At 41.7% G+C, this 60,948-nt stretch overlaps 4 protein-coding genes across 4 annotated transcripts in view; 3 read left to right on the top strand and 1 right to left on the bottom strand.

Moving 5' to 3' along the window:
- Window positions 1-14,311: 14,311 nt before the first annotated feature.
- On the top strand, window positions 14,312-21,807 carry TEX30 (testis expressed 30; the record flags this gene model as incomplete). Its single annotated transcript, XM_082014193.1, has 5 exons — window positions 14,312-14,329; window positions 16,162-16,392; window positions 17,869-17,920; window positions 19,412-19,614; window positions 21,634-21,807. The coding sequence occupies 5 exons, from the start codon at window positions 14,312-14,314 to the stop codon at window positions 21,805-21,807; spliced, it is 678 nt and encodes a 225-aa protein (XP_081870319.1).
- Window positions 21,808-24,502: 2,695 nt separating this feature from the next.
- Window positions 24,503-36,054, bottom strand: POGLUT2 (protein O-glucosyltransferase 2; the record flags this gene model as incomplete). Its single annotated transcript, XM_082009575.1, has 10 exons — window positions 24,503-24,520; window positions 24,729-24,833; window positions 25,373-25,462; window positions 25,830-26,039; window positions 26,655-26,892; window positions 27,948-28,120; window positions 32,007-32,084; window positions 32,846-33,051; window positions 33,465-33,670; window positions 35,876-36,054. 10 exons carry the CDS (start codon window positions 36,052-36,054, stop codon window positions 24,503-24,505), a joined length of 1,503 nt encoding a protein of 500 aa, XP_081865701.1.
- Window positions 36,055-40,414: 4,360 nt separating this feature from the next.
- BIVM (basic, immunoglobulin-like variable motif containing) lies at window positions 40,415-52,331 on the top strand (the record flags this gene model as incomplete). The annotated part of the gene is made up of 9 exons (XM_082014289.1): window positions 40,415-40,904; window positions 42,345-42,471; window positions 43,338-43,433; window positions 43,531-43,635; window positions 45,504-45,598; window positions 46,898-47,030; window positions 49,068-49,151; window positions 51,063-51,159; window positions 52,041-52,331. 9 exons carry the CDS (start codon window positions 40,415-40,417, stop codon window positions 52,329-52,331), a joined length of 1,518 nt encoding a protein of 505 aa, XP_081870415.1.
- Window positions 52,332-54,915: 2,584 nt separating this feature from the next.
- Window positions 54,916-60,948, top strand: part of LOC309416907 (DNA excision repair protein ERCC-5-like) — a gene marked incomplete at its 5' end in the record, with an annotated part of 13,790 nt that continues 7,757 nt past the window's right edge. Inside the window, 8 exons of the mRNA XM_082014288.1 lie at window positions 54,916-55,003; window positions 55,623-55,798; window positions 56,315-56,430; window positions 56,533-56,625; window positions 57,421-57,481; window positions 58,594-58,737; window positions 59,658-59,865; window positions 60,133-60,948. The exon at window positions 60,133-60,948 is cut by the window's right edge and continues 135 nt beyond it. Coding sequence (XP_081870414.1) covers window positions 54,916-55,003; window positions 55,623-55,798; window positions 56,315-56,430; window positions 56,533-56,625; window positions 57,421-57,481; window positions 58,594-58,737; window positions 59,658-59,865; window positions 60,133-60,948 — 1,702 coding nt within the window. The remainder of the gene's footprint in view (window positions 55,004-55,622; window positions 55,799-56,314; window positions 56,431-56,532; window positions 56,626-57,420; window positions 57,482-58,593; window positions 58,738-59,657; window positions 59,866-60,132) is intronic.

Genomic DNA, 60,948 nt, shown 5'->3' with positions numbered 1-60,948 from the left:
ACCCTCCCGTTGAGTCACGAGGTTCAGAGTGGACTGAAATCCACCCCTAGTCCCAGACTTTGTCAACAGTTTATGACTAAGGTTAGGTAAGGAATGTTAAGGAATGCCCTTCCGTTGAGTCACAAGGTTCGGAGTGGATCCCCTTGCTTTCTAAACTCCTTCTCAGAGAGGAGTCTAGGTGCAGCTGAATCTACTCCTAGTCCCAGACTTAGTCAACAGTTTATGACTAAAGGGATAGGGTATCGGGGATTCTGGGGTAGTGATATATGTTGTGCCTGGTGTAACTTTAGGACGGCAACAATCTAATACAAAATAACAGCAATCAAATTCACTAACAATATTGAGATAAATCACAGTATCAAATCATATAAAACTTAGCAGCATAATCAACCTAAAAGTTACTAAGATTCCTTAATCACACACACATACAGGTGTAGAGATAGAAACACATAAAGAGATGTAAAGACATGGATCTGTACAAAGGTACCTTTTAAATATACCCCTCAAACCCAGTCGAATACTCACATCGAATGCTTTGCATCACTCAGTGGGTGATCAGCCGAGCCTCTGAGCTGATCATGAGCTTGAGGGTTCATGGACCCTAGAGAGGTGTCCCACTCAGAGGGAGGTGCTGGTCGCAGCCTGCTGTGGTCCAGGAGAGTTCAGAGGGTCTCCCTTAGGACCACTATTTATAGGACTGGGAGATAACTGACTTTAGGCATCAGTGAGTTTCCACAATCCAGGCAGGTGATTTCTCCAGTTTTAGAGGTAAGGCTGCCAGGATTGTCTGGAGATAATTGATTAGTCCTGTTCCTTATCTTGTTTAGGTGATCGCAACCCTGATTGATACACTCAGTGCCATTCTCCTCCGTGGCTACACAAGAGTGCTTGGTACGGTTGAGGGGTTCTCAACTGCCAAACCCTTTGTTCGGAGGCCAAGGCTTGTCAGGCAACTTAGAGTGGCCCAGGTACAAGGGAGAGGGGGAGATGCACCACCACTCAGACATTGTGGGGGAAGGAGCGATGTTAAAGGGAGTGTAACATCGCATGTCCACCTTCCAATGGGATGTGGACATCTTGTCTCACAGTGGGGCCAAACCACATGCTTGTGACTTCTGGTAGTCAGAAGAAAATGGGAAGAAGATGAACATTTGAAGAATTGCTTCAGCAGCAGTTCAGCCCTGCTCATGGCCTGTCCCTGAACTCGCTGCCCGGTCCCCAGGAGGGTGCAGGCAGAGAGTCCTTCCTCTCCAGCAACTGAAACAAAGACAAAACCAACTATCACCTCCTCCCCCACAGCCCATCCTGGGGGCCTCTAGGCACGCTGGGGCTGCCTGCCGCTGCCAAGAGGATTGTCACCTCTCCTGATGGACCGGTAACGGCACTTTGGGCTGCTGAGGACAAGACGGTGGCGCTTACTTGCCCAGAAAAGGAAAGTCCATCCAGGGAACGGGAGCTATGGGGGACAACTCAGTGGGCTTTTGTGGGTACCTCTCCGCTGCCTGGGGAGACACCGGGGCACAGCCATGATGGAGGTAACCTCAAGCATTCCCAGCACTGCCTTCCTTGCCCTTCCTACAGGCAATTTCTTGATCATATCCTGGCATCATTTCAAAGCCCACCGCTCTGCTGGGCCACGCAGCCTCAAATTACTCTTTGGCAGTCAGTGACAGTAGGGTGGGAGGCTCCCCCAGAGCTGGACATTGCAAGCGGTTAGGGAAGTGTGCCCCGAGAAGAGCTCTGTGCTACACCCAGACCACTGCTGTCTCAAATACAGCCTCAGGCATGGTCTCGTATCAACAGAGTGAACTCCCTGACCTGCCTAGTTCTTGCTGACAGAGCTGTCTCATGCAACATGCCTACAAACACTATGTGTATCACGCATGGCCTGAAGAGCATACCCGAAAAATCCCGCTCCCTGGGGGACATTGATCTTGCAGCATCTGAATGGTGAAAGCGAGGACACTGCCGCCGACACGCGCAGCCCTTCCCAGATGCAGGCATTTTCCGAGGTTACTCCTAAGCCCCGCGGCGCGCGCGAGGAGGTGCTGCCCTCACCTCCATGGCACTAGGCACACACACTTGGCCTAAGCTGCACAACAGATGCCTTTCGTAAACGTGGTGTCCCTTCCACAAAGACTTACTTATTTATAGATTGCTGACTGATTGATCCCAAAGGACTAGGATGTCAGGGAGATAGATACTCAATACGTGTTTCTGCCCTGTGGACGTGCCTTCAAGCTCATTACCCTAAGCACTGGTGGCTAGCTTCCCGCAGCAGCATGGGGTTCAGTCTAGGCTTCAAACCCTATCTTCAAACAATGAACAAAACAGCTCAAGCTGAGCCCCATGTTGCAACATTTTACTGGTTTGATGCTACTGACCAAGAAGTGTTTTTGATGGGCTTACCTGAAATGAGAGCACTACAGATATACCTCAGGCTGTTTTCACAGCACCGCTGCTCTTCCCCTTCTGATGGGTGTTTTGACCGGGGTTTCTGCTGTCTGGGGAATATCTGGAGAAGAATTTTCTGAAGAGAGCAGCTGACAGGCAAGGAATCCAGCTGCCCTCAAAGCCATCATGTGAGATTTTTCACAGGATGCCAGAGAGGGCACTGAAATCAGCAAGATCACAGGTTTTCCAGGCATGGACTCCCAGCCACCCTACCTGTAACTATGAACGCAAACATTACTTCACAGTGAACGAACTCTAGCCACTCCCCTTGCAGAGATGTGGCATGAGGCTCCCGCAACGTTTAGTACTATTTAAGCTCTCAAAATAGGGCTTTAACGAGGCTTAAATGCTGAGTTTGCTGCTAGACTTCCAGAGGGAAGTTTATTTCATTCTGCAGGCCTAATATTAATGAACTTGAAAGAAACTCTGGTATAAGTAAAACAAAAAAAGGGCTGTTTTATGTGTGCATATGCATATCTGCATATTTTTGTGGATACCCCCACGTACTGGTATTTGAAAATGCACCCCATGAGGTTTCTGGACAAAGATTAAATGGTATATATATAAACATGAGAAGACCTGGTGTTTTTTTTCTGCTATATTTTATTGTCTGCAATAAGCATGACACTAGCACTGCAAATGAAGAGTGGGAAGCTCCAAGACCATGAACATAGACCACTGCTGTGTATGTACTGCAAGTCTCCGTCTGTATCCACACCATGCAGAACAGAAAGCGTTACCACTGGCCCCTGTGACCCCTCGAGGCTCAAGATGTTCTAAGCAGTCCTTGTGGCTTGGAAAATCCTTTTATCAATTGCCTGCAGGTTGGTTAAAAGACCTGCTGTCGTATAAATGGTGTAACAAACATACACGATTCTTCCAAAGATGTTATTTTCATAGCTGTGTTTGAACTGGGAAAAGTAAACTGGGAAATAGAGGACCTTTTTTATTAATATTTTTGTCATCTTCTTTCCTTGCCTTTCTCAGCAGTACCTCACCATCTCTAAGATGCAGAAGGAGGAAGCCCACACTTACTACGTTCTGGCAGTTCTGGCTAAGAGAGGCTCCAGAAGGACCACGTACTTCAGCGTGCAGAGCCAGCAATAGGCCATCCATACGGATGAACATCTAACTTGCAGCATGCATTACCTTTACCAGCACAACTACCACTTCGGCAGCAAAAGTGCTCCTGCTGCTGAATCAATATCCCACGGTATGTGCAGGTACAGCATAGGCCAAGCTGCCTGCAGTTAGTTTGAGAAACTGTTAGCACACGTAATATGTGACTAAGCCTTTCTCAAGCTGATAACAAAAAAACCCAGAAAGGGCTGCAACTGCTGGAGGAGAAGAAGCAACGCTTGACATATTTGAGGTATTATCAACCTCAAACAATAAACTAGAAAAACTTGTAAAAGGTGGCCAGAACAAGAACCCATAAGCACAGGAACTTAAAGGAGTCAATCTTCATGAAACTTGAAGTCTCTGTCTTCACGTTCCCCAGAGTCTCTGTGTGTTTGGCCAGTGGGGTGGTGATGAGACCTCTCAGCAAGGTCTGCAGGTCACCGCTCGGTTTCACACAGTTATGCATCGATCCAGTCAGAAGAGACACTTGGCTGCTGATTGTTCAACTACCAGCTATGCAGTTTCACCACCTTGGTAAAAAATAACTTTGTCCCATCAGTTTCCTTGGGATGTATCTGAGGGATGACAACATGGCATTTCTGGCCACTCTGCTACCCTAAAATGTGGAGGTGGGCCTGCAAGAGTTGAAGAATGGTAGACTTCTAGAAACAAACTCTTCTCTACAGTCCTCCACTGAACAAAGTCAGAAAGAGGACAGATAGGACAGACAGTGGTCAATCCTGGGAGAAGCAGACTCCAAAATGGCACGTAACAACCTCCAACTTCTTTTTGATGGATTCACCTGTAGTTACGTGAGAGCCCTGCCTGGTCACAAGTAGCACAATCTGCTCAGGCCAAGCCACCTGGGGCGCCCAGGAACTGCCAATCTGCAGAAAATTTGCCCACTCTGCCAAAAGAAAGGAGAAACATTCTTGGGAGTCATTGAATAAACACAGTATGAAACTGTAAGTGCAGTTCAGTATTAAACATTAGGAGACAGTATTCAGAATTTTACAGGCAAGCCCTGGGTCTGGGACTTTGCACATAAATGCTTTGTCATATGAACATTAACATAAATATGCACTAACCTGCACTGTGTGTGCAAACAGAAAACAAACAATCCATTTCAAAAGAAGATATGCAGTTGGTTGCACACTTCCCCTAGGCAGAGGGGGAGTGTCCTGGTTTCAGCCAGGGTAGAGTTAATTTTCTTCACAGAAGCTCCTGTGAGGCTGTGTTTTGGATTTGGGATAAGAAAATGTTGATAATGTGCTGATGTTTTGAGTTGTTGCTAAGTAGTCAAGGACAGTCCAGCTTCTCGTGCTGGCCTGCCAACGAGAAGGCTGGGGGTGCCCGGGAGGCTGGGAGGGGACGCAGCCAGGACAACTGATCCAGGCTGGCCAAAGGGATATTCCGTGCCATACAACATCATGCTCAGTATATAAAGCTGGGACAAAGAAGAAGGAAGGGGTGGAGGGACATTCAGAGCGATGGTGTCTGTCTTCCCAAGAAACCATTACACATGATGGAGCCCTGTTTCCCTGGAGGTGGCTGAACCCCTGCCTGCCCACAGGGAGTGGTGAATGGATTCCATGTTTTGCTTTGCTTCCATGCGCGGCTTTTGCTTTACTTATTAAACTGTCTTTATCTCAAACCATGAGTTTTCTCACTTTTACTCTTCCGATTCTCTCCCCCGTCCCACCGTGGGGGAGTGAGCGAGCGGCTGCGTGGGGCTTAGTCGCCGGCTGGGGCTAAACCATGACAAGGAGAGGACAAACATCTCACATTAATGATATTCTTTAATATAGATATAAGCTTACTGAGAGTGAGAGGGCTGGAGGGACTAAACAGATTACCTAGTGTGTTTGTACTGGCACAGCCTCTTCCTTCCCCTGTTTGGGGCTGTGTCACTGCAAACACAGTAACTGCTGTCATAACGTGGTCTTGAAAGTTTTCGATGGCTACCACAGTGATTGTCACAGAACACTGCAGTGGCAGCAAAAGGACTAGATGACGTAGCTGGCTTCTGATTCTCTCATTTCTTTGGTCCTAGGAGAATGGCCAACCACTTACAAGACAGCTGCAGTGATGTCAAAGCATTTGCTGAGATACATTTCTGCTGCATCTCCTTCCTTCCATGGGATTCCACTAATATATATCAAAAGAATGATTTTAAGAATTTTAATAGATTGATGTATTGATGCAAAACCATTATTTTCTTCCAACTCTTATTTGACAAATCAACTGATCGATCTCACCAATCAACTGAACTGACCTCCTTCTGTGCTGATACAAATTCATAGCTGACTTCAGGTTTAGATAGGGTACAGACCACATGAGGGCCTATAATTTCAGCCCAGCATTTAGACAAGGCCAAGAGCTCAGAGCGAACTGAGCATCCAAGACAATGACAAGTTAATAAACACAGTTGGCCACCTAAGACTGATTTGGCCAGGGTACAACACTGGGCTAAATCTGATCTTGAGCCAAACTGAGGGCTGATAGATCTCCTTTAGTATGCAAGTGATTAATTTTTTTAAGGGTCAAAATTCTAAACGCACTGCCCAGAAACCCTGCAGTCATTCCCTTCGGAAAATTAAAAAAATAAGCCAACCCCAAAGCCAAAAAAAACCCCACAGGGAGCAAACATTCCCCTTGGAGCATATAAAATTGCTGCTTTCAGTCCTCCCAATTAAACCACAAAACAAATAGCACCATAAATTCCATCCTCCAGATGATCTTTCCCTAGGTCCCCTTTTCACCACCCCTTTCATTAGGTCTGCTCCTGTCCATCATGCTATAAAGCACATGGCCAAAACCTCGCCTTGTGCACCGGTGCAAGCTGGCATAGGCGTGATGCAGCTTGCCAAGCATGCCTCCTTCTGACTTTATCACCAACTTGCCTCTTAACTCCAGAGATGGTGTGCCTGATGTCATTGCTCAGACATCCTCAGTCTGATTTGCTCCTATTGGCAAAGACCTATGAATTCCCTATGGAAACAAGTCCTCCAGCTTCTGAGTGTAGTTACTATCCTTAGCCTTTTCCCAGAAACCTAAAGTGCAGTGAGGTTTTTTTTATTTTTTTGATGTGGTTGTTTTTCAGCTAATGGGATTAACTGCAGAACAGACATGTGAGAGACCTGTGATCTTAGATCCAATCTCCAAAGTAAACAGATTGGGCTTTCCTTGGTGAAGTAACCAGGTGATCAAAGCAAGGCTGCATGTCCCAAAGTTCAAAGGTTAAAACGGGGATGACGAGTCTCACATAAATAAAAGCCATGTGATGCTACAGGACTTTGAAGTACTCACTGTGGGTGAAGTCCTGTGCTTCATCTTTCTTCTAAACCTACTTGTGTCATATAATCCATTGATTGACAAGTACTGAGGAAAAGAAGTGCCAAACATGTCTGGGGCTAAAAGCTGACACGTAGACTCCAGTAATTTTTTGCCCCTGCAGCATTTCATGGAAAATTTTCCACTTGGCACTGAGTAAGTCCTTGTAAAAGGAAGGCAGATTTTGTGACATGCAACCCATAACTTCAAGTAGAAGTCAGGATACCTGACATGGTTAACTTCACACAGCAAGAAGTTCAGAGAAGAAATAGGTCAGGACACATTTAATGGTGTATCAGAGAAGCTTTTATGAGGCTCAGGTCTATTTAAAATACGGATTTTAAATGAGCCACGTGTACAATGGGAGTGTTACTACCTGCACCATTCCTGAATCTTCTCTTCCAGCCTATGAAAGTCTTTGCAATGGCTGTAAGAGCCATTCCTGTACAATTCTGTAACGGCTTGGATCCATTAATTTAATCTGAGTTCCAGCTGACAGACCCCAGCATGAGAAAAAAACCCAGCATAGTCAGAGCAGGTCTTTCAGCCTTATTCAAAGACCTTAGTTTGGTCACCATGTAATATTCAATCTTCTATGCATGTCTTTCATAAATTTTGCAACTAAAACTACAGAGCACAAACAGGTCGGGTAGAGATCACCGACACCATACTTTACCACTGCTCTTCAGGTAGCTATAAGAGATGTGAAGCATGCTTGTAAGAACTGAGGTGACTACAGCTGATCAGGACTGGAAGCTCCTGAACCAACATTGTTTCTGTCTGGCTTTTCCTTGGGAGGGAAATTGTGGAAAAGAAAGGAGGGCGAGTGTAGGACAGCTGAGATGGAAAAAATATATTATACAGAAACAGAAAGTGGGGAGCTTCTGCTCAGTTGAGAAAGTACGGATACAAGGACCCAGGAAAAGGGGAAGGGGAAAGCTTTTCAGCAGTGATGCCGCTGGGAACACAGGAGGGCTGTAAGGCAGGACATCGTCTCTCTACAGTTGATTTCTCCTGTGCTCAGGAGAGCACATCTTGTAAATAAAGAGATTTGCGTCAAAGATACTTGACTCCAAGACAAATGTCATCTCGCCAAATATGTTCTAACTGGTTTTAGATATGGCACTAAATGCAAGACTTCAGGAACATCCATCTACTTGGATTACCAAGTGCAGCAAGATGCTAACTCCCGAAAGCACTGATGCATGGAGCACGTGCACTGAGATGAATTCACTAGTTTGCTGAGCATTAAGCATAGCTTTGCATGACACCAGGAGGATTTAACATAGCTGGTGATAGCCATGTAAGCACTCCCCTGCCTAAGACTCATCAAGCACAGTTCAGTCATGTCTGAACTGCCCTTTGAGTACGCTGTGAGCTAGAAGACTGCTTCTGAGCAGTATCAGTACTTTTAAAAATTCTGCCTGGGGTCATCCATAGCCACATGTGTCAGCTTTCAGACTTTTACAGCCTTGTTTCCTTGCTTGCTAACACCTTTAGTGTGCATGCATATATGTTTGAGTATGGATGTTTATGGTAGCAAACTAGATCCTGTTACACATGTAAATTCATGACAATGTCCAAGTTAAAAGAGGAAAAAAAGGAGAAGCCAATAATTAGACCTTTCAGTTTAACTTTAGTTCCTTGGCACTACTAAAGCAAATTTACACACTTTTTGTGTACACTGAAATCTGCTTAAAGATGAACAGTATCGAGAATGGATTTGCTAAATTGTGTCAAACCAAATTATTCTTCCTCTTATCCTACACTTATCCCAGTGTAGCAGATTTTGTAAACAGCAGTAGGCGTTGACTTCAGTAAACTTCACCACTGCTTCTTTATAATCAGACTAGAGAATCTAACATAAATTAAACTTCCCAACAGCACACATGCAAAGCCAAAAAACACTTCTCAGTGATGTGAGTGATACTCTATTGGAACAGAGGAACAAATCAAAGAAAGACAGATCCATGCACTCCTTTCTGGAACTCATTATGTTTAGAATTATCCTGGATTACAGAGTAGATAACGTACTTCTTAAATGTACAGGTAACGTGAGGCCGAGAGGGATTGCTGGACCGCTTTGGAGAATGGGGTTAGAAAGCAAACATCTGCATAAACAAAAGAAATTACCTGGAGGAATGATAACTGAAGAAGGTATGACAGACATCTTGCAGAGCCTCACGGTTACTCTGCAGTTGCCCATGCTCTGACAACTTATGGATAAACAAAGGCTCTATTTTCTAATTTGTGTGAATCTGTGTGAGTTAGAGAGAGGTAAAATGTAATCTTCTGCAGCTTAGAATGAATCAGTTTATCAATGGAAGTGACAAATGGCCTATGAGGTTGCAACTAGATGCAAAATGTACTGAGTTCCCATATTTAGGGGCTGTAACATTATATATAATGTTATAATTATAAATAGCAATAATCTCCAGATAAGTAACTCACTTGGATGACTGATGACATGACTACAGAGGTTTTTTGGACCGAGAATAAATGTTAAAGAGTCTCAGATCTTAACACAATGTTCACAATAAAGGTAATCCTAGCAGCAGCAATAACGTTCTTTACCATCCCTAACCAGGCTAATCTTCTGAAGAAGCAACAGATAGAAACAGAGTGAAACTTCAGAGTGAAAACATACATGGAACTGAGCTCAGCATTCAAAGATTGTACGAACATGCCAAAACTATTAATTCCTCCCTTGCAGCAGTGGGAGCAGAAGGGTTTGTTCCACTGGCTCCTGGCCAGGTCAGTTCACCATCGGCCAAGGGGAGAGAATAGCCAGAGCCACCTCTTGCCAAGCAGTCCCCCGTGCAACAAAGACCCTGAGAAATGTATAGCATCCAAAAGTTGCCGTCCAGAAGCACGCACTATGATGACACCTTCCTTAATTAAAGTAAGGAGCTTCTATTTAGCACCACAAAGCCAGAAATGTTCCTACAGAGTCTCGTGCAGTTCGAAAGGGAGAGAGAGTTTTTATGCATTGCACATTTGTTACCTGACATTATCAGTGCTCCCTGAGTTTGTGGCCAATATAATGCCACAAAAGACACCAGTTCTCTCTACATGTCATAATTTCATAAAAATCAGTATCTAACAAATACACATTACAGTGTGTTACTGATACATTACAGAATGAATAGGCTAATTAATGATGGATGGACACAACAAGAAAGCTGAGATCACAGGAAAAACTAGAATAATAAAATAATGATATTGTTATCAATATCAAATGAACAACTCGCCTAATACACACATTTTATCAGCCTGAATTAGAGAATTACCACTCATAGAAATGGCTTCAGTTTGGTTTGGGTAATTCACCTTCTGCCTAGGTCCCAAGGGAAGTTACAGCCAAGACAGTTTCTGACCTCACTGGCAGCCAATGTCTGCATCTGCAGAACGTGAGCATCTGGCTTCACCCTTCCAGATGCAAATCATTGGGATGCAAACGGCCAAGTTCTCCAGCTCATCGTAAAGACAAGGGGATTTACACACGCCACACTAAGATCCTGTATTTTTCTGCACAGTATAGTGGTTCTGCTTATCGCCTGCCCATCACTTCCTCTTTCACAGATGACCTCAAAATCTTTTCAGACCCTCAAGAAGTACGATACAATAGTTAAAAGTCAGTGTTATGAATATCACTACTTTTTAACTCAGGAAACTATACTGGCTAATCAAATAATAGCTTTCTGATCGCTTTCAGAAAATTAGTAAAGGTGCATTTGACACCTGTGCACACAGCACATGCATGTGTACACATCCTCAGGAAAAGAAAAAATGAAAGGCCTTGGTCAAAAGTCAAGTTTCTAATTTAGAGTGAGAGTAGAACTTTTTAAACAAGTATCTATGTCTCCAGCCTAAAACCAAAAAATCATTTTGATGGTCTTTTATTAAGTTTGAGAAAAGAAAAAAATGGTCTGTTTCTGATCCCCACATGCCCTTCAGACTTTAGTTATTTTTCACTGAAATACAGGAAAAAAAAAAGTATTATTTTATACTTTTGTAATTATATTTATAGATTTTTGAGACAAACCTATTCTGACACAAGATTAGTGGGAAAGGTCATCTCTTGTTCCTATTGCATAAAAATATAAGTCTGTGGTATGAAAAGCTGTATTTATAATCCAAGGAAAAGAACAGGGATTGTCTGATGTGCTACCGAAAGTTAACAGGTCCCAAGTTTAGATTGGGGATAACGTCATTCTTTGATAAACAGCCACTGTTTCTCCAAACCCAGCTGTCTTTGGCATATCAAACCTGTCAGGGGTTATAATAACCAGTGCATAGGTTATTACAACACACAACATATATTCTCATTGAGACATGTCAAATCACATACCTTTCATAATTTTCATATTTGATGATAAATTTAGATTATTATGCATGATATATTGTTTTCAGAATAAACTTCTACTTCCAGGAGTGATATAAGGTTAGAGTTATAAAATGATGCCATGCATCTAAGAAACCATGTTTTCTTAGATGATTAATTAAAAACATTAATTCAGAAGTTCAGAAAAGATTTATAATCAGTATTTTCAAAGGTGGGAGCTTAAACTTAGACTCTTAATTCATATTTAAGCATGTAAAGAAGAGCATTATGATTTTCCATGACTGCTGGCAATGAATAATTCTGGATTTCAGAGGAGTTAGCACATTTGAAAATCAACCAGAATCTACTTAAATGTCCCCCTAAACCCACAGAAACCTAATTTTGAGTAGCTAGATATAAAAGTTGCCTTATGTTGCAAAATTAAACAATTTCTTCACATTTAAATCAGCAGATTTCATTACATATGCAGAAATGCATACAATGAGAATTTATCAGTCATAAAAAGTACACCCATGAGTTGGAATTTAATATATCTATATATTTATATAAAGTTCCTAGCCTTTGACACATTACCAATACTTGGGCCACTATAAAGGGCCCTTACCTTCCAGAAGAAAAGCTACTACAGGAAAAGTGTAGCAAAAATAGACTGGTCTGACCCTATTCCCATGGACCAGAGGATTAAAGAACGACAGAGTCTCTCCTTCCTCTGCACATTCACATATTCATTCGCATTGCTCAGGACTCTACCAGATATTAGGTAGCCTACCTTGAATGCCATGCTTCTGCAGAGAAGAGTTTTAAGCTTTTAAGTTTTTAAGAGATTGGGGCTAAGAAAATGAACAGAGAAAATACGAAGTAAACTGGTAGCAGCTTGTTGTATGCAGAAAGCATAAGAAAATAGTTTTCCAGTGGGAAGGGGTTACACTTGGATAGATTTAATTGGATGCGCGTCCCATAAGAATTGCTCTGGAAGCAGCATGTGAATAACCAAAAGCAGGTGGACTGAAGAGTGAGCAAAAATTAAAAAAAAAAACAACAAAAAATGAGAATGCAAAAATCAGACCAAGAAAGAAAGAAAACAACACCAAAAATATAAACTACACCAGAGCACATAAGCATCCATTAAGTACAGAAAAAAAGCAATGAAGAAAAAAACCCTGGAAAATTAATATAGTTAACTAAGATAGTTTCCTAACTTTCTTGCATTCCTTTGATCTAAGGTGATGTTGTAACTACTTTGGGATAACAAATCTTCCCAGTGCCCTTTTGCCAAGTACCTCATTTATAAAGGCTTAATTGGTGTTAAGTATTAATCGGAATAGTGTGATCTCCGCCCAAGATAAATTAAACTGGCATTACTCTGAAGCATTTTCTTTTCCCTAGTCTGCTGGACTCCATGAATGTAAGCTATGGCTCAAGGAGCTGCTCTCTCAACACCCTCTGCAGTTCGGCTCCCAGTGAAAGGCATACAACTCTCGCAGCCTGTGCTGGTGCTCTTCACTCAGTTCTGTGCTTCTGCATCTCGCTTTAGCTTGATGTTTTTTAGGCAAGGTAGAAATTTTGACAAGTACAGCTCCCTGTCTTTTTCAGCTTGATTACAACTGAATTTCTCCACTTCTGCCCTTAACGCTTACATTTTATGACAATAATGGCTGGGCCAGGAATTCGCCTGTGAGGCTGGCAGTCCTCAGACGGCAGGGCAGGGGTGGTCACTGAGACAGTGGGTACATCCGAGCTGCCCCGCCAGGTTCAGCGTCTCAGAGGGCTGTGGTATTTGGATCCCAGCGTTTGACAATATCCAGCCCACAGAGTGACAGCGAGACACTCGGAGCACAAGCCAGAGCACACTTATTTTCCAGCAGGTAAACACATGAAAAACAAAGTTCCACTTGGTGATGACATCTTCAATCAGCTCATAGGGTATACTAATTTATATGACTTTTATAAACTGATAAGGGAAGAAAACATGATCTCTGACTAAATACCTTGCCATAGAGGACTTCAGAAAAAATTTTTTTACATAGCTGTGATATACCCAACATATAAATAACACAAGCATTGCTGTCAAACATTGCTGCTGTCTTCCATCAGTTTAAGGCTGTGTTTTGAAGATGCTATTGAACACACTACGTTTTTTACTGTACAATAAAGCACAGCCCAGAAGATAGCTGTATGTTGGTACCTAAAACACCAGCCATGCGGTCCATCTCTCTTGTTTGTGACCACAACACAGATCCAGTGTGCTGACAGCTGCAAAAAAAAACAGCTTGATGGTGCTCTGGACACCTAACAAGGATCATATCCATAGTTCTTGAAGTCAGTGAGAACCTGAATCTCCAAGCAATTCCTAAGTAATTGGCTTTATTTCTTCTAAATTATCACTAGCAGCCCGTGTTTTCCATGTATAGGGAGTGGCGTGAACTCTCCAAACAGTGTAACTCAGACCTAATAAATTCAGCAACTAAATAACCATTATTTTTTAAATTCTCTCCAGTCACCATGATTATTACAACATTTAGCTTCTTTGTACATCAACAGCTTTTTAAAATATAGCAGCTAGGGTCTGACGCCCACGCGACGGGCACTTAACCGTGCCGGTGGGGAGAAGCCCGCAGTTCAGGCGCTGCCGACACCCCCATTACCAAGCCCTTGCCAGACGCGCCCCAAGCGCTGGGGTTTCTCTCCAGGCCTACTTCAGAGGCGCTTCCCGCCACCGCCTCCCCACACGGCTCAAAGCAATCCGCCTTCAAAATTCCTTCCGCCACAGTTCCAGCCCGCAGCCAACACCTGCAGGTACCAGCATTGGCACTCGCTGCCCCCGGCCAGGCCGGCTGCGACCCCACCCCACCACTGCCCGGCTGACTCCGGCCTCCGCCATGATCTCGCCCCTACAGCCCGGCGCAGGCCGGCTGACTAGCCCCGCCCTTCAGGGCGGGGCCTTGCTCGCCGCTGGGTCAATCAAGCACCGCGGCAGCCAACCCCCGGGGAGTCCTTCTCAAGCAGCGGTGGAGCGGAGGGCTGTCATTCGCGTGACGTCAGGGGGCCGCGAGCGAGATGAGCGGGCCGGCAGAGGTATGGCCGCTGTCCTCGCCGGCGTGGCGCCTGTCCGCAATGCTGAACTCGGCTGTCCCAGTACTGCGGTCACCCGAGGAGGAGGCCGGCGGTTAGACCGTGGCTCTCCTCGGCCGCAGCCTGGCGAGGGGTTCGTGAGGCCCCGAGCCCGGGGGGCGGCCGCGGCGCTTGGTCTGGCCCGGCGGCTGACGGCGGAGCAACCGCCCGTAGGGTCCGTGCGTGTCTTTTGCAGTTTGGATCTGTAAGGTCCTGCAGGTGTGGCAGCTGCCGTTCCCCTCTGAGGAGCCCCTAAAGCCGGGGAAGCGGGGTGGGGTGAGTGTGCTGCCGCCTCCGCCTGCCCGGGAGAGGCGTAAACATGGCTGCAGGCCAGCTGAACCCCGTCTGGCCTGGTGTCTTCACCGGGCGACGCCCGGGTAGCCGGGAAGCAGCAGCTCTGGCTTGTTCAGCTTTCTGCCCATCTCCGCGTAGACACGCGTGGCTGCTGGCTGTCCCGCGTGTCCGACTGCCGTCAGCTGCCGGCATCCTCCGGAGGAGGATCCTGCGTTTCAGCTGGGCAAGAGGCTGTAAAGGTGGCGGCTCCGTGAGGCCACCGACAAACCTTCCCCCTGCGCAGTGCCTCTGTAGGACCACTGCCAGGGATAGTCTTTGGGAGGCAGCAGTGGCACGAAACCGTGCTTCATCCGGGCCCCGGCGTCTTTTCCTTTTTGCTTTCAGAAGCTGCAGCACACACAGGGGCACATGTGCTGTCCAGTCCCCTTTCATTTAGCAGAACATCAACTGGTCTTGTGTCTCATTCCGCTCCTCCAGATGTCTGTTATGACTGGAGGCCCTCTGGCAGCCTGAAGCTGGCTTTGTCTGAGCCTCTGCTGTCTCCTGTCCTTGGGGAAAGTTCAATCTCTTGACGCCACTGAGTGGTTACCACTGTGTAATTTGGAGATGTTTCCTGGGCTGTTGTCTTCATGTTTTATATTTATGTCGTTTAGGCCGCTAGTTAGAGAGTAAGTGCCTTGCTTATCTTAGAATATCAATTATACAAATACATGAAATATGCATCTTATGACATCTGACACTAGTTATTATTGAACACTTAATGAAAAAAGTAATTCCTGTGCATTTGTTCTTACAGTTGTGTGTAGTATCTAACACTAGTGCATTCAAATCCATTTTTCATAATAGTCTGTTTTTGTTTTTTTCCCTTTGTCATGAGGCTTGTACGTGGATCCTCCAGCTACAGGCATTAAATAGTTGCTGCCAGCAAGGAATTCTCTTGATCCTATATACTCCATATGGCTCTACAGACCCAAGATAATTTCGTTGTAATAAATGTTTAGGGGCTTCCTTAATTCTTTTATTTAATAATGGTCATGAGAGATCAGAGATAAAAGTATTTTTTCTACTCTAGGAATGTGCAATTATAGAATAGTTCATATTTCCTATTTATTTTCAAGTCTTACAGAAGAGTTAAATTTTCTTATTGTGGAAGACTATTCAAGTTAAGTATGGCAGTTAGCTCTTGAATAGCTAGATATAGATACATAGAGAAGGTAAGAAGCGTTTCAGTTTATGCCTTGAAGCATCCCTTGAAACTAGGGATGGTTCATTTTCTAATGGAGGAAATAAGGTGTGGAGTGGTAAAGTGACTTGCCCGTTATTGCATAGAAAATCTTTGACACACAGGTACAGTTACTTATTTAGTACCCTCAAACAAAAGAAATAAAATTGGACTTGCAATTTTGGTTTCTTTCTTGTCCGATTTTTCTTCATCATAATGCATAGACTGGGAACATGCTTTTTTTTTTAATTTTTTGTTTGTTTGTTTGTTTTATTTCTAGGTTAAAGTGAAAATACCTTTTGGAAACAAATACCTTGATGCTATCTTTTCTGTCCCAGAGAAGAAATCAATATATGGAGTGATTCTTACCCATGGAGCTGGAGGAGATATGAATTTCCCTCACTTAGTGTCTTTGGCAGTTTATCTTGCATCCCATGGAGTTCTGTGCCTGCGGTTTACTTGTAAAGGCCTTAATGTTGCCTACAGGACTAAGGCCTTCAAAACAGTTGTGGTAAGAAGTGACCAAATTCTGCCAAAGCTTAGATCCATGGGTGCCGTCTTCTGGGTTTCTTAAATTATGACCAGATACTAGTCAAGCAACAGTGGGAAAATTAGAAGTGATGGTTAACTAAATGGAGCACTGTCTGAACAGAAACAGCAGGAGCAATTTGTATATGGGCAGTAGCTGGAACAGCTGCAGCAAGTATGTGGGTTTTAGTTCAGGGAGAGAAACAAAAGCTTGAGAAAAGGATGTGAAGAAAGCAAGTGTGTTCTGTGGGAAAACTTACAGCTTCAAAAATGGAAAGTATTTAGAATGGAAACAAGAGGTAGGTGTTCTGGGAGATCTTGGGGAGGGGAGATTAAGGGATACAGCTTTGCAAGTGGTTTTGAGAGGAAAGAAGCTGACCTGGGAATTGTGCTGGGTCTCTGAGGGCTGGCAGCTGGGAGAACAAAACTTTGGGGAAAGAGTAAGGGACTCTGGGTCACAGGAGGACTTGAAGCAAAAGAGATTGGGAGTAGTATATGAAAGCCCTCGAACCTAAATAGTATTCGAGTTCAAAATCAGTTTAAACTGGTATATGCGTGTGTTCATCTCTTTCTGCTGCTGATACCTTATTTAAGATGTTGTTATGTACCTAGGTTTTGTTAAAATAAGCAACTTTTTATTATAATAGTATCAGCTTAGTATATCTTCCTGTTCTGGAGCAGGCTGGAAGGAGTGGAAATTTTCTCCTGATTGTCTATCTATTTTTACTGGGGCATGGGAAGGTGGCTTGAGCCCTTTGCACTGAGCATCAGACATATTTTATAGGGGAACTAAGTCCAGTTCGTAAGGAATTAATTTAAATGATGTCATTGTGATTATATGTACATGAATTTGACTTTAGACTTCGCTAGCTTTAATGTGGATCTGTTCTCCCTTCTTTTTTGAAGAAGCATGATGTTGTTAGCGAGTCTATATTAATATGTTGCTGTGTAAAGGTAACGTAAAGGCCTCTGCTAAGATAGCACCTGATTAGTTCTCTCCTAAAAAAGGAAAAATTTCTTGCTGAATTTCATCTTTTCTGTCAGAAATAACTGATTGTGTCTTAAAATTTTTTGCTGGAAATACGTGACCTCATTGAACCACATTTTTGCTAACTTACTTTGCCTTTTAATGAGCTAAGAGTGTGCATGCAGTCTGTTATTATATCTAAGTTGATACTCAGTAATCACTTATGTTTTGGTAACTTCATAAGGCATCTGATATTTTAGACTTGCTGAGAGCTAATGTGAAATTACTTATGTTTATTAAGTTGCTGCAAAATGTTATGAAACCATGTGCGTGTAAAAAACAGAGCAACTTGTATGTATCTGTTCTTTGTTTAATGTGGAGTGCTGAAAGAGCTTGCCATTTTGTATTTAGTAGATACAAACAAAAAAATCCCCAGCCTCCCAGCTGTCTTAATTCTGACTTGTAATGCTTCTTTTGATCTTATTTCTTTAGGAATACTTAAAGCTTTCTGATGATTATAAACTTTTGGGTGTCTTCCTTGCAGGTATGTTTTTTATTATCTGTAATTTTCTCTCTTATACTGCCCCTAATGATAGTGATCTGTAATGACTCCATTTTTGAAGCCTATCCCATTTTGGTAAGAAGTGAGTGAACAGATGTGGATGACAGGTTTCCGTTCAGGTGGACACTAGAAGCTTGCTGTCTAACTAGGGAACAAGCTGAATAAACTCCCACTTGTCAGTATTGCCTAGGGAGAGCAATTCAGCTATCTGTTGACAGTTGAATGCTCTGTAACCTTCATTAATTGATTGGCAGTCCACTGACTGCCGGGGCCCACTTACCAATCTGCATTTGGGCATCTTAACAGGGAGCAGAATACTGCCAGCCCTGTAGCTGGTGGCTGCGTGGGGTGGGTGTGCAGCTCGGCTCTCTGGCGGCTGGCTTGAGCAGCACTGCTTCTCGAGTCGCAAGTGGGAACATCCAGCCTGCCACTTCCACCGGATTCTCTTGAGAGCATGGCTGTCTAGACCTGTTCACCCTCCTTGTGATGCCACAGGTCTCTCCCTAGAAGGAGTAAGGAAAGAGCGATAGACTGTGTTTTCCAGGTACTTTGGGAGAAAGCTTCCTTGTCACTTATAAGTGATAGGGCATGAGTTCTCTGATAATCCGTGTGTGCTTTTTAACTGCAGGTCTTGAAGAATTCTGGTTACTGCTAAACAAAAAAACATTCTCCCAAAACAGGTTTTGGTGGATAAAACCTAGTGGCAGATAAAAAAGTTATATTATGTGAAAAGGGAAATAGATGGGTGTGATTAGGAATGACTCGATAACGGAAACTCTGAATGTTCTCCAAGTGAAACCAAATCTGTGCTGATGCAAGTTAATCCCGCTGGAATCAGCCACTTCTAACACTCAGCTGCAGAGCATTGTCAGCTCATATGCTTCTTCTTTGAGGAGATACTTTGGTATGCCCTTGCTGTTACTGACTGACCTCATGCCACAAGTTCACACTTGGGGTTTTTTTTCCCCCCCTTCTACTTTTACTTTTAGGCTGAAGTTTGAGGCGTGCATAAACACTTGCTGGATTTGTTTTAGGAATAAGACGCATAAAACTTTGTTTCTAATTTGAGCAGATTAAGGTTGCATGAAAAAAATTAGACAAGATAATATCATTGCTATCTCAGATTTCAAGGGTCTGGAGCATAGGACCTGTCCCTCTCTTCCCTGTGCCCCCAGGATGGGCTGTTGGTCCTTCCAGTATTGCAAAGGATCCCTCTATATTTATCCTTTCTTTTTTTCCCTCACTTTTTTTTTAAATGGGGATGTGAAATCACAATATAACCAGAAAAATATTTTAGCAGAAAATATTGAAATTGGGATTAATGTTTTTGAAGGAGCAGATGAATAAAAATATCCCTAGCATTTTGTACTACTGGTATGTAGCAAATTGTTTTTAGGAGTTGTTTACTCCAACAGAATGTAGATGAGGTAACAGCAGATACACTTTTTTCCTTTATTTTAACATGGGAGAAAGGCCGTTCCATGGGCTCACGAGCTGCTGCCTCTGTGATACGTCAACTTAGCCAGGATGGTGATGACTTCATTCAAGGTCTAGTATGTTTATCTTACCCATTGCATCGACCAAAACTTCAGTCCAAGCTCCGGGATGAAGATTTATTATTGATCAGGTGTCCAGTACTGTTTGTCTCAGGATCGGCAGATGAGATGTGTGAAAAAGTGAGTAGCCTTGTAAATCCTGCTATGAAGGGGCAGTATTGAGGAATAGGAATGAGTCTGAGTGGTGTCTGTACTGGTATACACAGCTGTGACTTTGATTAACAGCCTTCTCTAAATATATATATCTTCTGAAGGAAGCCTTGGGTAAGAAACTTCATGAGACATAAGGAAGCCTGGCGGTGTTTTCTTCTGCTGCTTAAAATTTCTGGATCATGCTTGATAATCCACTTACTTTAGAAAACTCATCTTTGGGCCACTAAAATACTGCTGATTTAAATGTTTTGTCTTTTTTGATAGGCTGCTTTTAAATTTGTACAATCCTATGGAAGGAGCGAGTTATTCACTGTTCTGTTTTAACTATTTCAGGTTACAAAACATAAACAGTGTGCTATGCTACCAGCTTCACATTCATCACATTTTCATGACAAATTCTTTTAGTGAAGCAGTTCTACCCACAAGTCAGACTTCTGTGATATAAAGATTTATTTTTCTTAGATGGCACCAAGCTGAGTGTTGCGGCTGACACGCCTGAGGGACGGGATGCCATACAGAGGGACCTGGACAAGCTCGAGGAATGGGCCGGTGTGAACCTCGTGAGGTTCAACAGGGCCAAGTGCAGGGTCCTGCACCTGGGTTGGGGCAACCCCCAGTATCAGTACAGGCTGGGGGACGATGGGTTTGAGAGCAGCCCTGCCGAGAAGGACTTGGGGGTGCCAGTGGATGAAAAGCTGGACATGAGCTGGCAATGTGCACTTGCAGCCCAGAAGGCCAACCGTAACCTGGGCTGCATCCAAAGTAGCGTGGCCAGCAGGTCGAGCAAGGGGATTCTGCCCCTCTGCTCTGTTGAGACCCCACCTGGAGTCCTGCGTCCAGCTCTGGAGCCCTCAGCACAGGAAAGACATGGACTTGTTGGAGCGGGTCCAGAGGAGGGCCACACAAATGGTCAGAGAGATGGAACACCTCTCCTATGAGGCCAGGCTGAGAGAGTTGTGGTGGTTCTGCCTGGAGAAGAGAAGACTCTGGGGAGACCTTCTTGCAGCCTTCCAGTACTTAAAGGGGGCTGATAAGAAAAATGGGGACAGACTTTTTAGCAGGGCGTGTAGCAATAGGACAAGGGGTAATGGTTTTAAAGTAAAAGAGGGCAGATTTCGACTAGATCTAAGGAATAAATTTTTCACAATGAGGGTGGTGAAACACTGGCGCAGGTTGCCCAGAGAGGTGGTAGATGCCCCATTGCTGGAAATGCTGAAGGTCAGGTTGGATGGGGTTCTGAGCAACCTGATCTAGTTGAAGATATCCCTGCTTATTGTAGGTGGGTTGGACTAGGTCACCTGTAAAGGTCTCTTCCAACCCAAAACATTCTGTGATTTTTGTAGAGATGAGAATACAGTGGTTTTCTGCCTTGTTTTCTTTACAAATAGGTATCTGTTGTTCTTGAACAGTTCATCTTGAATTTGAGAGTGTGTGCAGTTGGCATTTTCTATGCTTGGGCACTTTCTAAGGAGTCATAATGCTTTCGTGAGGAGTTGTTACCAAAATAAGTCAGGCTAGCAACCAGCAGATCCTTAGAGTGTCCTCTTAATGCGGGAATCCTTAAGACTCTCTGAGCTGTTTCTTAGGTCTGTTTGCTGAGGTCTGTATTGCTACTCTGCCACTGTAGACAAATTTGACTGAAGAAGTTTTGCCATTTTACTGTTAGTACTACCCTCTGGCAGTAAAAGTGTATTCCCCCATCAGTGTGGGGAAGGAGCCTGCATAGGGTTGTGACCTTCACAGTTTTTGAAGTACTAATTTTCTGCTATTCTGTGTTTGAGTGAGGGCAAACATTTGAGCAAATTCCATTACTGAATACAGTATCATCACATCTTTTCTATCAAGTTGTTTCTAATGTGCATGCAGATCCATTTTGTTTTTAAGAGCTGCCTGTTATGTGTTGCACAGGCAAAGTGAGAGACATCTAGGAGTTGCACAGTTTGTAGCAGCTGATTCTCTAACTTTTTCATTCTATTTTCTCCCTAGCAATTGCTAGAAAGTGTGGCAAGCAAAATGAAAGCCCCTAAAAAAATCCATTGGATTGATAAAGGAAACCATGGGATGGTAGTCAAAGGACGAACAACAGATGATGTCATGGAAGAAATAAATGTGCAAGTTTTTTCTTGGCTTCGAGAGAATATTGAACTGGAGCACAAATGATTTGCAGTGTTTAAGCAATATCTTCATTTAGTTTTTCCTAAATGCAGCAAACTAGAGTTTGTTATTTCTGAGAGGCATATTTTTTAAAACAGGTTATTTTCAGAGGTCTAAGTGTAAATGGAAATACAACTTTTTTGTATGAATGAAAAATATTATGCAAAACAATAAAGAACTGTTTGAAGGAAGGGACAGAAAATTTGCAAAATAATTAGTATTATGGCAGCATTGTTTTCTGTGTTTCTATGCAAATAACTGTATACAACACTTTAGTAATGCAGAGCACTAAGTATTTGAAGTGATATACTGGAAAAAAAATCTATTTTGACAGCAAATCTTTAGGTACTTTTCATTTCTGAGTATATTCCTGATGCTGTACTTGTTTGAAATTGAAACCTACCAATTTGTAGAATTCTGCAAGTGCATGCCCAGAGGCTGGCAAGCACGGATGGTACTACTCTGCCTTGGTGCTGCACCCTGGCATTTTAGTATGCTTCAAAACCAGTGATGCGGGGAGAGGAATCTCTCATCACTTACAGTGTCACTACCCTAAGGAGGCAGGTTCTCGGCCTGTCTGGGGAGCAGGAGGAAAGGGTAATGCAGGCATGGTTGTGCGTGAGGAGCAAAGAACATGGGTCACAGTTTTGAAAAGTCACCTTCCAGCAACTTCCCTTGTGTAAAAGACTGATCACAGAGGCCCTTTGGAGAGATGGGCATGGAAGACTATTGAAGAAAAACTGATAAAAGACATTCTATTTATACTGGTGGAGGAACTCCTGGAGAAGGAAGCAGGTATGGTATGTCTGGCCTCAAGTTGTGCCGGGGGAAGTTTAGATTGGATATTAGGAAAAATTTTTTTACTGAAATTGGAACAGGCGGCACGGGGAAGTGGTGGAGTCACCATCACTGGAGGTGTTCAAAAAATGTATAGACGTGGCACTTTGGGACATGGTTTAGTGGGCATGGTGGTCTTGGGTTGACAGTTGGACTTGATCTTAAAGGTCTCTTCCAACCTTAATGATTCTGTGCTGCACAAGGCTTCTGTTAGGAGGTCTCAGAAGAGGCAGGTGGGGCTCTGAACCTCATTACCTGTTAGCAGAAGGAAAGCGGGTTGTCAGCTGAGCTCTAACGATGCAGAGTGGATGAAATACTTTGTGTGTGCTTGCAGCTGCAGACTTCCCCATTACGGACTATGAGTAACCCATTGGTAAAACCAATGGTTGTAACTGCTTTCAGCCAAGCCATCAGCAGGTACCAGCTGAATGATGACCCCTGAGATGAAATGGCTGTTTGGTCCCATGAAAAAGCATCTTGGAGTTGTCTCCTGAGATGGTGGTCTCATCTCCACAGCCAAGAGTTCCCTAAACCCTGTTCCAGTCATTCTGCATCTCCAAGGCTTACAGCTTGCTGAACATGAGCCAGCAGCTTGAGCCTGGAGGTTGTTCTTGGGAGGAGCTGTGCAGAGCTGGTTAATGCATGCCACGTCAGCCCTGGTGAGCTGAGAGGATCTCTGTGATGTTTTAGTCAGGTGCTTAAATAGGATAGCTTTATTTTGGTGCTGCATTGTGTAAAAAAAACAAAACAAAAAAACCCCAACAACAACAAACCCAAAACTGTAGATTAGTATAGTTAAATTAGAACATACATTGTTTATCACATGACCAAATGAACTACTCCTTAGGCTTTCTTTTTCTATAATAAAAATAATAGGCAGATGAAAGCTAAAAATGTTCATCAGATAAAATATTCTTCCATTGTTTCTCACAAGATGCCTCAAGAAAGCTGATCTCCAGCAGTAATGTTCAATAAGCATAGCACACTATTTTCTGTTTGCAAAGAAAATGGTTAAATGTATTTTAAATTGACTGGCTTTGTTACAGAGAAAATAAATCCTCATTTGGACTGGAAACATATGTGCTAACTTTAGAATTTGATGGATTTAGACTTGACTTTTAATCTGCCTATGGATCACTTTCAGATGGTGTGGATATGCTCAAAATTAACAGCTGAATTACTTAGCATTCATGGAAAATGGGTATTTTAAAAATAGACCATAGATTGTTGAACCAAGGATCAGTTTAGTTTCAGTAGTCACTGCTCGCTGCTTTTCAGATAGCCAGAGACTGGGTTTCACAAAGTGTCTGTGAAAAATCATATGGAACTTAAAACTTTTCTCTAATATTCCTGAGGTGTCCAATAGCACTGTGTTTTTCCTCCAGGTTAAAAAGATGTGTTATGAACCCCACATTGCTGTGTTTGAGAAGACTGATCCTCTCAGAAGGAACAAAAGTTATGGTCTGAAAAAGATGACTTTGGATAGGTACATGGGGTGGGAGGTCAGATTTACAATTCTTATCTGCCCTTTTTTTGCAGAACACATGTGAATAGACTCAGTATAACAAGTCTGAGTAAAAAGTGTCTGCGTTTCCAAGGTGTCTCAGGATAGTAACACATGACTGATACAAACATGTTCTTTATTTAAAAAAAAAAAAAATTATAAAAATGTTTTTGAACAAGACTATGCAACCACTGCATGATAAAAAGGAAATAAGGGGTGCTTGGTTTTCTTCCATACATAGATCATGATACAGTAAACTTCAGAATATCCATTGACATTATCCACTGGCATTTTAATCCACATTTTTCTTCTTTCCTTAAGTCTGAATGTAGGTAAATATTAAAAATTTATTTCTTTCTGTCAGAGTTCATCTTTGGCCTGCAGTCAAGAAAGAAGAAACATTTTTCAGTTAATTGGAAACTCGATTTTTAACTGTCTAGTCCTGCAAATACACAAAGAAATGTTTCTAGGTTCGACAGGCATTAATGGTCTGGTCTGGTAACGGATACCGTGAGCTACTGATGCCTGTTCCAGTTTGGTTGAATAAGAACTGAGGACATCCATCACTTTACATTTAGCACTGTACCTTTTTTCTGTGGCAAGTACATGGAAAAAGGTCATCATCAGGCTGCTGCACTTTCTCCATCCCATCTCTGATTTTTGGCTCGCTCACTTGCAAGTTGGCATATTCCTAGTTTTAAAAAAGGAAGGTATTATTAATTCACAAACTTGTTACGATTGTACAGCTGGTTGTAAATATGGCACCAACTCAGTTGAGTAATTCCGTAAAAACTCTGGGGCTACACAATCTGTTACTCCATGCTGTGTCACAGACAGGGTAAGCAGATACTTAACTGCAGACAGGAGCCCCTGGGGGTGCCTCACTGGCGTTTTGGTATCTTGGTGCTAACGCACAGCTATTTTCAGCTGTGGTTCGCAGGGTGTGCGTCTGACGTGTAATTCCTCGATCATTGTGGGCAACATATAAGTGCAGATTAGATGAAGATTTATGGGATCCAATTGCTTCTCTCAAAGCACCAGTGTAATCTTAAGGGGTTTCATAGGAAATAAGTGCACACAACATTTGTAAACCAACTGAAGTTCTTAACTGCTGCTGCTTGCTTTGTGGGTTCAAGTACTGGACTGGCCAATTCCCAGCAGCTCTGTTGCCCCAAATTCTTTCTGTGGGATTTCTATTCTTGTGGTAGTAGCCATTAAAAATATACTAGCCTGGAAGAGTTTGAAATAATAACAAAAAATGTGGTCTCCCATGAGATTGTTTCTTGCGAATTCTTGTCCAGATTTTGCAATATTTTTTGCCTGTCAAAAAAAAAAAAGTTTTCTTAAAAAAATTCTCAGAAAAATAGTAGTTATTTCAGGATGCCAGTATTGATTCTGGAGTTAAGTACAGTGTTGACAGGTAAGGATAACTTATTTATTTTTATTTAAGCATTCTTAATTTTTAAAGTAAGGCATTCTTATGAAAATACTCCTAATTTTTCCAAAGTTCAATTTAATTTCAAATTAAAGACAGTGTTATGTATTTTTTGAAAAGTGTTTTTCTTATTTGCAGAGTTGAAGACAATAATTTTTAAATCCTTCTAATTGATTTTTTTGTTTTAAAGAAATGCACTTTTTGCTTTCTCTCTCTAGAAACATTGCTGAGTACTTCTAAATGTGTATTTACCTCTTCATCGTGCTCTTTGGCCCACTGTAGTTTTTCTAGTAGATCACTCAGGTCGCTTTTAAATGGAATATAGTGTTTCCACGGCTGCAGCTCGTTATAAAAATGCTCATAGTAGATGGAGTCTTGCTTTAGCACCACACTGTTTCCTGCTAGTAGATAAGGCAATCTGTATGCTGCCACTGTGCCATCAATATTAATTTGATATTTATACTGGAAAGAAAATGACCATAAGTTATTAACAAACAGAAGATTCCCAGCACCTTGGTAGGTTATATTATTCTGACGGCACTGGTATTACTGACTTGCCGATATTGAGAAATGTAGGACTGGCTAGGCAAGCGTCAGTGTTTAAGTAGCTTTTATTATTTAGTTTGGAATTCATCACAGTACAGGGTACACAGCGATGGCCCTCTTCATCAATTAAGTTCTCTGGAAATTCTTAAGATGCTCATCCTCGGATGTGAGGGTAGATGTGCCACTTCATCCACTGATTTTCCCACTATGTTAGTTATGTTAGTAGTCCTGATCACTGAACCAGGAAAAAGAAATAAAAAGGAACTTGGAGTTACATAGATTACACAAGGTTCCACAGAACCTTTAGGTGTAAATCAAGCATTATTATCCTCAGTGTAAGAGCTACATAGCAGTTAATCCCACTGGAGAGATGCCTAATCATGCTTGTTACTGCTGGTGTGCTGAAAAACTAAAAAAAAAAAAAAAAAAAAAAAAAAAAAAAAAAATTATTATCAATAATATATACAAAGTTATTTGATAATGAGAAACACCAAGAACCTAAGTTCTATGAAAAATGGGTCAGTGGCTTACCTTAAAAAAATCAAAAAACGAAATGTGCTTAACTATGGGGCCATAGAGGCTTTCATCATGTTTAAAAAAAAAAAAGTTTGTGAAAGCTGCGTCTATGACCTCTGGATATTTTCTGCTGAGTTTTACAAGTTCAAGCCTCTCTTTGCGGCTGTCACGTCCTCTCCAGAATGCCGTGGTATTCTTGTCTTCCCACGATGGGCCAGTATTTGCTTGAACTGACATCATATCCAGACTAACTCTGGGGGAGTAAGAAGTGATTTAATTGTGAAGGCTACTGGAAATTTTTTAAAGTGCAATTACTTAAAAGAGTTTACAGTAGCAATAGGCAAATACCAAGAATGAAGGTAAGTCATGGACACACCCATAGATGTACTGTATCAGTATTTTTGCAGCGATAAAAACAAATAAGGAATGTCAAGTTCACAGGCCCGTGGCAAGACAGCATCAGTTCAGTGACAACATTGCCGGTGGAAAGAGTACCTGTCAGTTGTCGTGGAACAACGTGGCTAAAAGTGGGTATGGTTGCCAGACCAGTGAAGGTGATACAGCGTAATGCAATAGCTGATAATGCTGATGAAGCAGTCATGATAGTCCAAAGCAAGGTTTTTCTGTAACTAGCGTAATACAGCGTATTTCACTTCCTTTGCTAAATTAAAAACACATGAATTGAGGGGGCAGGGGGGAGCAAATGTAGGAGAAGTCTTGATAATACAGACAAGGAACCTGAACTGAATGCAGTGAAATGATAAGTTCAAAGTGGACAACAAAGATCTCTTTGAAGCTGGCTTTGTAGTGTTTCAAGACAGTGACAGAGCAGTTACTGAGGCCAGTTATGATCAGTAATCAAAGTGGGAGATGGTACGTCCCAGGTTGAGAATTCTGGCTACATTGGGCTTTAAAAAGTACAGACAAAAAAGATTCTAGGAAAATCAGGAAAAAAAAGACACCTGGCCGGCTTTCAACATGTTTGGCGGGGAAAACAAAGCAAACAAACAAAATACCTACCCTTGAAACATTCCCTATAAGTGCTGTTTTCAGTGACTTGACCATGTTTAGATTAATTTTGATTTTTGAAATTAAACGGTGAAGTGTTTTAATATACGTCATTTATGTTATATAATACATAACTTGGTGACTGCTAGGATATTGATTACACAGTTGTTGCCTAGCTGCAGGGTGCCAATGTCTCAATGAATTAATAGAGAGTAAAACCATTAATATACTGTTAATACAAAGATCTTTTTGGAAAATTATTCACTGTGAATTTTGTGAAAAATTTAAGCAATTTCTTACCGTCCCATAGTCTCCAAAACTGAGTCTGTTAAGTCATAGGTTGGCATGACAATGTCTTTTGACTCGGTGGACCCACACCATGAGAAGATAGGGTGCAGGTTCTGTGGGGACTTCTTTTTCTCCAGAGGCCAGTCCCCCAAATTAACAAAAAATTCTACATCTGGCATTTTCACCTAAACAGAAACAAAGTAGGCACAAATGCATTTTGATACAAAGCAGTGTTCTTCTCCCAGCATCTTGCATTTTGAAAACAACCTCACTAAGAGGAAAAAAAACCCAAACATGTTCTAATATACTTAATGTACCTGTAATAAATATTTAAGTTTAGAAACATGTCAGAAATACTGAAACCACAGAGGAAAGCCTACAAGATAATTTTTTTTTTTTTTTAAGATTTGCACAAAGTCATATAAATGCGCTCTCTGTTTTTTTTAAGGGATAGGAACACCCCAGTTTAGAGGATGGTTTCTTGTTATACTTTACATGATTGGCCATACAATCTTTGTACCAGGCTAGCACTGGGAACTGGTAAGCAGTCCCAGTTATAGTTCTAAGGTAAATTGAGCCACCTTGCTGACTGCATGGAAAATTGCTGTTGGGTGGTAAATTAGTTTTCTGTCACATCATTGAACTGATTTACCCTGTGTCTGCATGATTACTAAATCCAACGGAAGAGAGGTAACAGAGATGAACAGCCATGATGGAAAGACCACATTTAGTCAGCACTGGGGTTAATTATTAAGCTTAACATCCTCACTTATTTAAAATAGTTGGTAGTATGGAACTGCATCAGAAATCACTGTTGCAGCCAAAAAGCAGGCAAAATACTGTTGATGGCCAGGAAACATTATAACAACAGGACAGGGGGCATAATTTTGCTGCTATAGGAAACTGTAATGCACCCCTATCTTGAGCACTGCGTGTGGTTCTGGTATTTGCAAGCAAAGTAAGAGAAGGTACAACCAAAGGCAGCTAGCCCCAGGGTTGGGCCAGCTGCCTTGTGAGGACAAACTGAAAATGGTGGGACACTTCCACTTGGAGAGCAAGAAGGCTGAAGGAGGTATATGGTTGAGTTTTACAGAGCCCTGAAGGCATGGATAATGTGAGTGCAGAGCTAATGCCCTATTTGTTCTTAGGTCACCCTCTTCATGACATAAATCTCCACTACATCCCCCTCAGTTGCCTCTTCCAAAGCAAAAGAATCCTAGTCAAATTAGCTTCTTGTTGCATGCCCAACAGCATTCTTGCTGTGTAGTGCTTTCTGAGAAAACGAAATGAGAACGGCACTGTTTTCACAAAATAGGCATGTCACAGGTTTTATACTGTGACTTAATCAGATGTACGCAATAGTGCGATACCCAGTTGAGACTTATTAAGGAGGGAGGCAAAAACAAAAGAAAAAAAGATTATTATACTGCCATTTTTGGAAAACTGCTGGAATAACTCCAAGATCTCTGTCCTGACTACTAACAGGTAATTTAGAGGTCATGACTGTATGTGTGTGATTAGGAACATTTTGTTCAAGTGTTATCGTCAACTATCTCAATACCTACATGGGAAAATACCTTCTCTGAAGGAAAGAAGAATTATGAATGTTGTTAATTCTCAAATTAAAATACACATATACACATAAAAAGAGTTAAAATATGTTGCTAGCTCCTCATCATATATATGCATCAAAGCATTTCTCCTCTCAAATCCCTTTATTCTTTAGATCAGAATGGTTGGTCACAGGCTAACATTTCAGGATTCTTCTGTGGCCCAAATAGGTTTCATTAAGTTTCTAATTTAATTTATCTTTATGGACAGAGATAGAAATTAACAATTTGCCAAATACCAAACACCCCCCTAAGTGGTTGAAGATACTTTTCTCTAACTTGACAACACGGGAAAGCCTTTGGCAGACACATCCAGAAATTCTAGAGACAAGAGACCCAAAGCAGTACTTCTTGTCTTCAGTATACAGACTGAGAGAAAAGGTTTTATTGTGTACCTTCAATTCAAAGGGTGTTTGGCTACACATTCTAATCTTCGGCACTCAACTTTATTAGTACAGTGCCATCTAACGGTTATAATGGACATAGAAATGCTAAAAATTCTATTTTATCTACATCCTCAGTGGCAGAATCATTCAACGTGTTAATTCTTCTTCTCCAACCCAGCAGTTCTATGGTCTTTCATTATACTGTCTTAACAGAAATTCCTACGGTATTTAGTGGGGATAAGACAGATTCTATTTTCTAGAACTGTAAATAGTTTCTGTCTTTGGAGCTAGCAAATCTTTTCGAACATTTAGCCTAAATACCTTTGATGCAATTTCATTCCATTACTTCTTGTGCAACACTACTGACACTGAGAACAGCTTACTTCCATCTTCCATGGAGCAACCTTTTAGATAATTAAAGGCTACATTCACGTCTTCCCTTAGACACTGTTAGATGAACCAATCCCTACTTAAATGAATCTTCATTTGTATGTCTTGTCATTCTTACCACTTTCCTGTGCAATGTCAGTAACTGAACAATCTTTCTTGACGCATGACACCCAAACGCAGACACAGTGGCATAACTGATCCGTAACTAATCCTAAGTATAGTGGGAAGGTTACTTTATGTTTCTTTCATCAGTTTGTTAATGTGTGTGTTTAGCTTTTCACAACAGCATGCCACTGTTGACTCATGTTAAACTTGTGATACTGTAACCTTCACACTTCTCTGCAGAAAATAACCACTCCCTATTTTAAATAGGTGCCAGAACTACATGACTTACCCAGCCTTTGTGTAGTACCCTGCCCTCCTTACTTTATTTTATCCATTTTTCCATACAATTTCTCTTACTTGTGAAAATTTTTTTTAATTATGATGCTGTACTGTGAGGTGCTTGCAGGTTCTTTAATTTTTGTTATCTGAAAATTCAATAAGCATATTCTCTAATCCATCATTCAGTCAAAATATAACTAAGTTATTAAATGAGGACCGAACCTAGGACAATTCTCTGAAGAATACATTTGTGACAGCTTTTGCCTCTCTGGAAACATTGGCAACTATTATTTAAGTAGGTTTTCCAAGCAGTTTACAGTAGTTTCTTCTAGGCAAAGTTTTCCTATCTTGTTTATGAGAAACTTGTGAGACTTGCCCTCAAAAGCCTAACCAAAACTAAGATACTTGACATCCATACAGAAAGCCTATTATCTTGTTATAGGAAGCAATTACATAGGTATGACTTGATTTTTTTATGATAAATTAATGTTGTTTCATACCAATTACCTTATCTTTCAGCTGCTTATAAATAATGTGCTTAATTCTTATTAGACTTCTAAGGATTTTTTTTTAAGTTACCAACTCCGTATTTCAGTAACTCCTCTCTTATTTCTCTCCTTTTTAAAGATAAATGCTTTATATTTTTACAGTCAAAAATAGGTATTAACTCAGATATCTTCATATTTCTCTTACTACTCTCTTTAGATAACAATCACATATTTGTGTGTGCTGAAACTTCAGCCCTGCTATATTCTGTCACTATGTACATAGGTCAGGGTTTTTCCAAGGTCTTCCTAGGGAAGAGTCTGCACGGTGCTTTTTGCTTGTACATCAAGGGAGTTTCCCACACACTACCTGTTGGGCTTTCAATGCTCCTTCTCAACCCTTCCTGTCTTGTTTTCAACATATGGAAATTAATGAAGAATCATATAAATTCCCTATTTTTTTGAGTAACCCTGTAAAATGTACTAGCAGAGACAGAAATTTTCTATTAGATGCTACAGGATGATTTCTTTAGTCTATAGGAAAAAAAAACCCTCACTCTGTCTTAATCTATCAAACTCTCCTATAAAAGCCTGCTATTCAATTAACACTTGTGATACTCCATACAATGATCAGAGAGCATTGTAGAATATCCCAACTTCAAACAAGGAAAATGCATCTGACCTTTCCATTATTAATCAAAGAACAAGAAGAGCTTTTTAACAGAAATAGCGACAAATATGATGAAGTATATTTGTTAAGCCCCGGCTTCTATAAATTAGGACATATAGAATAAATGACTGTACAGATGCACTCACTTTTCTTGTCAAAGAAAGCAGTATGGCATCCATGAAAATTCTGAAGCCAACATGTTCCCCATACGTCTTTATATAAACCTGAAAATAAACAAAGTTTTATTGCTCTGGTGTTTTCATTTCAAAGAACAGCTAGACAATTTAGAGCTCTTTTAATCACTTAGTAAGTAACTAGTCAGACAAACTGTATGGCTGTATAGGTTTATGATCTTTGGGAAGCTTTAGAAATCTCACCTCTCCAATTCATCACAGAAAAGTGACACAAAAAAAAGGACAAGCTTTGCTTGCTTTTGTTGACATTTTAGGTCTGTCTCGTGGAAACAGAAACTTGTTGCCTCTTTCTGTTGTGTTCCATTGTTCTTATTTCCATGTGAAACTCTACTGAAGTCAGTACAGTTTTTGCTGAAAAGAATTGTAGCTCTGAGCCTCAGTGGAGCTAAGCGGTATTTCTTTACTTCAGAATTATGCACAACATAATTTATTGATGCATGTTAAATTAGATGATTGTGACACTCCACGGCAATATTACTCAGAGAACAGGAAACCAAATTAGCATTTAGCAGACTTGGGTCTGTGCCCGGTACTCACACTGATTGCTTGGAAAGTAATTTGCCTTCACTGTACTTCAGTTGCAATGTGGACAAAAAGCACTTTACAAAGTAGGACAGATACTATTAAGCTCAGACACAAACTGCAAGGTATTCAAGGACAGAGAAGCAAGCAAAGCAAGCTTCTTGAAGAACAGACACAAAGAAGCCTTTCAAGTGGGAAGAGCCAAGCAGCCTGATTGTATGACATGCCACCAAATCCCCATATGGGCTTCAGATCAACCTATTCCGTACCTCGTTATCTTTGATGGTGTAATGACACAAACTCTGTCTTTGTCCAAACCTCTGTGGAATTTCTTTTGCAATCTTATCTGGATCAACAATGGGAAAATTTGCTAGGTCTCTCTGAATCTGTGGAATGATCTGAGCGCAGTTCATCTCTTCCAGCCATGCACTGCTCTCCTCCTGAGGGCAGTCACAGTTTTCATGGTAAACAGGTCCTATCAGGAACACAATCATTATTTTATTTTTAATAAGTCACACTACTGAGATCATAAAAGAGGGTTAGGCACTGAGCATTAATTGCTTAGGGTGAAACCTTCAGCAACTCTAAATGGACATATTTGAACTTTTTTTTTTACTCCAATGGAGTCATGCCTAGCTACATCAACTTCTGTGTGAGCCTTCTACATGTATTTGCTAGGCAACAGCTTCAACAGCATTTCTTTCTTTTTACTATTTTGAATAGTACATGCAGGACACTTAATATGAATCTGTAACTCCAATGGGATTTGATAGTCTGGAGAAGTACTGAGGTCCTGCAGAATCCCATGCTAATCCTAGAAGACATTCTGGGATACAGTTTGTGAGAAAAAGCCACGATAGGAAATCCATGCATAGTGCTGCTTCTTACCTTTTAAAATATATGGAGACTTTGCGACATGTTTATCTCCAATTTTGACTTCTATCTTCAGGTTTTTGTAGCTTGCGTACATCCTGTATCTCACAAGGAAGGAACCATCTTTCCTATCTAATACTTGCACACCAACCCGAGTGAACTGTTCATCAGGAGCAGTGATCTTCACCTGGAAAGCATTTTCACCCGGCGATGAAGTGAACCTACCCAGAGAATAAGTGGGAGCTTAATAAAAATGAAAACACACAAGAGCTTTCTTAGTCTGGTCCATTCCTTTTCATGCTGGCAGATTTCTAGTGACTTCACTAAGCTATGCTAGGTCTTTATTAGCACATCCTAATGTTCACAAGCAAGACATGATTTTTCCAAAGAGAATTTTGTTAGGCTACTTCAAACGTCTCATGCTGTTAGAAGCGCTAGGTATCAAGAAGGTTCCACTCAGACACACAACTCCAAAATTACTTGGTGCCCTACGAATAGTGTTGGAAATACGTTTTTGGATTATATGGGAACAGAGCACCTTTAAAAATCCAGCATAGCTCTTGATTAGTAGTTGCTCCAGTGTAAAATGATGGGAAGGTAGAGCGCATGCAGATAAATGGATCTTGGTAGATATATCTTGGTGTCCTGTCCTGTAAGTACAGGATGTGGGGCAATGGTTTTAAACTGAAAGAGGGTGGATTTAGATTGGACATAAGGAATAAATGCTCTATGATGAGGGGGATGAGATACTGAAATAGGTTGCCCAGAGAAGTTGTGAATGCCCCACCCCTGGAAGCGTTCAAGGTCAGTCTTTGGGCAACGTGACCTAGTGAAAGATGTCCCTGTCCTTGGCAGGGGAGTCAGACTAGATGATCTTTAAAACTGTCATCCAACCCAAACCATTCTATGATTCTATAAAACAAAATACTAGAACAAGCTTCACTTTAGCAGCTTAATAAGTCTGTTATTTTACATACAGAAGCAAAATGTTTCCAGCTTACTTTATTTTCTATGTACTATTTAAGGAAGTGAAGAATAAAGTTAAACTTCTTAATCATTATTGTAGCTCATACAGGGGAAAAAAAAAAGGGATATTACAAATACCAGTGTCTTGGTAGGAAAAAAACATTATAGTGGGATCATGTAATTCACTGTGTAGTTATGACATTTTGGTAAAATACACCATACACCGATCATAAAAAAATCTCAGTAAAACCAAATTTGAAAAACCATGAAAGTTTTCACACACCACAGAGGTATTAACAAAGTTGCCACAGTCAAAATGCTGCATCTGCCAATCTTCTTCCACCTCTTTAAACACGGTCCCACATACATAGGGAGAGCTTGGGATAAAAAGAGAGGTGGCGGGAGTGGGTAGACTAACGCATTACAGCCCAGCAGCCCAGTCAACTTTCCTGAAACTCATCCAGACATACTAAAGAACTGCCAGTTCAACTAAATGCAGGAAGTATTTACCGTCCAAGATAAGGTGAACTGGCAGCTTCCAAATTTGCACATGCCACGGTGCATCTAATCTGGACAACCTGAATGGAGCAGTCTGAGTTCCTATCTAGCTTGTACAGTCAGGGTTTGTTTCTTGTAGAAATGGAAAGCCATGAGTGTTCTCTGAAAACTAAGTCTACCTAGTTCATTCCTATGAAGTTTATGTTAACAGCCTACAGAGTAATTCCTAAATGACTCTGCTGATCATGTGCCTACGTGTTTAGGAGAAATACTGATGTTCCTAACAGTGGAAATAAGCAGGCCACCTGAATAGGCGTATCATAAATTAGTTACTGTTAAGGTTTTGACAAAGCAGAAAAAATCATAAATTGTCGGCTGGACCAATACGTGTGTTTTGCTGTTGAACATTTTCATCGTTTTTTTCTTTTCTCATCTCATTGTGCAGTTATTTGATACTCCTAAAGAGATTCACTGGCTTTTTCTAAGTGATATACAAAAAAAGCCACGTAGGGAGCCTTCAGCACCCGTAGTTTCCCTTTCTACAAGAAAATCTCAAATAAATTTCTGCCTAAAAGGTGGAAGAGATTCAGCCGGGACGCAGGCACGCAAGGTCAGCCCCGCCGAGGATGGGGCACGTAGCCGTGCTGGCACTGCTGCCATCCAAGGTGGGGAGCAGGACGCTTCGCTCCCTCATAAGAAATCCACGAATTACGATTTGGACCCAGGGCCCGCAAATATTTAAGCCGCTGCCCAAGGTGAAGGAACGTGGCACACCCACGCACCCGTGGGGGGTGGTGATGCCTGGGGAGGAGGCGTAGAAAGCTCTGCCGCTCCCCGCCTAACTCCCTTCACCCTGCTGATCGGGAGGGAGGGAGGCGGGCACGGAACGTCACCTTTTAACCGATCTGTCGGATTTTTTTCTGCCCACAGACGAAGTCTCCGTGAAAAGCTGTCCCGCTTACCTCTGCCCTTCGGCGTCCACGGCCTGCACGTAAAAATAGCGAGCGGGGAGGGCAGCCTCCGCCCGCAGCCCGGGCCCCCATACCGCACTGCGCTCGGGGCTCAGCCGGCCGCCCCCGCCCGCGGCGGCGCCCGCCGCAACGGCTCCCAGGGCGACGCAGAGCGGCCACAGGCCACGCATTTACAGCGCTTGCCCTGACGGAGAAACACCGCCGGGGCGCGGGACGGAGGGCAGCCGGGAACCTTCCTCCTTCCCTCACCGCGGCACCGGGGAGTCCCACCCTCGGCGCGACTGCATGGGGCAGGGAGGGGGGGGGGAATCGCGGAGCCGCCGCCGCCGCTCTATCCCTGCACACGGCTGCCAGCCAGGCTCCTCACCGCACCATCCCCGCCGAGCCTGAGGGGAGCGGGGCGGGACCATCGCCCGCCACCCCCACCTACTTCCGCGGGGCGCGGCGCGGCGCGGCTGGGACATGTAGGCCGGTTTAGTCGGGAGCGGCGGTTGAGGAGCCGTTGGCAGCTCGCGCCTGGTTAGCCCAGAGCTGCCTCAACACCAGAGCGGCCCAGGGGCTTTGCTGCGACCAACCTCAGAGGAAGGGGATGAGGAAAGCCGGCTCTCCCCGTGTCTCTGACTTACACGTTCGGACACGTTGGTCTCGCTGTTTTCTCTGTGTCATAAGCTCAAGTCCCTGCCGTTCACTCTGTTTCCGTAACATTAGGGTGAGAAATACAGAGTTTACAACTGGGAAAATGAGTTTTCAAAATTCTCCCCGGAGCAGCAGAAGCAGGTGTCTGGCATGTCGTTGCTCAGGGCACTGTCCTGGGTTGCCTGGAGCAGAGGCGAGGGAGCACCTCAGCAACCCGCTGCCATGGCGGCAATCACAGAAAGCACGCGTGAAACACTGATGCCGTTCATAACTACATACGTACACACACATGCCCGAATGCTTTTCTTCATCATTTAGCTACCTCGCTGAAATTAAGCCTTCTTTGTCACTCCTAAAAGCTACTTTCAGTTCTGCTCTTTATTGCTTTTCTTTTGTTAAGGCAAACAATACAGAAAAATGAACCTCGTCATCGAGGAGCCACGAATTTCTAAGAGATTTTGTATTTTGCATTTTGAAATACTACAAAAATGTTTATAGAAAAGCACACAAAAAAATCACTCGCTTTGAGAAAATTGCAAGCTGAGAAAGGACCACTTAGGTCAATGAAAGCAGTCTTTTCCAACCAGCAACCTCATTACAAAATGCCTTAAAAAACTATCAAGCTCCAACTTTTAAAGGCATACTTTTTGTCTCCTCCTGTTCCCATTCACATGATTTTTCAGGACATTCAGCAGTTAGAAGACTTGCAATTTCCAGTCTAAAAATTCATGCAGGCCCTATTTTATATCCATAACCCCTTAGCTTCTCTCCTTTCCCCATATTTACTCTCTTGATGTATTTTACAGGCTGAAATCACGCTCCTTCTCAGCTTATGTTCTGTTCTATGAGACAAGCTGGTCTTGTTTAGTGGAACAGACTTCAAAGATGCTTTTATTTACAAAAAAATTTCATAGCTGTAGAACTTACAGAACGTCCTTCCTCTTCCTAGCAGGGCGGCATTGGCATGCAAGGAAAAGCACAGCAGCGATGAAGTAAAGGCAACACACTTCTACCCTCCTGCCTTTCCCTCCTGCAGCTTTTCTCTGCCACATAAGCGCCGCTTGGGGAATCTGTGTAGAGATCTGTTGCTATTTGTCAGCACCCAAACAAGTTGTTAAAACAAAATCATGCAACCTAATTTTAGTCCTGGTTGGCAAAGACAAGGCTGCTGCTATCCTAATGCCTGTAATTTGGCTCAGAGCAAAACGCTTCAGAGGCAGGCTTGCTTCATTACTTCAAAGACTGTTGGCGGACGAAGGCGCAGCAGGCTTCCAGCTGGCATAAGCGTAAGGGACGCTCTCCATTACCAGGGGCAGGTTGCCTCAGGAGGGAGCCGCGTCAAATTCTGAATCTGACCGAGGTCTGGTCTTATGCGTGACCAGGGGAGGGCAAGCTGGCTGGGCCCACAATCGCTAAAAGGACCTTTGCACCTTTGATCCGCTTAACCACTGAAAACTATCAAATAACTCTAACATATGAGGAGAGATTTGATTCTTCTTTCCATTATTTGCAGCACCTCTCGCAGCAACGACTGCTGGCAGCAGGGGCGCTGAGGGCACCATGCCGTAAGCAACGAGCATTAGGTAAGTTTTAAATAATTGTGTCAGTACCTAATGTGTTCCACTCGTGTCTTCGGTGTCACAGCGTTTGTTCACGTTCGAAAATACCTTCCCCGTTTGGGGAAGGCAGGCGGCCCTGGGCCCCGGTAAGGAGGCACGCCGGCATGCGAAGGGGAAGCGGTGCGGCAGGGGGGTGACCCCGCGCCTGTCGAAGTGGGAGTTGCGGTCGTCGGCTGCTCCGGAGCTGGGCGGCTTCACTCAGCACGTACAACGCTGCGGATAACCGTCGGCGACGGGCTAATTTCGACCGGGATTTTCTGCAACCCATTACTCAACACCCCTTCAATTTCTCCCGACGCACTCGGAGGCTCCTGTTCCGGGCAGGCAGGCACGCACCCAGCCGCTGAAGCCGCCGGTCCTGCTCCTCTCCCTTCCCCCTGGCAGCACCTCCCACTCGCTCTCCCACTTACCGAGTGGGAGTTTTCCCCAAACTCCCTGAAACCCGCGGAGCCTCACCGCGGCGGGCAGGGGAGAGCTCCTCCCTCGCAGCGCGGCCGCCCCCGAGCTGCTCCTCCTCTCCCCCGCCCGCCCGCGGGGCAGCAGGGGACGAGACCATGAGGGCGCACACAAGGGGGGACAACACGGCCAAACAGATGCCTCTCGCAGCGCCGAGGCGCAGCCGCCGCCCAGCCGGGAAGACGCACAGCCGATTCCTCTAAGACACCGTGAAGGCACACAGTGGGGAGCGCCGCCGCCGGGCCAAGCCTCCCCGTTGCTCCCCCCGGCCGGCGGCGGGAGTTGGTGCCGGCCGGCGGCGGCGGCGCTGAGGAGGCAGGGGGTGGTGGGGGCGCAGGTGAGCCCGCGGCGCGGCGCCCTCCTTCCGCGCGCCGTGTCCGCTTCCGGCGCGCTGGCGTCCCCGCTCTGCCGCGGCCGGGGAGGCGACGCAGGCCGGCGCCGCGCCGCGCAGGTAACGGGCCGAGAGCGTGGGCTGACCAGCCGCCGCCCTTCCCCTCTGCCACCGCACCGCCGGTAGCCCCCGCCCCTCGCTGGAGCTGAGGAGGGGAGCAGGCCCCCCCGCTTTTCCTCCCCCCCCCCCCCCCCCCCCGAGGCTGTTCACTCTGTCACTGACTGGCGGCAGCGCGGGGGCGGGGCCGCGGAACCGCGCCGGGGCCCCGATTGGCGGCGCCCCAGCCCTCCCGCCCCTCCCCGCTGCTGAGGCCGGGTCTTCCCTGCCCCGTGGGGTTCCCCAGTGGGTGAGTTCCCGTAGAGCTGGTCGGACCGGGTCCGAGTGGAGCCCTGCTTGCGTTTGGTTGCGAGACCCGCCGCTGGCGGAGGAGAACTGGCCCGCTGGCGGAGGAGAACTGCCGCGCTGTCGGCTCCGTCCGGTGACCCGCGGTCGGTGTTGCTGGAGCCTGCGCTCGAGTGAAATTCCCGCCTCCTTCGTGGCAGGTTTCCCGCCTGCGGCGTACGTCTTCTCTCCGCGGCTGTGCCAACTGCTGAAATGACGGATAACGCATACTGTCAATTTGCTTTTTAAAAAAGATCATTAAAAGCAAGTCAGCCGTCTAAATTTGTTTTGGTCATTCTTAGCTGCTATAAACAAAATCTGACGCCTTTCTTTTCTCACATCTTGAAGAATGAGGGGCACGTAAAAATAAAAGGGAACCCTTAACAGCCGTGCAAGGAAAGCAGTGAAACAGATTGAGGGTAGTGTTGTCAATTTACAATCAACAGAGGTAATAGTTACTGTAATTTTCTGTAAGCTTGAACTTCACTTGCAGCAAAACTATACAGGATTCTTCAGAATTAAATGACCTTAAGTTGCTGTTTCTGTGATTTATTATAATTTGTTTAAATTATTTTGTATTCCACATATGCAAGGTACTGTGACTACAAGGAATAGAAGTGATCAACCACAACTATGTAAGCGTAGGAAGGTTTTAAATTTTGTTTAATTTTATTTTTCTTATTCCTGTCCTGGTTTACAAGTGTAACTGCTCATGATGTCTTCATCCTGGTATCACTATGGTGTATGCTGTTGGCATCTCACAAATCATAAAAAGTGCTGTTTGTAGGATTCCAGAGATGCTTAGGGAAAGACACGGTGTATGTTGTGATGTATCTTGAAGGGTATTTCAGCTTTGGACCTGAGCGCGAAGATGAGCTTTGTGTATGTTGTATGTTGATTGAGACACCTTTACTAACTTCTCATTTTCTTTCAGGTACCTTGTCGATAGCTTGCAGAGGCAATGGAGGCAATGATGCAAACTCTGTTGTAATTAAAACATAAGCAAAAAATATTCTTAGCTGTACAAGACTCTTTCAGTATCATTCAATGCCTAACATTTCAGAAGATGAAAAGGAGAATGGTTCTGGAAATAGTGGAAACACTGAAAACAAACCTGGGAAAGAATCCTCAGAAGCTTCTCTTCATGACCCCATGAAGCCATACTGCGTGTCAGATGCCTCTGCTGCATCCTTGGTGTCTAGGGGAGATGGGCATTATCCATGGGGATGTCCTGTGACTCATACACGAGAGAAGTTTTATACCATCTGCTCAGACTATGCTTTTTTAAACAGAGTAACATCTATTTGTAAAAGCCCAAGTGCTTCAGTTAATGCCTGTCTGTCAGGCAGTACTGCCTTAAACGTTGGAAATAACACACCTGGCTTACTCAGCATTCAAACTGGTGCTTCAGAGATAATATACAGTGAGGATGCTAACTTGGATAGCTTGTCTGGTGATCTTGGAAAGCTCCCACTGGCATGGGAAATCGACAAATCAGAGTTCAATGGCATGACCACAAATCTGAAGAACAAAGCAGGTGAGATGGTGAGGATTTGATGATGTGATAGGGAAAGGCTTTGCGTTTACAACTGGTTTGTGGAAGGCGGTGGTCAGCACATGTATCGCTTGAGAAAGCGCTGTGGAAGAGCCTGTGTGTAATTTCAACCAATCTGCTCATTGGGGAAGGAGAGAGTGAGATAGCCGGAGTGAAAGTCAAGTGTAGCTGCCTGGGGAAGTGGGTCTACTACAAGGCTTCTACTGAACTGTTGTAGTGGGGTTCTGTGTTGTTTTTTTGGGGGGTTGGGCGTTCTTTCTTGAGTTTTGGGGGTATGTTTTCTTTTAGTAGGACCTAGTGCATTGTGCAGTCATTACTTTTACCTTTTAAGTAGAGGTTTGTCACTTGCAGAAATGTTTCAAGCTCCTTCAGAGATGTATTTTGAAATTAAATGTGGTGTACTTATGACAAGAAGTAAATGAAATCATTACAGTTATTTAGGAAAGCAGATGATTTCTGTAACAAAATTATATATGTTTTTACTTGCTATATGTATACAGTGTTAGGGAACCCATTTCTTTGAAAATGGCTTCTTTGCTGCCTCTTATGTTCTTGCTTTGCATAGACACAGATTCCAACTGTGAATCAACCACATGCATACACACTTGGTTTTCTTTGTCCTGTAATCCCTCTGCTTATCTAGAGCAAACTGTAGATTTTTTCTTAATGGGTTGGCTAGCTAGTCAAATTGCTGTTTTGCCTATCGGCATGAAACTGGTTTAGCAAAACTTAAATACATTTAGCAAATTGCCATTGCGTTTTCATGTGTATGTGTAGTGTCTTTAAAAATAAGAAACAAATGTTACTATCTTACAGGATGGTAAGTTTTGCCACGATTTAAGTGGTATATTTCATTTGGACATGATGGCTTCAAAATGGGACAGAAATATTCCTGCTCTAGCATGTGGCCCAACACTTTTCATTTTCCACTGTTTCAGTGGCTTACAAAAAGGAAAAGCCCTTGGGGATATATTATTCTCAGTGGATTTACATGTAAGCTTTCATCAGAAAGTGTAGCTGGTTGCAGAGCTTGGCTGTGAAGTGTTTCGTTACATTTCCCTTTGCATTTAATGTTAGGAGATGGGAAGTCCATGTTGGTCTGAGAGGCTGTTTCTGGCATGGCTGATTTAACGCATTAGAATAATCGGATTGACTGCTCTCTCTAAACAGTTGGGCAGGTCATCGTTATAATTCTATTCAGAAAAATGCAATGCTATTTACGGAGCTAATGGCAGCTTTACAAACCTGTTGACAATCTTGATTATGCATTTGAGCTTTTTCTGTCAATTAATGTTTAGTCCCAGTTTGCACTTACTGATGAAGCCAGCATCTCTATGTGAGGTGCATGCTGTTGCTAAAAATATTTAAGAAGATATAAAAGGTAAATTAGGTGTTAATTTGTTTCTGAATTCTGTTTTGCAGGCAACATGAAGAAACAAGCGACAAAGAAAAAATCCCTAGACAAAAAAAGCAAACAATACAGGGAGTGTCCTCAGCGTTCTGCTCTTGAAGACATGAAGGAGAGGAAAGTGTTGGACCTCCGGAGATGGTAGTATTTATGAATTGTATTTAAGGTTATCCCCATACAGTTTGTGGGTAAACATTGTTGCTAGTTACCTGATTTCAAACTTCTTAATAATGTCTTCATACTTTTTTTAATTAGAAATGCGGACGTATTAAGCGTACGTAAACTAAATCTCATACTTTCTACAGGAAGAATGAGAGCTTCCTTCCCATCTGTTGAAGCTAAAAACATTTTTCTTTCTAAACATTTTTCTTTCTTTCAGTAAGGAAAAAATTTATGTGGGGATTCACTGCTAAAAAAATGCAAATTCATTAGCATGGTCAGGAAAAAAGTAACCTTAAAATAGTACTGATATGTCTTACTCCTGGTTTTTCTTTTGACGGGGAAATACTTGGTTAGAATCTGTCAGTTCTGTACAACCTATATCATTAATATAGTTCACTAAAGTCACTTAGTTTAATGAATCTGTCTGGTTCTTATTGCATATCTGTGATGTCAGAAAATTAGAGTTAGCCTAGGGTATCTGTGACCTGGAATGACATTCATTAGTAAATTGGTAGAGATGCGGCTTACTACAAGTTCATGCATTAGAAGAGACTGGATCAAACTGTACATTATATTAGTACAGAACCGTATTTTCCTACATGTTCATTTGTACAGAACTCCCATTGGGCTGTTAGATATTTGACTGATTTGTATGAAAGAGGGTAGTAGTATCTGACAAACTTAAAGAAATTGGTTAACGTATTTGATTTTTTTTTGTTGTTTAATACAGGCAAAGTAGAAACATTTAGTATAACGTGGCATGGCACACAGGAAAGTAGTTCAGGTTGCTCCTGTAACTAAATCAAGAGTCCTTACCAATGTGTTTGGGTTGTTGTTTGTTTTAGGTATTGCATTAGCCGACCTCAATACAAGACTTCCTGTGGAATTTCATCCTTAGTGTCCTGCTGGAATTTCTTATATAGTACACTGGGAGCTGGAAGGTAAGTCACACATAGACTGCTTTGCCTCTAGAGAGTCTAAAATAGATTGCTTAATTTCTTTATTAAACAATACTCTTTTGTTTGTTTGTTTTCCCAGTTTACCACCTATTACTCAAGAAGAAGCTTTGCATATATTGGGCTTTCAGCCGCCATTTGAGGAGATTAGGTTTGGTCCCTTCACTGGAAATACAACTTTAATGAGGTGTGCCTGGTTCTTTTGATGCAGCTAAATTGCTAATGTATGCAAAAATAACATAAAACTAAGGGATAGAACCTTTAAAAATACAGTAATAGTTAATTTATTTAAAAAAAAAAATTGTCTGCCACAAGTTAGTCCTTTCAAGTTTTAGAATAATGAAGCATACCTGGGTACTCTGGCAGTGCCCAAAGAAACCTTTCTAAGAGTTTTTAGTACTAACCATTTTGTATAGTGTGATGTTGCTACACAGATCAGGTGAACATGAAATTCTATTTGATTTTTGGTTCTGTTTGTTTAAATAGTTGTATAATACTCTAGTGAATCCAGTCTCCCAGTTAGGAAATTTTTTCTTTACTCTCATTTTCCTGGTTTTGAAAATGCATGTTAAATGCTTGTTAATATCACTGAAACAGCCTGAAAAAGAAATTGATATACTAGTAGCTTTATGTAAAAATTAATTTAAGAATTGAAAATGCGGTAGTGAGTGCTGTACCTTTGCTGCCATAGAGCGGTTCAGGAGGAAGAGGGGGGGAAAAAAAAAAAAAGAAAAGATGGGGCTGGAGTCACAGAAGACTTGGACTTTCAAATTCTGTTTCATTTCTGCTCTGTTGTTTCTTGATCTTGATGAGTTGGTGAGTTGGGTCTAAAATACTTGTCCTTTTTTTTTTTTTTCTTTTTAATTAAACTCATAAGGTATTTTAGGATTAAACGGGGCCAGCAGCATATTGTACTCGAGTGTTGAACATCTTGACGAAGCTTTAGTGTGTTACCCTTCTGTGAGATTTAAAAATTTTGCAGTGCTCTTGCCTGTTTCGTGAGTTGCATTTGATCTAGTTAGTATTTTTTGAAGGCAATGTATAAGGTTTGGCACAGAATGTGGGTGCTGGATTTGAAAATGTGGCAGCAGTCTGTTCTTTAATGGTAGCACACTGGCTAGATCATTGAAGAGTGTCATGACAACTTCCTTCTCTGCCTTAGGGGGCCTGGATCCAGATTTTGTATCTCCTTAGGAGTATGTCAGGGTACAGCAATGCTTATAGACCAAGTTGATAAAACATTCTGCCTCTTTATGTCAATAGTCTTCACAGACAAAAGTTAAACTTGGACTTCTTCTTCCTCTTCCTGTGTGAGTCCCCTAAGTGCTGCAGAAAAGTTGCCCTTTTTTTTTTCTCCTGTATGGTCAAATAATTTTTAAGTCCTTGGCAGACTGGAAAACAGGAGGGCTGAGAGCCAAACATGTTACCCAAGATTGCTTTATGATTGAGGTATTATCTTCAGAGATGTGAATTTGAATATTCTAATGCAGGAAAGTAAATATCTGAGACAAAATCTTTGCAGACTGCTCCTCACTTAGTGCTGCTGTGAGAAGTTGCAGTATGGGACTCCCGTAACACTTGGGCATTGTGAAGCCTATGTGATAGAAGCCCAACATGATATGCAGAAAGTTTTACTTGAAGGGTCGTGCCTTCTGATGTCTTAGAAGATTCCCTTCGTGCAGCTTACAAATCATGGTTGAAGCTTGGCATATCAGAACTTCAGTGTCTTTCTGAAGGCTGAGTAACTGGAATTTAGAGATGACTAAACTGAATACAATAGGACCAATGTTTCAAATCCAGCCCATTTGGATCTATGTCAGGTCTGAAAAAGCAAGATGGAGGAAAAGGCTTTGAGTATTTATTTATCTCTCTAGGAGATGTTAAGTTTTGTTTGTATTAGGGTACTGTGGTCATCTACAGTCTATTAATGTGGTAGGTACTTAGTAGCACACTGAGAGTTTTTTCCTAAACTGTCAAGTGGAGGAGAAGTGGGAGGAAAGACAATTGCATTCAATAACTCTTGAGTTACTACAATCTTTAAGCTTATTGTTTCAGATGGTTTAGGCAAATAAATGATCATTTCCACATCAAGGGATGCTCATATGTTCTGTATAAGCCTCATGGGAAGAACAAGACAGCTGGAGAAACTGGTACGTAGCTAATCCTAAAGCATTCATCTTACAGTATGTAAACTGAAAAATCCTGCAATGTGTAGCATTTGGCAGGACAAATTCTGTAAGTAGTACTTCCCATTTGAGATAAGCTATCAAATAGCTCCAAGTTGCTGATTTTTCTGGTTTTACTTTTTCTCTTATTTTGCTAAAACTTTTCATTTGTACTTTTATTTATGTAAAATATATTCTGTGCTGCATATTCTGCTATCACAGAACTGGAATTTTAAGGTAGACAGGAGGACACTGCACTTCCAGTTCTCTGTTGGTGTCCTGGAAGATGTGTTTGCTATAATACCCTGGGGGAGCAGCATGTTCTTATTTCGGCATTTTAGAAGTCTGTGTTGTGTAAAAACTTAGAATGTTCAGCTCAAAAGTATTAATGTCTTTAATAAGTGTTTTGTACTTTTCAAAATGCAGTTTTTAAAATTAGTGAATTCGTCCATTCTGCATGATATTAGCTAACATCTGTCTCCAAAAGTTAGATCATTATTTTCAATTAGCTTACAAAGCTGCATTTTTATGTTTACTTCTAAGTGTGCTATCTAAAGAAAAATTATACTTTCATATACAGTTTATTAGCCTTTGATAGAGTCTGGGTAGCTGTCTTCTAACTGGAATTTTCTTTAAAAGGATAAAACCATGCTGAAAAGTTTTTGGGGAAATCATTAAAGTGGGAATCCCCTTTTTGTTCATGGTATCCCATTTGAGAATTCTTTCATGTTTCAGTGCCTTTTTTAGTCTTTCTCTGAAACTGAGCACTGCAGTCGCATTACAAAATACTGTATGCCCAAGTGTGGGAGGTGTTCCTGAGACTAGGAAGCTCCAAGAAGCTCATGATATGAAAACATTTGAAAGCTTTCAGTGGTTTCAGCAGTATCACTGAAACGTGATACATCTGACTCGGGGCAGCAGGACTGCATTGTGTTGCAGTGTGCATTTCCTAGGTTAAAAGACACTTTTGAGTTTTTTGTTTTGTTTTCTTTTTTCCAGAACAAGTGATTTTCTTTCAATATGACTTTGATCTAAATGCAATACATACTTTATATTGCATTTCCCTAGTCCAGACTGGGTGGCAGATGCTATTTTTTTTGTACCAGGCAGGAAATAAAATGCTGAGAAGTTTGAAATCAAAACTGTATTTTGTGCATGCCTGTCAGGTCATGTCCTCTAATTTAAAAAGCAGTGTAACTGTTTTATATTATCAAATAGGTCTTTGGTGAATATATTACACAGGATACAAAGCACTCTGGACTGCAACGTGATCTTTCTTTGTAGCTGCAGGGGCTCTTGCAAAGCTAACACGTGGACTGAAAGATGAATCAATGGCCTACATCTACCATTGCCAAAACCACTATTTTTGCCCAATTGGATTTGAAGCAACCCCAGTAAAAGCTAGTAAAGCGTATAGGTAAGATACTGTGTTTATGCTTATTTTAGTGTAGGAAATGTACAGAAAAATTTACTGCCAGTTGATACCATTTTCCACCCTAAATAACATGAGCACAAGAAGACAATCCCTCACAAAATTAGCAGATGACAATAGTGAGGAGTGCTAAATAATGAAAAAAGTATGTCACTGGTGTGTAAGGAGAGCCTCAGTCTTGCACTTCGCTTCCCAAGAAGCCTACCTTTGGCTGTGTTGAAAATGTAGAGTCACATCAAGGAATAGAGAATGCTAACTCTACTTCTAGAGTTCAAAATGGTGATTGTCTGAAAGGTAATAAAGTATAATCATCTCAGTCTAATTTGTTCCCAGTGTGAGACTGTGACCATGGGGCTAATGAAAGCTTTTCTATATTTTTTGCTCACGTACTTAGTTGTTTATTAAGGCTGCATTCACTGACACGCCACATGAGAGAAGAGTTTGGAAAATAGGCCCAAAACAGAAGGCCAACACGTCAGTCTGCTTAAGTTTACCAAAAAGTTAATGGCTTGCTTACTTGATCAGTTACTAAGAATCTGCACTGGAAGAGCAAAGTAAAAAACATTGTTTACTAGATCAAAAATGGAGTTTGAGAAATAATATGGTCCAGTGAGCAGAAACTTAACATGCCTTTTATCTAGTTTGAATTCATATTGTTTAGTAATGAGTGAGAGCAAAAATTCCAATACTTTACCCATGGTTGAAATGGATTCTTAGTCTAGTGATGTATTTTTAAGTCAATATTAGATTTTATTCCTAATAGCAGATTTCTTCTAACAATGTAACAGGAAGTAATGAGTTCAAGGAGCTGTATTTTAGGCTGGAGTTCAGACCAGAAATGCATCCTGTTTTCTTCATATCTTCCCATACCTTACTGGGAAAAATTATGTTTAAGTTCCAGAAGCACTATCGACAGATTCTGCAGCAGTTCTTATTTACCCGTTTTGCATTCTATTTACAAAGGAAAGCTTTTCTTTAACAATCAAGCTAAGAAACATTTAAGTTCCAAAAGAAATGGGTACATAGCTTGCTAGGCTGATCTTAGGAGACAGTTTTTAGGTCACCCACAGACTTCCTGTATGATCTTAGGTTGCTGGATTTGGACTCGGGAGACCTGGGTTCAGTTCCCAGTTCAACCACAGACTTCCAGTGTGACTGTAGGTAAGTCAATCTATCCTGTGTCTTGGTTTTCCATCTGTAGAGTGATGGCATACATGGTTATTTTGCAGGGAATTATAAATAAACAAATGATTGCAAGCAGTAAGGCCATATGCTGTCTAATTCCCTAGGCAGAAAAATCTCAGGTTTTGTCACAGTTGAAACTGAAGTAGTTTTTCCCGGGATCATTAGACACAGGAAGTCGCAGAACAAGCCTCTGTATCTCATCAGTCTGCCCTGACGTCTGTCACAAATTTTCCCTGACCAAGGTTACTGCAGGCTTTGAGCTTCTTGGCAGTAATTCACAAACTTGAACAAGTATTGGTTGAGGGTTTTGCTTTTAATCTGTGGTATTGGATGCTTAGGAGGAAGGGATTGAAGTTACCAGTTGTTTTCATAGAAGTTACCCTACAGCTGTTACTAACAACTGTCAGCTGGGGTGTAGTTTAAAAATAGTGGAAGGGGCTCTTTCATGACTCTCTTAGCACAGATAGGGAGGAAGACGTTTGTTCCATGTTCATGTGTCTTTCCGCAACTCTTATTTCCACTGTTAGATATATATTTATATTTGGATCTTATACTAGACTGCCTTTCATCTGAGTAACACCTTTTTTTTAATGATGATCTGTCTTTTTCCTAAATAATAAGCAATAGCTTCTACTTTGCTTCCAGACCTTGTGAAACAAAAAGTTTTCCTGTATGCAGTTGCAAACAGCATTTATAGCGCAGGAGCTGGTTTTAAGTTTGGCTGAGGAAACAATTTTAAATGTTAGAAAATCCTAAAAAGAGCAATAAAATGTTAATCTCTCTTTATTTTTAGTATGCACAATAAATCTTACTAGGATTGTATCTTCTATTGAACAGAGGTCGTGTCTTGCAGCAAGAAGTAGAATATTGGATCTTAATTGGAGAGCCAAGCAGAAAACATCCAACAATACACTGTAAAAGGTACGTTATTTGGTAAGACTATAAAACAATACGATTTCTTTCAAAACAATTTGTACTTCTGTACTAAGGGTTGCCAAGTTTTGAATGAATATACTATAGTTCTAACAGAAACAGGTGCTTTAGTGAGAAACTTCAAGTTTTGAAGGCCACCTCAAGTTTGGCTCTGCAGTTTTGTAACGCATGGCAGGACACCTGTGGGCTGCTGAAAGCCAAAGCCTGTTTCTCTTGTTTGGGTGTGACGCAGCTCACATTAGACAGGAAGAAAAGACACCTCAGCTCTCTGCGATCGTGCCAGTTGCAACTTACAGGCTGTGTGAACCTTGGAGGAGTTTATGCTGTGGATGAGGACGTACATAGGCTGTGTCTGGGGTGTGCACAGGACATTATGCTGCTACCGAGAATCTCCTAGCTCAGGTGCAGGTCAGCCTGTACTCCCTTGTGTTATTAGCTTATGTGTGCATAAAAACAATACATTTATGATGAGGTCTGGCTCGTATGAAGACATGCAGACTAGGAGAGCTAGAGGGCACTATGTCAAAATTTCATTGATTATATTTGTCATGATAAATTAATAGAATAGTTTTCTCAGCTTTATTTGACGTGCTAGTTCATAATGCCTAATATTAATTTCTGAAATGAGGGAACAGTACAAAAGAATAGTATTTCTCAAGAAACCAATTCTGTGGCTAAAACATAAGTTTTAGCAAACAGCTTCTTTGCTCTGCCTCCCCCCCCGCGAGTTAATTATGGAATGATTTTTCTTGATACATTAGGAAAAGAGCTGGGGGGGAGGGAAATCACAGAACAACTTCTTTGGTTCCTATTCTTTATCCTCTAATTACTTTGAAAAATTGTTTGAAAATGCTTATTTGATAGTTTCATAGCCAGTCAGATCTATCCCAGTACCTAAGACCCAGATACCTTTTTTTTTTTTTGTCAGTGGTGTGACTATGTCAATAACGGTAAATAGCTGGATATTTTTGACTAATGAGATTAAGAGCAACAAAATAAAAATCACATGATGTCTGTGGTTGCTGTGCTGAGAAATGGCATACTATACATCCCACTGACAGAATTTTGTCCTGCGGTATATGAGCTACAAATGGCACAGGAAAAGGTTTCTTAATATAGAATACAAAGCTTTGCAGTACTATTTTTCATGGTGAAGACATTCTTCCTCCTGCTGCGGTCCCCATGAGAGCTAGCAGAAAGTTCTGTGCTTAAGGTAGGAGGGCAAAGGTTGAGGTAGAACTGGATTTTCTGAACTTGGAGGGTGGTCTTAGAGAGAAGTAGGTAATTAGACTGACAGAAAAGTAAAGGTGCCGTGTAGGCTTAAAGAGGTCTGGAATATAGGGATACTTGTTTCAGTGGGGCTAGAAGGAGCTATGAAACTCTGAAGAGCTGAGTGAATGGGGAATGATTGAACTGATAGTTTATTACAGATGGGAATTAAATAGAATGGAGGAGTGAGTTATGCTGATAGCTGTCTGGTAAAAACAGATTTAGTGGGTGAGAAAAGCAGAAAAGCGTTTGAACAAAATAATATAAAAGGATAAGAGAGGATTAAGTAAGGTAAAAGCTAATGTTCCTTCTTGCTTAAACCACACTTTGCTTCTTTCTGTCTCCTACTGATGGATTGGTAAGGGTAAACAATGCAACTGGTGACTCATGGTGCTCTTAGTCATTTTGGAAGGTGTTACCCAAGAGCAGGAATAATCACTGACGCTTTTATATCTAGCTTGATGTCTCTAATACTGAGGCTTTTATATCTTTACACTTTCATTTATCTTTAAATCGCTGGTAAGACTATTTAAAGCTGCAGATCTGTATTTGCATGTGGGTATACATGAGTCTTAGTGATACTGAGGTTTTAATAAATGTCAGCTGAGTAGTAATAACCTTATTCTGTAGGTGGACAGATATTGTCACTGACCTAAACACCCAAAATCCAGAATATCTAGATATTCGACACCTAGAGAGAGGACTGCAGCATCGAAAAACAAAGAAGGTAAGGTAGACTTACTAAGATGGGAGGAAGTTTGTGGTAGGTTTTTGCCAAACTTATTTGTACTTCAGCAGTGCAAGATAACTTCACTAAAATAAATTTGTTACAAAGTATTGCTGATGACAGAAGTCAAATACTCACATAGCGGAGTCATTTATATTTACTTGCAGGCCAAGATACAGTACAGCAGTAGCCTGGCATATGCTAGGATGAACCAGGGTATCTGCATATACAATATATTTGGTCACAATATTTAACCTTGTTGGCTTAAAATGTAGCTGCAGCAAGTATAGAAATTCTCTACGGACAAATTACAGACAGTTCCTTTTGGTGCATGACCTTCTATGTAAGCAGGAAAGAAAGTACAGTTGAGTAGGATCAAACAAAAGAATGCATATGTCTGTTTTGTGGACTTAATGGTCAATACATACAGCTTTCTTTCCTATAGATAGGGCTGTATCTCGTGGGTGGGGGATGTATTTTTGATTTGCAGATTGGAAGTCTATGAGAAATAAAAGGCTGAAGAGATTATTTCAAATGTGGAGACTCTACGGAAGACAATGTCAGCAAGAAATGAAGAGATAATTTGTGTGACAGTGGCTGGAGAATAGAAAGACCAGCAGTAGATAAGTTGTACGAGCCCATCAAAGATAAAAAGGATAACTTAAAAAGATGAGAAAGAAGGCAGTAATTGAATCTTTGAAACAATCAAAATGGATTGAGCAGAGTTATTTGTTTGTGGATATGGTTTTATGGGTTTTGTTGTTTGCAGGTTTTGTTGTTTTAAGAATTCTGTTACTTGCCAAGATGTTAATTTCAAATATCTATGTATGTTACAAAGGTGCCCACGTGCATTTAACAAAGAACCTTCTTTCTTTGATTAGGTTGGAGGAAATCTTCATTGCATCATTGCCTTTCAGAGACTTAATTGGCAAAGATTTGGTCCGTGGAATTTTCCATTTGGAAATGTTAGACAGGATAAACAACCCCAAACACAAGGACAAGGAATTTCCAAATCTGAGAGTGAAGACAATATCTCTAAGAAACAACATGGACGACTGGGTCGATCTTTCAGTGCTGGCTTTCATCAAGAATCTACGTGGAAGAAATCTAATCTTCGTGAGAGGAGGAACAGCGGGTATCAGAGTTATAATGATTATGATGGAAATGATTAAAATTAACTTTAGATAAAAGAGTTGATATATTAAAGTTAGTTTTAATCAAGGCATATTAGGGATCTATTAGTCCTAGAAAACATATGAGTAGAAATTATGGTATAAGATACAACTTCATAATTATTAAATAAATCTGATTATATGGTTGCAATGGATGAGATCAGATGTATAAACTGACAGATAAGCACAGATTATTGTACTTTTTTGCAATCAAAAGTAAATATACAGCAAAATCAATCATTTCTTTTGAAATAATTGTGCTATGTCCCGATCCATGAAAACAAAAGAGCAGATAGAAATTAGTCAATGTAATAAACAGACGTCATTAAAAATACTTAGTGAAAGTATGAAAAGCATGAAAATTTATTATATAACTTTATAAAAAGGGTTATTCTGCAAATGGTGTAAGGATAAAAGCAAACATTGCCTCCTTTTTCAACACTCCATTTTATTAAGGCTGCCCATATCCAGTGAAAAGAAGAAAAAAAAAATCACTTAAGTTAGAAAACCTTGTCAGATTTACACAGTGAATGTAGATTGTCAGTTTAGTTCCCAGTAGAATTCTGCCAGTCAGATAATCATATTTTGTCAAGTAGGTCTGAGTTTCTTTTCCCTTAGCTGGATGCCTGTTTTAGACTGGGAGGAATTGCCTGTGGCAGGGAAAGTTTGAGGACGGGCTGCCTTTAGTGCTTTTGCTCTGTGGGTGCAGGGGCTGAACTCTTATCCTGGAGCCTCCTGAGAGCACGGACATGCTCAACGCAAGCTTGTGAAATTCAGTATTAAAAAGCTGCATTTACCATTAGCCAAATGAGCTAGCTGAACACTGTGTTCCGTTGGCAGTTCTTTTCTTTACTGTCATTTTTCTGCTGCTCTTTTAATTTTGTATGAAGGGGAAGCAAGTGCCGAAAACTGCTGGCAGCCCTGATGATATTATATACCTCTCAGCCAGCAAGCAATTCAAGCTTTTTAAGGTGTCCATGTGCAGTCACTTTTTCTTTTTCCCCTGAATTTGAAATTTATCCAATTGTTTGCCCAAACACATCTCAACAGTTGTAACTTTCTGTGTACAAATGTTCATACCTGCTCAAGGATTCATTTTTTGACCTAAAAAGATTTGTCATGGAATGCGGGGGTTTTATAGGTTGCTGCTTTTGTTAACCAAAAATGGGAGACTTTTAGACTTTTGTTCATTCAATAAAATTTGTTTTCTATTTTGTTGTTTGCTTTTCATTTGTCTTGGGAATGGTGACCCTATGTTTAGCAAAGATTTTCAGGAAAGCGGGTAAACGAAGGATCAGAATTGCAAGCTCTGCTTAGCAAAGTAATCCTAGAGGTAGGATCTCTTTGCTCGTAAGCCTGTGCAGCTTCTATGACTTAACCTCTAATATTTCACTTCCCAAATTCTGCAGGCTGATGACTGAACAAACCCCATACGTTTTGAAAATGTAGGTATTTTCCAGATGAACTATTTTTCAGACTTTATTTTTGCAAGCTGAATTTGGGCTGAGGGCTCAAATCTTTTTAGCGCACTTGAGCTGTGTTCTTTAGGGTACTTCAGGCTGAAATGGGTTACAGAAGTGAGGCCCAGGGAGTCCGCTGCTGTTCTTATAATAGGCGGGTGGTGATGGACTTCACCGTCACGGTCACTTTGTTTTGCTCTTAGCTCGCAGACTCGCGCCTCCTGTAGTAGGCGGCATCTTTAGTTCTTCCAGTGTTAGCGGAGGGCAGATGCGCGTCCGTGGGGGAAAAAAAAGAAAAGGGGGGGCGGGGAAATGGTGTGGGTTTTTTTTACTTTTTGCGACGTCGTGTTCGGTACCTCAGCCCAGCAGCATCCCTGCCTCAGCTGCCAGCGCGCCGCTGCGCTCCCTCCGCCCGGGATGCCCGGCCGGCGGCCGCCGGGGTCCCCCGGGGCGGGCAGCCGGAGCCGGCTGGATGCCGTCGGGGCCTGTGAGGGGCGAGCGGGGCCGGTCCGGGCCCCGGCTCCGCCCCGCGAACTGCACTTCCCGGCGGGCAGCGGGGCCGGGTGAGGGAAGCGCGTGCGCACGCTGACGCCGGGAGGCCGCGGGGCGGGAGCGGCGCAGTGAGGGGTTTCGCGGCCTGGGGCGGCGGGGCCGCGTCACCCGCCGCAGGTGAGCCCCGCTCCGACGGACACTCCGCCTTCCCCTTCCCTCCCTCGGGCCTTCCCCGGCCGCCGCCGTCCCGCAGAGCGCTTCAGCATGTCCTCGGGGCGGGGGGCGGCTGGCTAGGACCGTGGCGGTCTCTGCAGGGACTAGAGCTGAGGCTGCCTTCGAGCTGTCTGCTGGCCGGCCGGCGAGCAGCTCTAGCGCGGCGCTTGCTCGGATATTTTTTTTTTTTTTTTTTTTTTTAAAGGTTTTTGACATAGTGAAAGCTGAGGGAATCGTCCGGAACCGGCCCGAGCGGCTGCCGGGGCGGCGGGGCGCCCTCCCCAGCCCAGCCCGCCTCGTTACTTCTGTCTGCAGTAATAACGCATCCTCGCTAATAAAGCATGATTGCCTCGTCATGGGGTAATTCCTTCTTCTGTTCCTTATAGATTCTTCTCTCTCAAAGTAGCCGAGAAAGCACAATGGGAGTTCAAGGACTTTGGAAACTGCTCGAATGCGCTGGGAGACCTATAAACCCAGAAATGCTTGAAGGAAAAATTCTTGCTGTTGGTATCCTTTAAAAGTAAAGCTGAGGAACCAAGTTTGCGAGGAAGGTTGTTTCATTTACTTCTACGTGATCTATTTGGGTTAACTTTTTTTAAACAAATCTAAATGACAACAATATTTTGATAAGTTGATTTTATGCTGTAGAATATGTGGAATACTAAGCTCTTTTTTTTTTAATCTTTTAGAAAAGAGACTTTTTAAATTGGTACCCTTACGCAAATGTTGAGCTGTAGGATTTTGTGCCTTATAAATAAAGGTGTTCCTTTCAGTAGGACTATAAGACGAAAAAAAGTTTAAATACTTTTGCGTCAACTTTCCTATCATATATCATTGGTTAAATGCCGGAAAGATGTGGAAAGAAATTACCCTACATGTATTTTTGAAGATAACTGGGGAGCTGCTACTTACTGCGCAGTTGTTTCAACTCTGCTTTTTGTCCAGGGTGACAGGGGCAAGAATTTATTCTTCTCCAAAGTTCACAGGTATTTGGATAACCTTGGCTTCAATAAGTCAAGCCTGGAATAGTGTACAAAAGCCACTGGGTCAAATATGTGTACTTTATAGAAACTATTAATATGGTATATGTGTTAGCACGTTTTTTTCCTCTTAATGTTTCTTTAAGATATCAGTATTTGGTTGAACCAAGCAATAAAGGGAGCCAGAGATCATGGTGGTAATTCCATACAAAATGCTCACCTTCTCACTCTGTTTCATCGACTCTGCAAGTTACTGTTCTTCCGAATTCGGCCTGTTTTTGTTTTTGATGGAGAGGCACCACTTCTGAAGAGACAAACCTTGGTAAATACCTTTGCTGAGTCATTGCAATGCAAAATAGGATGTAAGTCTGTTGATACTAAGTAGCTGTTTTCAATTTCCTTCTTATTCAGCTTTTAATTCTGAGCCATGAGGATGGAGGGCTTGAAGTGCACAGCTGTGCAGGTGTTCTGTGCAATCGCAGTCTTGGTTAGCTGTTGGAGCATGCAGCATCTCCCTTTTGATATATTGGGGTTTGATTTGTGTAGAAACCAGATTGCAGAGAGGCAGGTGATGGCATAAATCCTGGGTCTTGCTCCAGAACGAATGTGAATGCAACTTTTGCAAGCATTTGTACCCAGAAGCTGAAAACTGTTCCCGAGGTCTGCAGAGGAAACTGACATAGAGAGATTTAGAGGATCTGAAGGCTGTGTCCCCACTGATGCGGGATGAGTTAGGAGTTGCTCATAGACTCAGCACACAGAATTGTAACAGTAATTCACTGGATGCGTATCTTCAGCATCCAGCAAAATCTCGTTGGTGTTAATATTATTTTCACAGGCTAAGCGAAGACAAAGAAAGGAAGTTGCCATCAGTGATTCCAGGAAAACTACAGAGAAACTCCTGAAAACATTTTTGAAGAGACAAGTTATCAAAACTGCTCTTACAGGCAAAAGGCAAGAATAAAATTAATTTTCCCCTTGTTTATTAGTGGCCAAAAGTTTTTATGTAGCTATTAATCACTGGTTTTGTGGTTGTGTTTTTTTGCTTTCCTTAAGCAATGAAGTTTTGCCCAGTATTACACAAGTTCGAAGAGAAGAAATTGATGATATGTATGTATTGCCTTCTTTAGAGAAAGAAGAGAAGAACAGGTAGGTAGAATTAAGAAAAATAGCTTAAATGGCTATAATAAAATCAGATAAATATGTAAAGCACTTTTTTTTGATGCTGCTTTGACCCATGAGACTCCATAATATATAAAGTATATTTCTTTGTTTTATTTCAGTTTCTTTTTGGAGAGTTTGGTTTATAGCTCTGGATACAGAAGCCTTCTAGTTGTTTGTGGGAAAGTAACAGAAGAAGCTCTCAGCCCACAGATTAAATTTCTACAATGGATTCATGCTTAGGGATGAAAGTGCCACCTCAGTCTCTGTGGCCATATCTGTATGACTAAATGGAACTGATTGTTCAAGTTTGGGTAGCTGGTGTGTGGCAGATTCCAGTTTGCATCCCCTCATTCAGTAGCATAGATGTGTTCAGCAGTAGTAGGCTTTGTATGTAGTTATCAAACTGGTGACACCTTAAATAACAGTAAGTGGGACTGTGGAGCTATCAGTTAGATTACTCTTTGCACATCTTACACATACTTTTATATACTTTAAATGCTGGCCAAATAAGAATCAGGTAATGATTAAAACAGCAACAGTTGTCTCAATCTAGTTTTAACTGATGTAAGTCTGCCTTCTTGCTTTCTGTTCAAATCTTTTGACTTGTGTATGTATTATATGTGTATGTATATGCCTGTATATATGTGTGTACTTTGAAGTTGTGTGTGAATTTTTGTACTTACTGGTGCAGGGATGACTAATGTCCTTTTGCTTAAAATAGGAACTTTATTTTCCTAGGTAAATATCTACATCTTTTTTTTTCCTCTTTGTGATTTTTAGCTCAGAGGAGGAAGATGAAAAAGAATGGGAAGTGAGAATGAGCCAAAAAAAGATGTTGCAGGTAAGTGCATCCTCATTGCCCTGTTGCTGTGAACAATCCTTTCATCCATGTGGTGTGCTTAAAAGTCAAAAAGGTTAAAAAAAAAAAAAAAAAAAGGTGTTTGGACATATAGGTCTTACTATAGCATTACTGATCAAGCAAACAAATTAATTTTCAGTACTCTATAAATTCCTACTAATGAAGAAATACAAATGTAATTTTCTGTACTGGAATACAGCAGAATAGGAATTTCTTATGGTTTGTGGTTGGTTTTTTTTTTTTTTTCCTTTTGACTACTTTCTCTGGACATGTGAAGAAGAAATTGTTTTTTATAGTGATATAAGGGAAATGTATACATTTGTGTACATGTGTATGTACATATAAGACAGCATATTTATTAAAATTCCCATGCTTCTCCAAATATGGATTGATGTTGAAGCACTTCAGTCCTTGAGTTTTCACAGATAAATTCTGTATTCACTTTGATGTGCTGATCTCTTGGAAAAAGGAGAGAAGAAATATATAACCTAAGAAGGCGGCATAATGAATAATAAAATTATTTCTGCTTTCATCAAAGTAAAAAAAAAAAAAAGAAAAAAGAAAAAACTTGGAAATACTGTTTATCTTTGAAGTAGTTCACATTCAGGAGAACCTCTTTGGAAGGGTAAAATCAGACAAGCTGGGGCTATAGGAACTGTTTCTGTGATTTATACTAAATACCTTTTTGTAAACAGAATAAAACCAATTTTCTCTGTATAGCGTGCATCAACAATTATGTGCTTTATTTTATTAGGTAGTAGTTCCTTTTTTTTTTCCCCTTAACTGCTTTCACAGAATCACAGAATCATTAAGGTTGGAAAAGACCTTTAAGATCATCAACCCCACACCACCATGCCCACTAAACCGTGTCGTGAAGTGCCACGTCTACACGTTTTTTGAACACTTCCAGTGATGGTGACTCCGCCACCTCCCTGGGAAGCTTGTGCCAATGTTTGACCTTTGTTTCTTCACAGTATTGGAAGTTGCAACAAAGGTTTTGTGGGGGGTTGTTTGCAAGGATGCTTTAAATATTTTATTGTTCTTGCTGTGCTGTAATATAAAGTAGATATTTATGTTGTTTTCTGTTTTTATAGGAAGAGTTATGTGAAAATCCTCATTCTGTAGATATTGAATCAGAAGATTTCAACAAGCTGCCTCCAGAAATAAAACATGAGATCTTGACTGATATGAAAGAATTTACAAAGCGAAAAAGAACATTATTTGAAGCAATGCCAGAGGTAATATTTATATTAGTTTTCAAGCCATAAGAATAGAACTATTGCCATTAATGCAGATGAAGACTACATAAGAGTATCACATCTGGAAAGCTTTACTGCCAGGCCTATTTAATAAGAGATGTTACACTGAGGGGGGAAAAAACAGCCAATGAGACTTTTAACAGTCTTCCTGTGTGTCTATTCAGAGTTGTACCTCTTGATTTCCACAAAAATTGGCAGAGCTAATTCAGTTTGGAAAGAATGGAAAAAATCATGCTGTGTCTCCTGCCTCATCAGCATTAGACCCAAGATTTCAATTGCAAGAGCATAATACTGGTGTGGATAAACCGGGCAGAATGAATGCAGCTTGAATTCCAAACCCTCAGGTTGTTAGGGGAGCTGGCAGCTGGGAAAAGGCTTTTGTGGCTTAGGCAGATGTACTGAAGCCATTCTGAGACAAATGAAGAATCATGTAGTGCCACTTCTACAATAGATTTTCAGAGCACAGTTAGATTTTAGAAGTACAACATATGTCGGATCAAGTGATAGCTTAAGCCCAAGTGTAAGCTAAGAACCATCATCTTTTAAGATGGTTTTAACCATCCGTATGTGGATTCTGTTATTAATTGCATTGTTTTTAAGATGGGGACCAGCTCCGTTAGCCAGATAAGTTTTGTTGGTCATATCATTGAGATCTCGTCATGTTTAGCCAGCATTCAGAACTTCTTAATGGTACCTTTTAGAATTGTGTGTTACTGGGCTAGTGTTGCTGTCACTTGGGAGTGCAGCAGTCAGTAAAAGACAAATGTTACTTGCTTAAATGAAACTCCTAAAAGGCTTTCCGGAGCGTGGTAAATAAACTTACTTGAAAGGTGCAGCTAGTGGCATTTTATTTAAATTGACTTGGTTGGTTGTTTTGTTGTTTTGTTTTGTTTTTTAAGGAGTCCAATGACTTTTCCCAGTACCAGCTTAGGGGTTTGCTTAAGAAAAGCAACCTCAATCGGTGCATAGAAAATGTACAAAAAGAATTGAATCAACAGCACTCGGGTGAAATCCAAACACAATATGAAAATGAAGGTGGTTTTGTGAAAGAAGTGGAATCTAGGAGGGTAGTCTCTGAAGATACTTCTCACTATATCCTAATAAAGGGTATGTCAGGTCTTAATTTTATAAAACCTCTTGTTTGGTGTGTGCAGTCTGCAGCTGTCAGTTTTAAGAAAAAACTGAATATTGTTTACAGGTGCATGTAACCAGTACTTTGTATGAAATGTGCATTACTGTTAGACATAATTAACTGTGATCTGTAAATGTGTAGAACTGGTTTGTTAATCTTTATATAATGATGTTCATTACGTAAAATGGAATGTTAGTATAAAGCCATTTTTTACTTTAAAAAAATAAAAAAATTTCTTTCAGGTATTCAGGCAAAAGAAGCTACAAATAGAGACTTGGAAACTACTGCAGGACCCTCATCAAAAATGCTTGAATTTACTAAATTGAATAAAAGCAATGAATCTCCTGCTAATGCAAAGCTGGCTGCATCTGACAAGTTGCAGATGGAGAAAGATAACAATGTGATGACAGCACCACCCTCTCCTCGGACTTTGCATGCGATCCAGGCAGCTATGGTAGGAAGCAGCTCAGAAGAAGAAGTGGGGGATGAAGATACAGGACAACTGAACGTGGACCAATCTGTAACAGAGGAAGGCAGTGTGTCTCCAGGGTCACTACAGGCAATTCAGCAAGCTTTGAGTGATGGTTATAAAAGGGAGGAAGTTGTTGCTGTTAGAACTGATGGAGTGCTACCAGAAAGATCAGAAGTCAAGGATTTTCTGCTTAGTAGCTCAGATGAGGAAGATCAGATTCCTGAAGTTAAGGAGGGAAAAAACCCCCCTACATCTACAATTTATTCGTCAAACCAAGTGATTACGCAAGATGCTGAATTTGAACAAGAGAGTCAGGAGTTCAAAAAAAATCCTGTTACGCTCCTGGATGCCAGTATATCCAGAGCTGAAAATTATTCCTGTATTGATAATACTACAAAAGGCAAAGAAGATGTAGACAAAGAAGAAAATGGTTCTAAAACAGACGTAAATTATTTGGGAGATAAGGATATAAACTTGTGCACGCAGAAGCCCAGCTGTTCCCCTGTACAAATTAGTATAGGGGCTTTAGTTCATGCTGAAACAACAGACCTTTCTAAACATGAGGAAAATGTGAAAATTTCTGAAA

The sequence above is a fragment of the Phaethon aethereus genome (assembly GCF_964289735.1).
Source record: "Phaethon aethereus genome assembly, chromosome: 1".
In the NCBI taxonomy this organism is placed as follows: domain Eukaryota; kingdom Metazoa; phylum Chordata; class Aves; order Phaethontiformes; family Phaethontidae; genus Phaethon; species Phaethon aethereus.
Note: the sequence above shows the minus strand (reverse complement) of the source record. Positions and strands in the feature narration are given on the sequence as shown.